This window comes from Lactuca serriola, chromosome 9 (assembly GCF_051521515.1).
Source record: "Lactuca serriola cultivar US96UC23 chromosome 9, Lser_US96UC23_V15, whole genome shotgun sequence".
NCBI classification, from domain to species: Eukaryota; Viridiplantae; Streptophyta; class Magnoliopsida; order Asterales; family Asteraceae; genus Lactuca; species Lactuca serriola.
In genome coordinates this window covers 50,936,280-51,008,368 of record NC_136416.1, presented here as the reverse complement: position 1 = coordinate 51,008,368, position 72,089 = coordinate 50,936,280, and the positions used below count along the sequence as shown (strand labels likewise).

At 34.5% G+C, this 72,089-nt stretch overlaps 2 protein-coding genes, 1 long non-coding RNA gene and 1 pseudogene across 3 annotated transcripts; 1 reads left to right on the top strand and 3 right to left on the bottom strand.

The window, feature by feature from the left end:
* Positions 1-1,771, bottom strand: part of LOC145075686 (cytochrome P450 93A3-like) — a 1,912-nt pseudogene extending 141 nt beyond the window's left edge.
* A 19,324-nt stretch (positions 1,772-21,095) lies between these two features.
* LOC145075684 (uncharacterized) lies at positions 21,096-25,942 on the bottom strand. Its single transcript, XM_079021834.1, has 3 exons — positions 25,297-25,942; positions 25,165-25,227; positions 21,096-21,343 (listed from the first exon to the last, which is right to left on the bottom strand). Exons 1-3 carry the CDS (start codon positions 25,940-25,942, stop codon positions 21,096-21,098), a joined length of 957 nt encoding a protein of 318 aa, XP_078877960.1.
* A 21,547-nt stretch (positions 25,943-47,489) lies between these two features.
* LOC145074042 (uncharacterized) lies at positions 47,490-48,066 on the bottom strand. Its single transcript, XR_013691658.1, has 2 exons — positions 47,905-48,066; positions 47,490-47,824 (listed from the first exon to the last, which is right to left on the bottom strand). It is a non-coding gene; the product is annotated as an uncharacterized LOC145074042 (long non-coding RNA).
* A 6,401-nt stretch (positions 48,067-54,467) lies between these two features.
* Positions 54,468-58,521, top strand: LOC145073100 (uncharacterized). The gene is made up of 2 exons (XM_079019652.1): positions 54,468-57,261; positions 57,529-58,521. Exons 1-2 carry the CDS (start codon positions 54,468-54,470, stop codon positions 57,825-57,827), a joined length of 3,093 nt encoding a protein of 1,030 aa, XP_078875778.1. The 3' UTR covers positions 57,828-58,521.
* The last annotated feature ends 13,568 nt before the right edge of the window (positions 58,522-72,089 follow it).

The following is a 72,089-nucleotide window of genomic DNA, read 5'->3' as shown; positions in this document are numbered from 1 at the left end:
CACGACAACCACATGCTTAATCGTGTCAATTTATGAACACGAACACGACACGAAATCTTGTTTTTTAATCTTGACACGAAAACGACACGAACACGAATTAAAATTTTGATTTCGTCCAGATTTTGTTTCGTTTGATGTATTTTTATCGTGAGGATCGTGTCATAAATTGACACCCTGGATGGATGGGATGAAGTCGCGCCATAGGAACACAAACCAAAGGATTCGCTCTAGGAAGTGTTATCCCGATACCCTCCTCCATATCAACACTAGTTAGATTCCCTTCTTTCCCAACCTTCCACTCAAAGCACTGAATCATAGAGCCAAGGGTTGCATGTACTACATGCAACCCTAGCGATATCCCTGGACACATCCTACTCCCACTCCCAAATGGCAACAACTGAAAATCTTGTCCTCTCACATCCAACTTCCTCCCTTCAAATCTTTCCGGTCTAAATTCGAGTGGGTTTTCCCAGTTAGTGGGGTCTCGGCCATGGCCCCACACGTTGAAAAAAATAGTGGTCTTTGCTGGAATATCATAACCTCCGACAATGCAATCTTTTGTTGATATTCTTTGAATCATTGGGACTGTGGGGTGAAGACGTAGCGTTTCCTTGACAATTGCTTGGAGGTAAGGAAGGTTTGGTATGTCCGATTCTTGTAAAAGTCTGTTTTTACCCACAACATGGTCGATTTCTTCTACTGCTTTTTTCATAATGTTTGGATGGTTAATGAGTTCAGATAAAGCCCATTCTGTAGTTAATGCCGACGTGTCTGTTCCTGCACCAAATACATCCTGAAAATGGAACATATACATATATTAAAAGTTGCAAATACAGACATTAAAAAAGTATATGATCTGGAGGCTTTGATGTTCTCTCTGGTCAACTTTTTATCCATGCTCTCATCTTCTGAGATATGGAGTAGAATGTTCAACAAGTCGTTCATTTCTCCAGTGTCATGTTTTCTTGCTTCTTCATGCTCTCTCATGACATTTTCCATCAAGGCATCAAATCTTCTACGGATATTTATTGACCTTTTTCCAATTCTTTGCAAGTCAAGATACTTACAGAACCATATATGATCCGAATTCCGAAAGGTTAAATTTACCAATAAGCTCCCCTATCTCCGTAATTATTTCCCTTATATCCTCTGCCTTATCATCTTCTCCTGAACACCACTTGCTCATAAGCATTCTTGATATCACATTGTTTGTCATCTTGATCAGCTCCCCCTCAAGTTCCACAGACTTCCCAACTTTTGCCGATTGTGATAAAACTTTTAATAAACGTATCATTTCGTCACGCCTGATTGGAAGGAGGGACTCGAGTGTTTTACCATTAAGGAGTTCTGATATAACTATCTTCCTCATGAACTTCCAGTAAGCTCCATAAGGAGCAAAGAAGAAGCCACTGCCTCCGTAGGTAAAGTAATCCAAGGTTGAGTTATGGGGTCGGTCTAAGAAAGCATCATTATACGTAGTATGTTTTAAACAATTCTTTAGCTGTTTTTGTTGATCCAGCAACAACACAAGGTGTGGAGCCCAGAAAGACGCGGAAAACTGGCCCATGTTGGACTGAAATTAAAGCTTGTGAAAAGCTTGATGAGGGCTTGGAGCAAGGAGGTGGAGATGTCCGATGATCGGAAGGGGAAATGGGGTCGGTGGAAGATGAGATTTAGCACGAGCAGATTTGAAAAACGCGACCATAAAGATGAGGGAGACCAGTAAGATGAGAAAGATGTAGAAATAGCCATGGAAATCGGCTATAGCGAGTTAGCAAAACTTTTAAGATGATATTGTGCTCAACCACATAAAATAGGCGCTTAAATGTATACACAATGTCTGGACACTTTAGGATATGTTTATAGGTAAGAAACTGCAATCGTTTATATATTGCTAAGAAATTGAGATCGGTATTCAAGTAAATTTTTATGTTTATTATTATTATTATTATTATTATTATTATTATTATTATTATTATTATTTAAATACATGTACTCACTCAGCCTTTGGCAACTTGGGTGAATGGATCGTCTACATGGAGTGTCATTGGTTCTTTACTTCTTTTACTTTTATTTTTTTCTTCAAACTTTAGAAGCAATTAGCAATATAGTATTATATATTAGGTTAAATACAATGTATAATAAAAAATATTCTAAAATATATAAATCATAATTATCTATAAATAAAATATAATATTGATTATTTTAAATGTGTATATAAAATTATCAAATAAGTATATTTGTGATTAGTGGAGGTTGTTGATAAATAATCAAAATATTAAATTATTAGTTGTGTATTATTATATATTGTATAGCCCATTATATTTGGCCCATTATTGTATTATGTAAGTGTATATATTTGTGTTTAATGAAAGAGATCATTCATGGGAAAATACCAAATCATATGGTATCAGAGCATTATGACATACTCTATTGACCTTCGATCATCAAGACAAGCTCATCGTTGTTTGCCAAACCCTCCTCCAACATCCTGGTTATATATGTGGTACTCTTACTACATCTCTTCTCTACTTGGACTTTAAGAAAAATGCACAACATATGAAATTTGGAAAAATATTGAAAAATTGTTCCACGATAACGAGGAAAATAAGGTTATTCAACTAGAAAACGAGCTCCATAATATCATAATGGGCGATTTGTCCATGACTGATCCATGCAACCGGGTAAAATCTTTGGCCGATCTTCTAAAAAATATGGATTCCGAGGTACCAAACATTAATCTTGTTGCATACATGTTGAATGGTTTGCATAAAAAATATAAATATATTGCCATCACTGTAACATCTGAAATCTTAAAGAGAAATTGTTGAGAATAACCTTATTTCTAGGTCAACTCGACGAGTTGGAGAGACCAACTCGTCATGTTGAAAATGGATGGATCGCGAGGGTTTAATGAACCAACTCAATGAGTTGGAAAGGCTCAACTCGAAGAGTTGGCAGCCGGGAAGGAAACCTTAATTTTAGGGTCTTGCACCTTATTTAAAGTCCTTAAGTCCTTTTTCTGGCCTCCTTATCATCCTCCATTGTTGTCCAAACCCTAAATCGAGTTGTAGCCTCCATTGTTAAGTTTTTGGAGCCATGGAAGGAAATTTGGTGTGCATTTTGTGCATTGTGAAGGAACTAGAAGATCTTGAAGTTTCTAGCATAGAGAAGGAAGTCTTGGATCCAGAATCACTCCATTTCTTGCAATCATTTAACGTAGCAAGTTCATACCTTAGCTTATAGATGATTAGATCTTCTTATTTTGAGTTTTGTTGTGTTTTGGCCTCTTTTTGGGATAATGATGGCGTAAAGTCATTTTAGGGGTTGCTCTTCAGATCTAAGTTGGTTTTGGTACCCTTGAGCTTAAAGGTGCAAACTTTATGAGGATTTTGGTGTGATGCATGCATTAGGTCAATTATTAAGTCCATTCCAAGCTTAAGAGTTTCATGTAGACATGCATGAACGTAAAGTTGACAACTTTACGTGGTTTTCCAGCTCAAGGAAGTCAGATCCATGTTTTGCAGTCTTGTCCTCATGGATTAAGTGTTTAATGTGTCAAGAGGTGGGTTTCTAGCGAACTCGGCGAGTTTGTTGGATAAACTCGGCGGGTTGGCTCGGTTTTCCCCGACATTTTCAGATTGATAGAGGAACTCGGCAAGTTGGTGGGTCAACTCGGCGAGTTGACTTGGTTTTTCCCGATCTGTGCAGATTGATGGAGAAACTCGACGAGTTGAAGGATAACTCGGCGAGCTGGGTCAACTTGGACCATCAACTTTGACTTTTGACTTATGCCTTTGACCAAGTTTGTCCCAGGGGGTGTTTGAGGTAATCTGAATTGTATTTAAGGAAAATATGGGTTTAGGATAAGGCCCATATGGGATTGGGCCCAATTTGGAAAATTAGGCCATTAATGAGCTTTTATGGATCTAGTAGTTTTTGGTATTTTTGGGCTTGAGTGTTTGTGATCTTAATGGGACATCGAGTCACAAAGTGTTTGGACTAGAAAGATTGGTTGGGCCTTAAGGCAAGGCTATGAAAGGAGTTTAGGCCCAATTTGGAAATTAGGCCATTGGTTGATTAGTGGGCCTTTGGATCATACTTCATCTCCCACTGTGCTCACCATCAAATCCTCTTTTTCACAACAATAATCAACGTGGTGGATTTCATGGTGGACGTGGGGGTCGAAACAACCATGGTGGACGAGTTTATCGTGGTCCGCAACCCTACCATGGCGGACAACTACAACAACGCCATTAAAACGGTCACCAATCTTCTCGTGATACAAACCCATAACGTTGGGCTTTTGGCTGGTATCAAACAGCTCCACAACCGGGCCTTCTCCCCACTTTTTCCTTACATGTAGCCCAACAATAGCCTCTGCCAGGTGGGCCTCGATAGAACCCATCCCATCGCCAATTTTTTGGGTCAACGTAATCAACCTTTGGGTTGCCAACAACTCCATCAACTTTTCCCCAACAAGCTTACAACGTTAATCATCATGCATCCATGGCTCAACATGCCACCTTTCTTTCCGAGATGTTCAACACCATGCCCTTAAATTACCCCGGACATGGTCACTGGTACATGGACACTAACACCACTTCTCATCTTCATGCCGATGCAAGTATACTCAAGTCTATGTCTGATAAAATTATTAATTCATCTTCATCTATTCTAGTGGGTGATGGATCCTGAATTCTTGTCCCCAAAGTCGGTAATACCATCCTTTCTCAACCAAATCCTTATCGTACCTTGCACCTTAAAAACATTTTGATCACTCCCCAATTATTAAAAATCTTATTTATGTTTGTCGTTTCAATAATGAAAATATGTGTGCTATTGAATTTGACCCTTTTGGTTTTTTTGTCAAGGATTTTCAAACAAAACAAATTCTCATGCGATGTGACAACACCGATGACCTCTACCTTGTCACCACTCTGAATCCTCAAGCCTTCATCTTCGTGTCTCTATCTCTTTGGCACTAACGTCTCAATCACCCCGATCATCATGTCTTCCAACATTTAGCTGATAATCATTTAATTTCATGTTTAGTCAATAAAACTTCTACTTTATGTCATGCATGTCAAATAGGAAAACATGTTAAATTGCCTTTTAGTTTGTCTGATTTGGTTTTGCAATTTCCTTATGAACTTGTGCATTTTGATGTTTGGACTTCCCTTAATAAAAGTGTTAGTGGAATTAAATATTATGTCATTTTTATTGATAATTTCTCTCATTTTCTTTGGGTCTATCCTCTTCGATGTTTTCACTAATTTTTTACACTTTCGATTATATGTCCAAAATCAATTCAAAACTGATATCAAATATTTTCAATTTCACAATGGTGGTAAATACAACAACAAAAACTTTCACTCTCTATTTGCGCAACATGGAATTCACATACGTTCCTCATGCTCTCATACCTCTTAACAAAATGGAAAATCTGAACGCATGCTTTGCATAATAAACAATCTCATGCGCACTCTCTTATTTCATGCCCATCTTCCACCCCCGTATTGGGTTAAAGCTCTTCACATGGCAACACACTTATTAAATATCCTTACCACCACCTTACAAAATGACACTCTGTTTCATAGAATCTTTCAGAAACAACCAGCATATTCTCACTTACGCATGTACAAGCATCTATGCTTTCCTCATATTGTCACTCCTCACAAATTCTCTCAAAAACCCACTCTTTGCATCTTTCTATGCTATCCTACAAACCACAAAGGATATCAGTGTCCTAATCTTCACACTAAACAAATTATTCTCTCTCAGCATGTCGTCTTTGACGAATTTGTTTTTCCCTTCGGGTCTATGACACCCAACTCTCCTCCATCCTACTCATCCCTTGATCATGTCGCAACCCCCTATAGACAAGTCTCCACCACCTTTGCATGACAGACCGCCCTCCGTCGAGACATGATCTTGTCACGAGACTATCTCTCCGTCTATCTTTTACCCTACCGACGTAGCCTCCTCATCTGATGCATCTCATATGGATTTCGTTCCTACATTAACGACACCTCCTATGTCACCAATAAGGGCTATCCCGAATGCATCCTCTTCTCCTTCTCCTAATGCTACTCACTCCTCCTTCTTCTGCTTCACCTATTCATACCTAACATCCAATGCAAACTGTTGAAGCATTGAAATTCGAATGCATCCTCTTCTCCTTCTCCTAATGCTACTCACCCCTCCACTGTTGAAGCATTGAAATTCGACTTTATTTCTATGTTATTCGGTTTTTACTTTGAGTTTCTGCACTTGATTTGGGTCTTAGTAAAGAAAGAGGGGAGGAGAGAAGAGAAGCGATCCGACATAGAATAGAAGATAGCAGAAAAAAATAGCCTTTTCTTTCTTTGGCTGTAATTATACACATGAATATAGAAAACAAGACCGTACACTCAAAATACTTTAAGTTTTAACACTCAACAGTCGGTAATTTATCTAAGTCTACACGCATGGCTAGAGAAGGGCACGGGCTTCTACAGTGAAAATACTGCACCCACTTTTTAATATTTATTAAGTACTTATGTATTAACTTTTATATATTAACCCACTAGTTATATATATATATATATATATATATATATATATATATATATATATATATATATATATATATATATATATATATATATATATATATATATAGCGTACATCGTACCAGAGCGTCCCGGAGTGTACCTAAATGAGCCTACCCCCATTCGTACCGAATTTCACGGATCTAGCGAATTGCGTACCGTGAACTCGTACCCGTACCGGAGCATACCGCGAACTATGTGACTATGGTTTTGCTAATTATATGTAATGTACCCCTTTCACATTTGTGTTCTTTAGAAATATGTGGTAGGCCCATTTATGAGGCGCGTAAGGACCCACCATAAATAGGTGTTAAGCCCATTTACATAGTTTAATTTAAATTAAGTTGAGAATTTTTATTTAGGTGATACCAATTATAATTATATTTACGGTGGACCTATAAATAGCATTGTCTAATTCGCTAATACCACTTATATTTACATAGCATCTATTGATGGAATATCCATTGGTGCTCAATTTACATGATTTTACCTTATCCACACACACAAAATACGACATTTGGACTACATTTGAAACCTGTGAAAAAAGTAGTTTAATTAAATTCATCATAAAGTTTCACCACCCCCCAACCCACACAGATTTTCTTGTTTTATATATATATATATATATATATATATATACCCTAATCTAATAAATAAGTAGATTTTTGCCATATAGCATCTCCTCAAACCATTCTCATAATATTTTCCCGCCCAAATTTTTCAATGTGAAATTCTAAATATACCCTCCTGCTTGATCCTAACATCGAAGGCATAATATTATTCAACCATTTCAAATCAAACATTAAAATGTAACTAAAAATTAGGAACTATAATAGGAATCTACTTTTTTTGGCATCCATTCCCACTCACAATTTTTGCCTCGATATGAAGGTTAGTAAATATGGTCAATAATTAAGGGACGTGATCACAGGAATTTTGTTAAAGATCCCGAAATTTTAGGAACAAATTGATTGCATTGAATTACATATCTCAATCGAGTTGCTTCTTATCACACCCTCTCAATCTATTGCTTTTGTTTGATGAGAAATCGATCTAAGATTTCTTTTTCTGATGTGAATAGCAGAAAGGGAATGTACTAACGACATTGTAAGTACTTGGTTCTTATCTTTTCTTTTCAGTTCTTCAATCTAAACCTTTGAGTCTTCAACGAGTACATAGATGGGTGGTTTGTCTATTTGTTTAGAAAACCCTCCAGTAGCCTCACCGATGACTACAACTAATCTCAATTATCTGCCTGCTGCTCTCTCCAGGTAAACACAAATAATTGTCAATAACAACGTTTTTCTTTTAATTTTAGTTTACGTTCTTTGCTTATGAATTATAGTTTTTTTATGAAATGAATGGCAGTCGTTAGATGTTTCAATAAGATTGTTGATTAGTGATAAATGTTAATTAGTGTTCATCGCACCCACCTACGTCAATCATTCTTCAGTGGCCACTTCTTAGCAGGTAATAACTCTGAAATTTAAAGTCAAGTTAATCAGATTTTGGTAATGATTGTTTATTAGTATTCTTTTAGTCAGGATCAAGGTGGCGCTCTAGACTTTCAATGCTCTTAAGAACATGTTGAAACAGACTTCCAATGATCAGGTAGGACATTTATTACATAATTTTACTCTCAAATTGCATAAATTAAATAAACAATTGATGTGTGGACAACATTAACTGACAGGTCAAGAATTTGTGAGAAAATGAAAAATCTACCCTCTTCTATTCAATCATTAATGTTTTTTTTTAATCTTTTGAATACAATTATATAACTGATAAATTCTATATATTGCAATCTTTCCAGGCGACGTAAATCAATTCACATGAGCAAGAAACCTTGAAAGCAAAATTTAGTTGCTTGGGTATTGGGTATTTTTCAGTAGATAATTTGTGGATGTGCAAGTCCTTTAAACCATCGAATGGGGCCACACTGGTTTGAGTTTTATATTAAGTCATGTTATGTGCATGTATTGAGTATTGACATGATGTTAATTATACTTATAAGCATATGTCTAAGGTTGGTTCAATTTCTGGTAGTGGATGCTATGACGATCTTATTAGCTTAAAATATTAACCACCACAAAAGCAGTTATTATACAGTTGTGTAGAAATAGGAAGGCACCTCACTGAGGTCACCTAATTGTTTTTCTTTAAGTTGGCCTATGTGTAATAAACTCCCTGCAAAAGGTACTACTGAATCTTTTTTTTTTTTTTTTTTTTTTTTTTTTTTTTTTTTGTAGATTTTAATAACTTAATGTTGATTCATGATTTTAATAACTCGATGTAGATATAACCTGTCAACAAGTTCTTTTAAAATATGTCCCAAGTCAAGCATTACTTTTCAGGTAAATACTCAAGATCCATCAAATATCATTCTTTGCACTGACCGCCATAATAAAAAAACAAAAAAAAACTATATTGTTTTTGTTCACGTTATGGTTTTTTTTTTCATATATTTGATGGCAACAATGCAAACTATCATGCTATTTATTTATCTTTCAAAATATTGTTTAATGCGATAGTTTACATGCTTGATTTAGTTATAAAAATCTAAGAAATTCATTTTGACAATGTTTTGTCATATATTTATCTTTCAAAAAAAGAATGCGCTTTGAAAGTACATTGCTATAATTGATGTTAATGGTTCTGGTTAGTATTTTTTTTGAAAAAAAAATTATTTCAATAAATAAGAAAGGGGTATCTAATTGTCTCAAAAGCTATTTCCATGGAATTTATTATTTCTTGCTACAAAGCATAAATAAGTTGTTTTTTTTTTTTTTTTTTTTTTTTTTTTTTTTTTTTTTTTTTGCAAAAAAGATATATCTAGCCTTTTATATCAACCGTGTAGTATACGACTTTTAATCTATTCAATATTATATTTCATTATACACTATCATCACTTTTTTCATTAATCAAAACATAAAGAACGTGGCCTGTATCTTCAAAATAATTTACATATTATTTTGAATCAACCATTATAAAGTTACACCCAAATCATCTAACTTTGTAAACTATCAATTGTTTGAAAATCATTGATTAATGATTATGTTTTGAAGTATCAATATTATTTTAATTTGTTAACCGTGGTTTCCACAGGTTTTCAACCTAGTATATATATATATATATATATATATATATATATATATATATATATATATATATATATATATATATATATATATATATATATATATATATTAAAACCCTAAATAAAAAATTACACTTTTTTGCGTCGCCAGGGTTGTTGCTGAACCTTTCTAGTTTCTACTTCCTTTGTTGTCGTCCACTCGGCTTCACGAGTCATCAACATCGGCCTTCTAGTCTTTTAGTCGTTGTGCTGAAGCCTTCTTCGCCCCGATTTCTTTGTCGGCGCCACCTCCGTGCTCAACATCATCCTGCCGCCTGGTATTTGGTACCCATCTCCTACACCTGATGAGTTCTTCCATTTCGTTGGATCGGCGACAACTTCCTCTGCTATCTCCCGTGTATTTTATTTTATTTTGAGGTCTTATTTCACACTTTCATTTACTCTATCTTCTAGTATTTTGTCCTTTAATTTCTTACCCAAAAATAAATCAACTCTTGCTATAGCCTATTACCTTTACACATAGGTAAAATAAATCAACAATTGTATTACCTATTAGTCAAAGTCTAGAAACCACAAATGTAGTGTAGCGTTTTTCGTAATTAGCCATATATATATATATATATATATATATATATATATATATATATATATATATATATATATATATATATATATATATATATATATATATATATATATATATATATATATATATATATATATATATATATATATATATATATATATATATATATATATATATATATATATATATATCAGGAAGCAAACAAAAATTTCAACTCATGATCAATTATCAAATGTTATGTTATTTGGTTTTGGAATTTAATTATTTAGTTTAAAGTGAATAGATTGAATCAAAAATTTTGAAATAGTTTCAAATGTATATTTGTTTATTGATTTAGTTTGTATATGGTGTTAGCTATTTATAATCTGGTTAATTTCGTATATTAAAGATGAGTAATAATTAGGAATAATTGCTTGTAATACATTTACTAGAATATATTAAATTTTGTTTCATCATTGTTATATTTTAGTTGTATTAAGTTGAATTATTGAGAACTCGACCTGAGCATCAAAACTTTATAAGCTGTTTATTTTGACACGTCATTCAATTTGGACACATGTGAGTTTGAATCCTGGATTCACCACTGATCAAGGGGAATCCATGAATACCCTTTGTTCCATTGTAACTTTGCCTCTAATGAGAATAACAATGTAAAATTCGAATATAATTTAAGAAAATCACATTCACCCACTAAATAAATCAGAGTTGATATTCGTAAACCGGAGAAAAAAAATAATTGACAACGAGAAAAACGAGAGGCCCCAACTAACTAATGCATCAACATCTTTGGTCCAAAAAGAGCCAAGATAAGTTTTTCTTTCTTATTTTGGTAACTTATTTGGTTTTGGATGATTCGATTTAGATAATCTTTCTAATTTTGTATGCTAGCGGTGATGTACACGTTATCTACATTTTCAATCTCATTGTAAGATGATAATTAATTTAATGAATTAGAATTTATCATTTAAAAAAAAAGTTTCACACTCAAGAAGTAATTGTGCATGGAAATAGCGGAACGGGTGCTAACCTTTATTAATTTGTTTTGAATGTCGAAAATGATCAAGTTTAATTTCGTTACTTCCCCTCTCTTCAAAAGCTCCGCCTCTTTGTTTATAAAAAATGCTTCAGTCTTCAAAACTTCTCCGTCCAACATTTTCAAAAATTCATCTACCTAAATATTGATAAACATATAAATTTGTAAATATAACAAAAAATAATAAAAACTAAGATCTAGATAATTACCAGCTCATCGTATACGTTGTCTTCATTCTCGCTATCAAAATATCAAAAAATTAGTTTCATATCTAATAAAGGAAAACATTAATCCTCTCTAATAAATGAAGTTTTTTTTGCCACTTGTCAAATTCTCAAGAGTTTTGCCACATGTAATTTTGTTGGAGTTTTAGCATTATTATTTTCTACTTGTCATTTTTTAAGAATTTTTATTTTTTAAAATAAAATTTCACATAAGGAAAGAGAATCATTCTATTAATTTGATAATAAAGTCTCATAAATGCTCTAAAGAAGATTTGATTTTTTTTTATAAATGTTTCAAAAGATTACATTATGATATGTAAAAGTATTATTTTATAAAATATTTAATATATAAATATTGATATTAAATTTTTATTTTTAATAAATCCGTGTAGTACATGGGTCTCACAACTAGTCAGGTAAAATAATAAAAGATAACAACTAAGATGTGCTTCAATCCCCAAAGATTACTAATAAATAAAGTAAGTACAATGTCGAAGAAATTAAAAATAGTGGAACTGTGGTTTAGTTAACAACTTAACCTTGAAGTAAGATGTGTTAGTTTTGTGATCAACATAAAAGGGTTAACATCAAAGAATAGCAACATATTTATATGTCTCATATAAATTTGTAAATATAACAAAAAATAATAAAAACTAAGATCTAGATAATTACCAGCTCATCGTATACGTTGTCTTCATTCTCGCTATCAAAATATCAAAAAATTAGTTTCATATCTAATAAAGGAAAACATTAATCCTCTCTCATAAATGAAGTTTTTTTTGCTACTTGTCAAATTCTCAAGAGTTTTGCCACATGTAATTTTGTTGGAGTTTTAGAATTATTATTTTCTACTTGTCATTTTTTGAGAATTTTTATTTTTTAAAATAAAATTTCACATAAGGAAAGAGAATAATTCTATTAATTTGATAATAAAGTCTCATAAATGCTCTAAAGAAGATTTGATTTTTTTTATAAATGTTTCAAAAGATTACATTATGATATGTAAAAGTATTATTTTATAAAATATTTAATATATAAATATTGATATTAAATTTTTAATTTTAATAAATCCGTGTAGTACACGGGTCTCACAACTAGTCAGGTAAAATAATAAAAGATATGACAACTAAGATGTGCTTCAATCCCCAAAGATTACTAATAAATAAGGTAAGTACAATGTCGAAGAAATTCAAAATAGTTATTGGAACTGTGGTTTAGTTAACCTTGAAGTAAGATGTGTTAGTTTTGTGATCAACATAAAAGGGTTAAAATCAAAGAATAGCAACATATTTTTCTCTAATATAGGTTATCAACTGTGTATTAAATCAATGTACTTACAAAAAGTTCCACTCAAACTATGCAATGACTTTTGACAACTCTTTCTAATAAATGAAAGTTTTTTTTTTTTTTTTTGCCACATGTCATCTTCTTCTTCATTTTGACACTTGTCATTTTGTGAGAATTTTAGAAATTTTATTTTTCACTTGTCATTTTTTAGGGATTTCCATTTTCTTAAAATAAAATATCATAAAAATGTAATGGGTTTTATAAGGAAATAAAATCATCCTATTAATTTGGTAATAAATTCTCATAAATACTTCAAACGATTTAATTTCTTTTGCAAAATTTCAGAAGATTACATTCTGTTATGTAAAGTATTACATTATAAAATATTTAATACTTATATATTGATATTAAATTTTTATTTTAATAAACCCATGTAATACATGGTTTCACACCTGGTATATATACAACTAGGCGAATGCCCGCGCGTTGCGCAGAAACACCTATATAGTTGAAGTCTTTACAAACATATGATTTTTAAATATAACAATAACGATGTTGTTAAATTTGATATAATAATTTGTATATACTAAATTGATATAATATATTGATTATTTTGAATTATATGATAATATATACATTTATTATAACTTCATAATCTCAATCGTTTGAATGACTTCTACCCGCGAGTTACACATGAATAAAATTAAATATAATATAAGATTTGATGTTATTTATAGTTGTTTTTATTGTTAGTTAATTTCTTTTTAAATTTATTTGCTTAATATTTTAATTTCTATCATTATAATTATTTAAAACATCAAACGTTGTTTTTTTATTTTAAAGCTAACAATATAATAATTTATATAGAGTTGTTTTTAACTATTGTTATTGTAAGTTATTTTAAGCTACTTATTTGGAAATTTTTAACGTTTATAAAAATATATTTAAGAAATATTTTAGTTAAATTAAGATTACAATTTAGTTTTTGCTTTTATCACTACAATTTATCACTTTTAACTATTTATAAAATATTCTTTAGTTTTTTAAATGAAACTGAAATTTATATTTGAGTTGACATTGTAATGCGCAGAAACGCCTATATAGTTGAAGTCTTTACAAATATATATATATATATATATATATATATATATATATATATATATATATATATATATATATATAACACTAATGTTGTTGTTAAATTTGATAGAATATATTGATTATTTTGAATTATATGATAATATATACATCTATTATAATATCATAATCTCAATCGTTTGAATGACTTCTACTCGCGAGTTACACATCAATAAAATTAAACATTATATATGGTTTAATATTATTTATAGTTGTTGTTATGTTTAACTAATTTTTTAAAATTTATTTGCTTAATATTTTAATTTCTATCATTATAATTATTTAAAACATCAAACATTATTTTTTGATTTTAAAGATAACAATATAATCATTTATATACTGTTATTTTTAACTATTGTTATTATAAGTTATTTTAAGCTACTTATTTTAAATTTTTTAACGATTATATAAATATATTTAGGAAATATTTTAGTTAAACTGATATTACAATTTAGTTTTTGCATTTATCACTTTTAATATTTACAAAATATTATTTGGTTTTTTTAGTTGATCTAAAATTTATATTTAAGTTGACACTGTAATGTTATATTTAAATTAACAATTTAAGTATTTCGTCCAAACTGTTAAAAAATTGTAGCTTTAAACTGATAATGGTTTATATGTAACAACATTTCAAATCTAATAAATTAAGTATCATATGTTAAAATTTAAAGACATAACTTTATAAATAGAAGTAAATATATTATTTTAAAATTGAAATTTAATCAATTTATAATTACACTTTAGGTTTGATATTTATTTAACCTTATTAACCAACTTACAATTATTATTAGAAAGACACTACAATTTATCATTTTTAACTATTTATAAAATAATCTTTGAGTTGTTTAAGTTAAATATAATTTATATTAAAGTTGAGCCAATAATGTTATATTTTAATTAATAATTTAAGTATTTTATACAAATTGTTCAAAAATTATACCTTTAAAATGATAATGATTTACATCCAACAATATATTAAAATTATAAATTAAGTATAATACGTTAAAAGTTAAAAAAATATAATTTTATAAGTAGAATTAAAGATATTATTTTAATATTGAAATTTAGTTTATATATGATTACACTTTAGATTTAATATTTATTTAACTAATTACCAAATTATAATTATTATGATAAAGAAATTTGAAAAGTCATGGAGTTTCAAATGAATGTGGTGAAAGGAAAAAAGAATGGGGGTTTCAAATGCATGAGATTCAAGAAAAAATGCTAGCTTTATAAGTATGTATGATGGAGCAAAAATTAATGAGTGTTTGACTCTCTTAATTTGATTCTTCAATATTGATTAAAAACCATACTCTTCTTTCCATCCTGGATTACAAGTTTTTTTTTTACCAATAAGGTGTTTGTGAAAAAAAAGATTGAGTATACTTTTAAATATATTTACCAAATGGTGTGATTTAACTAAAAGAAATATATGGTACCTGTCTCCTCTCCTTACTGAACGAACAAAGGCAGAGGTAAAATGAATAGGCCGCTCACGATTGTGTGTCGTCTCCTGACGGCGATTCCACCTCCTGCCACACCAGACGGCGGCCACTCCACATCCCGCCTCACTTCCAGTTGATTCCATACCTCCTGCTGATTCCCTCACATGCTCGATTAGGTTTCATCTTCACTCTTGAAATTCCATCACAGCCTGCGATTTCTTGAAATTCCATCTTCATTGTACAAGGTTCTGATTTGATTAGTGTTTGATTTTTGGAGTATATAAGTATTCAAGGAAGTAGATGCATCTGTTGCAATTTCCTGTTGTTTTTGTTCTTTCATTTTTTGGAGTATTAGGTTTCGTCTTGACCAGGGCCGGTCCGATGATTTTGAAGGCCCTGTGCGATGAGTAAAAATGGGCTATATATATATATATATATATATATATATATATATATATATATATATATATATATATATATATATATATATACACTAGTTTATAATCCGTGAGAACCACGTTTACAAAATTAATTAAACTTTTATAATGAGAACTCAAAATTATTAATCAATTATTTTAAATAAATTATTAATTAAGAGATATTCTTTTAGTTATATAAAATTATAATCGTTAATTTAAAGAAATATGCGAAATTATATCACATTATAATTTTTATTAATTTTTATTTAATGTTACTAATTTAATGTAATTAGAGTGAGAAATTTAAAATTTAAAATTGAAAATTGAAAAGTAATAGGTTGATAAATGACATGCATTAATTAGAAATTCTAATAGAGTGACACATAGCAAAAAAAAAATATACATTAATTAGGAGATCTAATAGGATGACACATGTTAAAAGGAGATTAAAACTATTCTTTTATTAGAATATATATATATATATATATATATATATATATATATATATATATATATATATATATATATATATATATATATAACCAAAGTAAAATTGAAGGGTAAATTTTCACGATGGAAAACTACAAAAAGTAATTTAATCAATAAAAAAGAGATAAATACAAATTTATAAAAGTTGATGTTGAATATATAACTTCTAAAAAATGATTTTATAAACAAAATTACAAGTGAGTATAGATGGTAAAGCATGATGCATAAATGAAGGGGTGAAAGTTTGATTTGGAGTATAATCCATTTAATCAAACATTAAATATTATGTAAATTTATAAAAGTTGAGGGGTTAAAATATAATTTCAAAAAATTGACTTGATAAATGAAATTGAAAGATTGGGTAGATTGTAAAACATGAATAATAAACGAGGGGAGAAAAGTGTAAGTTAAAGCATAGTTCTATATTATTTCAACGTCATTTTAAAGGGTAGATTGTAAAATATGAATAATGAATGAGGGGAGAAAAATGTAAGTTGGAGTAGAATTCTATATTAATACAAGACAAAATTGCAAATTTGGTCCCTGTGGTATGTCCAAACTAGCATGTTTGGTCCAAAATGGGTTTGGCTTGCAAATATGGTCCAATAGTTTCTATTTGTTGCGAGTTTAGTCCAATGGCTTAACAGCCGTTACCAAGCTCCCGTTAATTTACCCATGCCCCTCTCACTTAAGGGTATTTTAGTCCATTCATCTAGCCCCTTTATTATTTTATTATTATTTAGTCCATAAAGAGACTACAACATCTTTATTCTCGTCTCCAGCAACAAGCCCTAACTATCACTCCCTCTCTGATTTCATCTTCTCCATCGATCACCCCCCTGTGATTTCATCTTCTCCATCGACAATGGTGATGTGCTTCTGCAGAAAGTGGGCTATAGTTCGGACATCATGGACAGATAACAACCCAGGGCGCCGATTTTGGGGATGTCCTGACCCGGTAAGTGTGTTAAACTTTATTTTGAAGACTACTCCCTGATGATCTAATGTTTTTTTTTTCAAGAATTCATCATGTGGGTTTATTGGGTGGTATGATGAACCCATGTGTGCTCGTTCCAAAGTTATAATACCAGGGCTGCTTAGGACAATCAATAAGCTACGAAAAACAATGGATGATATAAAAGAACAAGCAAGCAAGCATGAAAAAGCAATGGAGAAGATCAAAGAACAAGCAACTATGTTGAAGTATTACCTAGTCTATAGTTGGATTTTTTTGCTGTTGTGTTGCTGTTCTTGTTGTAAGTCCACAGGTTGATTGTGGTTATCTTTTGTAATAGGATAAGGGTATATGTGTCTGGTTTAAGTATTTTTTTGCTAATGTGGAACATTGTTGTAATGCAAAGTAATGGTTAATGAAAATTTGGTATCTATTGACCAATTATGGATTTGTTCTATTGTTCATACATAACCTTCTAAAGATAACATATAATGCATCCATATGTAGTTAACACAAAAGCATACTAAAGACATAATACCTATTACCATCTTCAAAATACATGTCATAAGTTAATTGAAAACAAAGTTATTGCAACAAAAGACATCCTGCATCTAGGAATCAAACCAAAGTTGTTCAATACAGTCAAACCAAAAGATAAAACCAACATAGATCATCAAGTCCCTCCCTGACCTTTGCATGTCCTGGAGTTGTGCCCTTTGTTTCCACACTTACTACAAGTCACACTAACAAACTTTCTTGTTAGTTTCCCACTACCATGTGGACCATGACCATGAATCTCACTGGGACCAACATCTGACCTTTGACTCTGACTTTGACTCTTGCTTTGACTTTTCTCCTCCATGGATTGCCTTCTCTTCCTCTTGGGTCTCCCAGGTTGATTACGGTGTGGGGGAGGTGTGATCTGCATTGGACACTCACTTCTAGGCCACAGTGCCCGACCTTTAATTGGTTCCACCTTGTACCCATATGCAGTTTTCCAAGTTTGTAGCCAGTGCACCTTGTGGACATAAGTATGGAGCTCTTGTACACACTCACCATGATCTGCTTTGTTATACAACACAAAAATCACATGTCTGCAAGGGATACCTGTTAATTCCCATTTCCTGCAGCTGCATACCCTTTCATGCATATCAACAACATGTTGATCATTCCATGGGCCTTTGACTTGGTATTTTTCATCACCACACCATTCTGCAATGTACTGAGTAGCAGCTGCTTCATTCTTCTCCATGATCTTTGTTGCTGTTGGGGTGAGTGGGCCTAAACACTTTTGTTGCACCTTGAGGACATTGCATATCCTCTTCATCATATATTCCCTAATAAACTCCAAGCAGCTAATAATTGGTTTGTCTCTCCCATCAACTAGCTTGCCATTAAACACCTCACAAAGGTTGTTTAACAGCATGTCTGTGGTTGCTCTCCCTGTATAGAAAAGGGTAAAAGTGTCATAATGTTATGTGAAGGGTAAAATGGTAAAAGGGTAAAAGGGTCATAATAGCTTACCTGTGAAATGGCTTTTTGCCCAATGTTGTGGTGGTATTGACTTCAACCATTCATATGCTGATTTGTCATATAAACTGAATTGGTGCATGAAATGGTTAAACTCTGGCACTGTTGTAGCTGTGGCACAATCCCAAAGGTGATCTTTATATTCCTTAGTTCTCCATTGTTTCTTCATGTTCTCATGTATATGTCTGAGACAGAACCTATGCTCAGCACATGGGAACAGTTGACTAACTGCTTGTAGCAAACCCTGGCAACAAATTACACATGATTAACAAATAAACATTAAAAATAATAAATAAACAACCATTACCTTTTGTCTGTCACTAACAAAAGTGAAATTAGACATAGCATGTAGATCCAAGTCATCACCAAGACATTCAAGGAACCACTTCCAAGATTCGCAGTTTTCAATCTCTACGATGGCATATGCAAGTGGGTATATGCCATTGTTGGAATCTAATCCAACTGCAGTTAAGATCTGGCCTGGATAAGGGCCTTTCATATGAGCCCCATCTAGCCCCAAGAAATCTCTTAAACAAGCTTTGAATCCCTTCTTCATCCCCCCTAGACAAACATAAATTCTTTTGAAACATCTTGAAGTGCAATTCACCAAATTAGATTCTGAAACATCTCCAAGTTCTAATTTGACTGTGGTATCAGGATTGGTTGACTGCAACTCAAGGATATAGTCTCTCAGAACTTCATACTGTTTTTTGTAATCACCCACTACAATCTTTTTTGCATCTGCTTTAGCTCTAAAAACTTTATGGATTGAGAAGCCCACTCCATACTTCTTCTGTAATTGTTCTTGGAGAGCTTTAACTGGGATAGTAGGGTTGGATTCTACTTGATCCATGATTTGTTTGGACATAAACTTCGCTGTTGCAGCTCTCACCTTCCTTGTATTCATACAAGTGTGTTTGTCTTCATATGTTTTAATGTACCAGCTGCTTGCATCTATAGACCTCGAGGCATGTAACATCCAAGGACAAGAAGAATCTGCTTTTTCCTGACTTGTACCACCTTGTTTGTCCTTTTCTTTACTTTTCCCTTTACTTTTCCCTTTAATTTTCCCTTTACTTTTTTCAGCTTGGGTAGGTCCACCACCTCCATCATTAGTAAATGCCACAACTCCATTACATATGGCCCTCAATCTGGATTTGTCATTTTTTTTTAAATGCAATATTCTTTTTTGTTTCCAATGCATGCATTTTGATTTTCTCTTTCAACTCCTGCTTACTGTTATACTTTTGACCTATTTTAAAATGACACTTATGAACCTCACCTAAAGAACAACTTTTTTCCTTACTTAGTTGTTTCAAAACTGCTCTTCTCTTCCTGTCCTGGTCAGAATCCTCATCCATGGAATCAAAAGCATCATTGTCAATGACATCTAACTCATCTGCTTCTTCATCACTCTCATGTTGTCTAGGATTCCTAGCCCTTTTATCTAAGAACTCTACTTCTGTATCAATGCTCATGTTAAAATCCCTCATATCAACTTCAATATCTTCAATTACATTATCTTCATCCACCCAATAATCACTATCATCACTATCATCTTCCTGCTTTGTTTCACTTCTTTCTTTACTTTCAACCTCACTTACATTTTCTTTTCCACTACTATACATGTTAGACTGAGGTTGGTTTTCACTTCCATCTTGGACAAAAGCATCAGTTTGATAGTCAAAATCCCAAAAGTCATTCATTTGAGGTTGGTTTTCTTCATCCATCTGAGCTTGGTTTTCTTCATCCATTTGAGGTTGGATTTCTTCATCCATCTGAGGTTCATTGACATCATGCATGTCAGTGACATTGACTCCATCAACATTGCTTTGTAGTATTTGTTGGTAGAGTCCAATATCAAAATCAGTAGCTGCCTCAACAAAGTCTTTGGCTATCTGTTTAGTCTCACCAATATCATCAAAGTATATTTTCTTACTGCAAGATGCCATCACTCCATCCTTGCTCATACCCCTTCTCCTATTATATCCAGGTGATAAGGATACGACATGAACTATTTCATTAACTTGGATTTCAGGTTGGTTTGCTTGAGTGGGCACCACATCAACTAAATTATCAGTAGGTGTAGTCATCACAGGTGTTTCCTTTGATTGGTCATCAGGAGCTTCATCAATGTGTTGCACATCCTCATGTGGTTCATCTAACTGTACAAGGGTAACCTTGGTAACGGGCTTAGGATTCAAGAAATAGGTGAGTAGTCTTGTTTCACCATGCTCTGTGTATACCTTCATCACTTTGTGCTCACTGACATATTGAGAAAAGTTTGCAACATCTTAATCATTTCCTAAAGGGCGAAGACCAAAGTGGAAGTCTCCACCAGGTATAAGAAAATGGTAGTATATAACAGGAGGAACCCCATATCTAAAACCCTTTATGATTGCATCGAGCTCATGAACTGAAAACTCATCTATGTCTACCATGTCAACATACTTTACAGTTCCATCAATGTAACGAACATCAGGGTACTTGGTGAACTCACCTCCATGGTACAACTTAATGGTAAACAATGTTGGGTGTCCATCTTCAAAACAAGAAAAAAAACACCTCAGTTGGACTTACTTAAAAAAAATCAAGAAATCAAAAGATGAAAAAGGGCAAATTACGTACCATAAACAACCTTAGGGTTGAAGGGTGTGTTTAACAACCTTACGTGCCACATTGTTATGTTCATCCACCGATAATCTCTACAAATCGCAGCTTAACTAACATAACTGATTTTGTGTCTAGGGCTTTTATTGATCTTGGTAAAGAACGACGGTCTACTTTATTGAGGAGGAGACGAACTGCTTTTATTGAGCTTTAGCGGGAACGGTTACAGGGATTAATGGACTAAAATACCGTTAAGTGAGAGGGGCATGGGTAAATTAACGGGAGCTTGGTAACGGCTGTTAAGCCATTGGACTAAACTCGCAACAAATAGAAACTATTGGACCATCTTTGCAAGACAAACCCATTTTGGACCAAACATGCTAGTTTGGACATACCACAGGGACTAAATTTGCAATTTTGTCTTAATACAACCTTATTTTTATAAAGGGCGTTTGTGTTTAAAAACTTGATGTGAGTGGGAATCGAACTCGCGGTTACTCCAAAAATGGTGAAGCGCTTCAGCCAACTACGCCAAATAGTTTTTGTGTTTTCGATTGAACAAAGAATTATTTATAAATTCCTTAACTAATAATTTGGCTAAAAACCGGGCCCTATTTTTTTCGGGGCCCTGTGCGACCGCACACCTTGCACTCCCTTAGGGCCGGCCCTGGTCTTGACTCTTTCATTTGTAGATGCACATGGGCCATGGCAACTTTTGTTGATAGAGGACATGTGAGTGGTGGGTGACCACATTTGCTATTACGAGTGAACCAGAGTGAATGAGATGATGTGTATAGACAGCTTGTACTTTGTGTATAAAATAAAATACGTTTTTTTGGATGAATATTGTTTTGCATTGAATAGAGGATGAGACGTCAGCGAGGTGTATGGTATAAACCATGTGAAACAGATGATGTGTGGGAGTTGTACAAAGTACAAGCATGGCTTAATTGACTTTGTATTTGAAAGTTTAGTGATGTATGTATAGAAAGATAACTATGATAATTGGAAAAAACAATATATGTAGATGGGTGTGATCAGTGGCGGATCCAGCCCGAAAGTCAAGTGGGGTGCATAGTTGACCATTGACCATTGACTGTTGCTTCTTTATGAGTCTTAAGTCTGTCTGTTTTTCTGGTTTATTCCAACCAGTAAAGCCATTGTCCCCTTGTTATTCTATTAAACAATAAGATAAACATTAAACAAGAATATAAAATTAGCATCAAAATGCCCCTTAAACTAAACAAAAAGAAAGCAGAAACAGGATAATTTAAAGCCTCTACATTAAACCCTATATCACAAAAAACACATAACAATAGAGTGGTTGGCTGATTACAAGTCAAATTATTAAATTAAGCATAACAATACCTCTTAAATTATGCAAAAACAAGGTCAGCCTAATAAAAAAATGAAAACATCGACAATGGATCACTACTTTTCTGTAAAGAGATAAACACTTCAATTAAATTGAAATGGCGGCAACAAGACAACGAAGGACCCAAGCAAACACAAAAGTCAAATTGTAACAACGCAAATTTTCAAACAAATTTTTCTTTTTATAAATAGAGTAATTTCATTCAAAACAAGGCATAAATAGTTTAAATATTCTGTCAAATACAAATAGTCAAAATCCCAAGATCATAAAAGCATTCTCCAGTGTGTATCGATCACGCCGGCGCCTTCCCACGGTCCTCACTAGTACCTGAAACACATACATAACAACTGTAAGCATAAATGCTTAGTGAGTTCCCCAATATACAACTTACGCACATACGCCTTTCCAGGCCCTGACCTTCCGGTCCATGTGTCTCAGGGGACTTCCGTCCCTGCTGGGTAAACCTTCCGGTCCTACCCACGCCGACCTTCCGGTCCATCACACAACATATTGCCTTCCGGCCAATAACATATTGCCTTCCGGACCATAACATAATCGCCTTCCGGCCCATAACATACATAACAAACAGCTTACCAAATATAGCATACATATCACATATCATATCTGACCTTCCGGTCATACAGTCAAACCCTTCCGGGTACAGTATAGTGAGAAGACTCACCTCGTAAATGCTGAAAGCTAGCAAATCCTGAAATCACTCGTGCACAATCCGACGAGCTACAACCTCCCTATAACATCACATATCTCTCATTAACACTTATATCTTCTAAGTGTGACTATCCCTAAGAAGTCAGACTTAGGTCAACTCTGGTCAACGGTCAACGGTCAACGGTCAACGGTCAACTCGACCGGACTCGGCGAGTGCCATGGCGACTCGGCGAGTCTAGACGTCCTCCAACTCTCTGAGAGTCCCTATCTACTCGTCGAGTATCCTCCTTGACCCGACGAGTTACTCCTGGAAGAATCGCGGGGCCACCCCGACTCAACTCGCCGAGTCTGAAGAACAACTCGACGAGTCCCAGTTAATCTTCAAGCTACTCGCCGAGTCTGTTCATCGACTCGGCGAGTCCATGCCATGCAACCGCTCAAACTGCATCCTGGGATAAGTATGGTTCCAAAATACACAAGCATGGGACCTTCTGGACCTCTAAAGGTCCTAATACAGGGTTATATTCGTTTGGGTAACAAGGTAATAATCCATCTAATCACCAAATGGGTTCCATAAACCCTAGATCCATGCACACATCAATATAACAGAAATGATCCGAAATGTTACCTGAATAATGCACTCTCTGTGTCCCCAAACTTCAGAACTCGAATCCCTTGCAGTTCCTTTAGCCAAAACTCTTCTCCTCCTTGCACCACAATTTCTTCAAGTCACCAATGGCCTTCAATCTTGCTCTAGATGCCCACAACCGCTTAGGGTTCTTCTCAATCGACTAAAAGACGAACAATGACGGCATATAATGCATTATATACGACCCAAACCTGAACGGTTAGGGTTTTCGCTAAACAGCGTAGACTCGCCGAGTCCATATCTGGACTCGTCGAGTCCAGTCGCGAACCCGCGACCAAGCCTGCGATCCTACTCGGCGAGTCTAGGCTCCAACTCGCCGAGTCCCCTCTTAAATCACCCCAAAAACATAATTTAACAATACCTGAGATTCCGGGCTGTTACACAAATCCCACAATTCAATGCTCTTGAAGCTCAAAGCTGAATCTAATCAGATTCATCAATCTTCAGATCACTTTAGGAATTTCTTAAAAGATATTACATATCCAAATGGGGATTTCTTAAACAATCAAATCAATTTTATCATGGAAAAAGGAACTTGATTGAATGCCTGAGTTTAGATTGAATTCTTATCATAAATTTTGTCAAATGACCAAGCCAAAATGGTCCGATAAAGATTACCCCAAAATCGATTCGAAAACATCCGTTACGATTACTCGGAATTTTCTTGTTTTTAACAAAGTAAATTTCAAAAATAAATAGCATACCTAGCTTTGTGGTTGTGTTTAGACTTCATATTTAGAGAGAGCCTGAAAAAACGAGCTCATTCCGGTCTCTGATCTTGCTCTTGTGGCCCGTTTAAGATCTCCTGCATCACCTCATCTTCAAGATTTATGTCGCGGTCTTCATCTAATAAAAAGTTGTGTAGAATACAACATGCCAAAAATATGGCAGATTGTGTTTCACAAGAGTAAAATGGTTCTGTTGTACTTCGAATGATAGGAAACCTTCTTTTAAGGACACCAAAAGCTCGCTCAATGATGTTACGTAAGGAAGCATGACGAAGATGAAACAACTCTTTAGAATTTTGTGGATCACGCATGGAATAAATGATATCTAACACCTCTATATGGCGCCATTAGTTTATTCGTATGAGGCAAACCCCCATCTACTAAACAGTATTTACCTATAAAGAGCTTAATCAATATTATTGAAAAATATTAGATATTGAAATTACATTGGTTTAATAAATTACCTGATGGAATTAGTAGTTTGTCATTTCTAGCAAATGCATTCTTTATTATTCTCGAGTCTGATGCAGTACCCTCCCAACCCGTTAACACATACGTAAACTTCAAATCAAATGTACAAGCAGCTAATACATTTATTGTCGGGTATCCTTTACGACCACGGTATCTAGGGGCATCTCTATTAGGCACATGGACACGAACATGTGTTCCATCTATTGCTCCTATACAATCCTTGAAAAAAGGATAAAATCTCCTACTTTCTTGAATTTCTCTCGGGACAACATCACCTGTAGGTTGCTGAATATAAAGACCTTCTATTGCTATAATCGATCGTAATACTCTATGGAAGCACCTACTCGTTGTTGATCTAGAGCAACGATACATCCATGAGGTAAACCAAGTTCGCAAATCATTACTTACAATATGCAAAAATCTAGCAACATGTTCCTCAACGGACATGTGTTGCGTACGTTGTAGACCACCTACAGTTTGTAAGATTTCACACAATCTCCTAAAAGCGTTTTCACTCATACGAATAAGATCACGACATTGACCACCTTCTAAAAGATTGTGTAGCAACTCTTCCCGTACAGCTTGTCTCTCTAAAATAACTTTTCTAGTGGGTAACCTAACCCGCTTTTTGTTGGCCATATTACGTTGTGTAATAAAAGTCAACAACAAGCAAATAGTGTTAACGACTTGCAATTGTCGGGCTCTTAAAGCATGAGTAGGGTTGAGTACCGGAGTATCCATAAGGACTATATATGAAATAATCCTTTTTTCTGATACATGATCAAATATTTTGAGTTAAATTAAAACAACACTGATAAAAATAACATGTAATTATAAAGAGTTGATTTATTAATTATAATTAATAAATTTTTTTATTATAAAAGTTAAATGTAATCCAGGGGCAAAACAGTCATGCTGATTAATTGAATGTAATTTAAGGGCAAAACAGTCATTCTGATAAAAATAACATGTAATTAGCTTCAATTAGAGAATATTTATTAAGATCCCATTGTGATTTCACCTAATTTGGTTATTAGGACAATATATTTTAAACAAAAGTACATCAAATACCCAAATTACCCTTTATGGGTTGTTACATATAAACTTCTCCTGTAGGTGTGCAAGAGACCCTTTGAAGAATGAAACCAATAAAATAAAAAGTAAAATTCAGATTCATGAAGCAGAAACATCAAAATAGAAATTCAGAAATAGAGCAAACTAACCACATCCCAATTTTCAATTCAGGAGGAACACTGTAATTGCTTGAAAATTGAAAATCAAATTCAAATAAAAATAGAAATAAAAAACATATGTCGGAATGAATTGGAAATTGCAAAGAACTTATGTCGTCTACATGTTTGTAATCCAAAATTAAATCCACCAAATTCAAACAACATGAAAAATCCATCAATCATTGCAATTGTTTTAATCACAATACATGTAGTAATGAATGATTATGGATATAAAACTTGTGACAACTACAAATACCAAACAATTCACAAGGATAAAATATACCAAATTACTAAACCCCTACTGCTTAGAAGACAGAATAATAACAAAAAAAAAGAACATAATAAGAAGAAATTGGGTACCTGTTTTACAAACAGAGAAGAAGACGAGGCAAAAAACTGATCAATCAGGTAGAATGAGGGAAGATATCCTTTTATTATTAGGCTAAAGGGTATTTTGGTCATAATCTAACCTTTAATCTTCCAGGCGTTTTCTTTCTCTTCGATTCCGCCCCATTTTGGGAGGAAAGTTTGGAACGGTACAAATCCTCCCAAATATGTTCTCTTCATCTCTTCTCTTCAAAAAAAAAAAAAAACTCTGGAGCACCCAAACTTCTCTTCTTTCCTTCCAAATCCTTTCACTCCCGTCTCTTCTTTCATTAAGTGATACTCAGGAGCAGGGTGTTTGCCACCGATCGCTCCCCTGCTATGCCTTCTTCGCCACCGACCTCTACTGTGTCATCCACCACCACCACCACCATCCCCACACTCCATCATGTCCCCACGCCCCCACCACGCATCAGACAACATCGCAACCAGTACACTACCATCGCTCAACGACCATACAACACTACCCTCTTTATCTCTCTAAGAAACCCTAGATTGTTATCGCTGCTACACCCCCACTCTCTATCTCTCCTTTATGTCCTATATTAAAAGCCACCGCTGTCACCTACTTCTCATCCCTATCTGTCTCTCTCTAATAAAACAACTCACCATCACCATCGTTATTGTCCCTTGCCCTTCTCCCCCTACTGCAAGCACTAGATCTAAACCACCAGTCGCCACCATTAATAACCAAACTCCCTATTTCTTCTTCTTTCTCACTTAAAGGTTCAATTTTTTATTTCATTATTGTTTTAGTTTTTTACTCATTTGTGTTATAACGGCTTCCATTTCTAACCTGTTTAATTTCTAACAGGGGTATTAAAGTTATCACATGTTTGAGTTCCTACTAATTTGTTCTTACTTATTTTGTTTCTTTCTTGATGCTCCAGTTTTTGATTATATGATTGTAGATATTGATTGCAACATAGCTACAAATTTGAAACCTTGCAACATGCATCATCTACCTGAAAGGCTATTCATTACAGACGAGGTAAAACAATAGTTTTTTAAGTATGATATTGTACTCATGTTTAACAGTGGTAAATACTTGTAAAACTTTGATGTCATTTTTATATGTAAATCTTGGTTTTGTTTCTTAATTAGATCTCAATTTGCTTTGATTTTTACGGATTTTTAAAGTTTTACATTTAATAGTTTTTAAATTTAGTATTTTGATTTAGGTGTTCTTGTCAATAGGATGATGTTGCTAGAAAACATGGTGGTAATGAATAAGCCCCAATTAAATTGGACAAGATGAGACTCAACTGGAATAGAGTTGAACTTGACTGAACTGTGTTGGACAAATTATTTTTTATAACTTTTGGTATTATTAGAACTAACCCAATAAAATGAATAGAATTTCTAGATTGTCCTTGATACAAAATAACTTACATTACCTTCAAATTCATCAATAAAAAAACCTAATTTTTTATCTAATTCAAAAGGAATCATTTGTGAAAAAAAAAACAAAGTTGAATAAAAGTTTGAGGAAAAACAACATTAATCTTTTTTCTACTTCAATATGTGAATTAATTCACAAATGTATACTTCTTGGACATTATCAACATGTTAATTTTGTAGGAATGCCAGCTGACAGTTCTATTGGAGAATTGAGTGTCAAGCAACAACAACATGATTGTTATGAAATCCTACCTGATGGCCCATGAAGTCTTTGATAAAATGCCAAAGCGAACACCAACTTTCTATATACCCATCCACCTTCATAAGGTTATGAAATCCCACCTAACGAATAATAATTTCCCATAATAGCTTTGTTTTGCCAACATGCTTTATTCTTTCAAACACTAAAAATTAACTTCTTGGTCCCTAAACATCAAAACGTCTGTAAAATGATAACATTTTAACTTCCCTCTTTTTTACACATTTTTTTTCTTTTGCCGCCCCTGGTTCAAATGAAATGGATTTTTTTATGGTCATGTTGTACAATATTAAGAAAGTCTCGGTTGTGTAATCTAATTAATTTGCTTTTTGTTAAATCCACATGTACTTTCAGGAGCAATTTTGGAGCTTTACATAGTCATTAAATGTATTTGTAGCAGATGCTTCAGCTGGTGCATGTAATTATGTTTTGTTTGGTAATCTTATTCATCTCTGTTAGTTCATTATTTTTTATCTGATGCTTCAGCTGCTGCATCTGATTATGCTTTTCATGGTTGTCATGGTTGTTAATGTGTTATGATGAGGCCTTGTGTAAGGAAGAACTGATTGGTGGTTGTTAAAGTACATTCTCTCTAATTGTGTGTGTGTGTTTACAGGTCATGAAATGGGTGCTTAACTATGTATGCGACCTTACATTATACTACCAAAGGAAGAGTGCAAGGTAAGGAAGAACCCTTCATGTTGTATGTAAAGCAGGTATGTGTCTATATTGTATATTTTGTTATTAGGTCTTAACATCAGTTTATTTTTCTAAAAGAGTATTTTATTGACTTGGTAAAAAAACACTAGAGATTGGTTGCTACCCGTTTGTAATAAATCTATTTTTTTATATTCGAACTTTCTCATGTATGATCATGGCTTCTAAAAACCTTTTATGGTTTACAGTTCTTTAATGAATACAATTTTTTTTAAACAACAATATGATAGTTCTTTGGGAGTGGAATAGTGTACATGAGTAAAGCCCAAGATGTTATTTCTATTCCATTTTTGTCAAATTATGCTCAAACAGAGAGGGGTGTACAGTGATATGGAGTTCGTTTATTTTCTGGTTTATAATTATAATATTTAGCCTTTCATTAACTAAAGCTAATTGTTCCATTGACAGGAATCTTCCTAAGTCTGTATTGCCAAATTTGAGTACTCATCTTCTAGAAGTCTTTGTGGAATCTAAAGTGCTTGTTTGTTGAAGAAAACTTGTATACCACGTTCATTGTCATTTGTGGGATTATCTCATGTTGTTGATTTATCTAGGCCGTGGTGTGCTTTCATTTCAATAATGTAAATAAATTGTAAGTTTCTTAAAAAATTAAGTTGGTTGGCTTACTATAGATGACTCAAATGTTATATCTGATATGATTAACTGATGGTAATCTTTTGATTTTTCTGTTTTAGGCAGTTGACTATATGGTTCGAAGCATTTAGAATAAAAATGTTAAGGTAGTGTCCAACTTTTATATGTTAAAGTTGGTTTTTATTTCTGGACTCAGGTGTTTTGAGATTACCTCTTATGGGTTTGGATATCTCCTCCTGCTATTTTGAAGATTGAGGTATTCCCCTCCCAATCTCTTTCAGGGCTGCTTGTGGTTGTTTCGAGTTTGGCATAGTTGTTAGTCTCTTTCATCTGTTAGGCTTTAGTTGTTATTCCTTGATTCTCTAAATATCGGGGGATCTATTATTGTTGACATGCTTCTACTCATTTATGATATTCAAGTTGTGAATAGATGGATTTCAGACCAGGTTATTGTAGTTAATAAAAGAGAGAAGGCCTAACGATGAAAAATATATAAGTAAGAGGACGTTTCAAAGATTCTGCTTCAAGTTTTAGTTATGGAAGATTTGATTTTGAAGTTAGAGTATTTAAAGTCAAAGTTTGCAATGTTTAGTATATCTTTAATTTTGAGTTTTTATCCTTTTGTAATTCAAAGTTTTTACCCTATGTGTACTATTTGATCGTTTATATTTGGTTATATTTTATAGTTGCATTTGTAGTTTTTTTTATTTCTCTTGTCTATGTTGAAACACAATATTACATGCCACGCTTTGTTAATCGGAAGAATAAAATTTAAGTTAATGTTTATAAATAATGGATTTGATTGTTATTCATCGGCACTTGATTCTAATAAGAATGTTATTAGAATTTGTTAAAATGAAAATTAATTCCTCATTGTTTATTCATAATAAGAATACAAATTAAAGTTAGGTTTATTAAATATCCATTTGTTTATTCTTTATTATTACTTGGTAGTAATTAGTAGTTTGTTAATTCATCAACTTGTGGGTCTAATTTGTGTTTTTTTTTGTTAATTTTCTTGATAATTTTTGGAGTATAGACATTGTGTATCATGGAAGACTCATAATACGCTTTGTGTTAAAAGGATCTCAATATAGTTTGTCACAAACCAACCAATTTATATTGTATCTACATATTTGTTAAGTTGCCGACAAAAAAAAAGTAGTTCCAAAGAAGCTGAAATAATGAGTTTGTTGGATGAATAATTGTATAAATTTGTAAGTTTTTAGCTTTAAGTTTGTGTCTTTATCTTTATGAACCACTAAAGGTTAGTAACCCTAAGAACCACTAATTTCATTTCATACCATCTTGCTAAGATGTCCAGTTCGTCACGATCGTTTGCTGTAGTCATTCGATTTTCAGCATTGAAGATATTGGTTAAACGAGTCTAAAACATAGGACCGTTCAACTTGTTGGTCTTGTACACATGAATATATGCACGTGTAAGAACCAAGAACTCGTCATTGCTCCATGGTATAAAACTCATTTTTAGTGAAACAAAGAGAGTAAAATTTCAAAAATAATATATGAATAACTGTAACATCGTTTAGTAAACTGTTTTTTTTAACTTATTGTCAATTTATAGTAGTTTATACACAATATCACAGTCCAATCTTCTAATTTGTCTGCAATTCATAGTTCAACTTAACTGAAGAACGCAACGTACTAAATGAGAACACAACAGATCACTGTTCGAGTTGACAAGTCATTGCATCGAATGACAACACAATACACTGCTACTTGAGTTGACAACCCATTGCACCGGGAAAATAAGAAGTCGCTATAAATAGTTGTTCATATCCATTTTAATTGTATCTCATTACTTTTCCCCTTGCAACTATGGACTCACCTGTACCACATAGATGGAGCAATGAAGAGGAGGTCGCTTTGGTTCAAGCTTGGATTGTAACTGTAGAGGACGATTTTCCACCGTGTCCGCCAGAAGTTCGCGCTGGATCATTTTGGTCTCGTGTCTGTCATTTGTTTCACCATCAAATGGGGCGTACTCAATATCGAAGAAGAAGAGATGTCAAAGCGAAGTTTCTAGATTTGAAAATAAAGGTTAAGCATTTTCAACGTATTTATAACGAGCTAGATAACAAACATGCGAATATGGATGGAGACATTCTCATACAGGTGGCTTTGGAAGTATACTGTTTCGAATATGAGGGTAGAGAGTTTACCCACGGAGATGCATGAAATCTTTTAAAGAATGTACCTCACTTTTAATATGCATGTTGGTTAAGTTAATTGTTTTTCGTTAGTTAAGTTGCTTGTTGTTGTACGTGTGTTTTGTGAGTAGTTAATAAATCTCCCTTACTTTTAATGTATGTTGTTTCCTCAATCGCAATTAAAAATGAATTAAGATAATAGGTCCATAATCAATTCATTAAAACATTAACCCATAACTAGTACATAACATGACATAAAATGCAACGTCGTACATTAATAACTAATACATAATAGGACATAAAATGTAAACGGGGTACATGAATAACTAATTCTTTTAGGGAGGTAACAGGACCACCCTTTCATTTGGTATTTCCCAGTGCACATGTGATGGTATAGAATTCACCAACTCAGATCCAAATGAAACTCGATACACAAAAGCAGTGAACTTATAATCAACCATTTCTTGAATGGCTTCAGAAGTACAGGTTCTTAGAGATGCTATAGCATGACCACATGGTATGCCGCTTTTTTGCCATTTCCCACAACTACATACCCTACGTTTAAATTGTACTTTGCTGGTGGCAAAATTGTCATCGACTTCAAATGTGTCCCCATACAAACGTCTTGCCACCCAATTATAAGACTTGTTGACACGTTTTGAACCTTATTCTCAACATAAGGGGTCACCCCACCAGATAACCTCCCTGCAAAATTTGTTAATTTTAAAATAATAATACAAGAAAAAACTAAATATAACAATCTCCCTTACCCAACACTTCAGCCCGTTCAACATACTTTGATTGTATCAACGTATTGATTAACTCAATTATTATTGTTATAGGAAACTCACGTGTTGACGTGGATATAATTTGCAACATCTCAGGGACGTCAATCGATTTAAAATTGTAACGTAGTTTTGGGAAAAATGCTCGTGTCCATTTTGAAATTGCTATATCGTCAAGCCAGAAAATCGGACTCCTAGGCAAGGTGCAGAAAGGTGGTTTCCTACATGCACTTTGCAACATTTCCAGACACAAGTAAAAATCATGAACACTACATGCATCGCATGACTTCCAAAACAACGTTTCGACTTCCGTATCATTATGTCCGACAGAATCACGTATTTTTTGAGCTATATCATTAGGACAATATCTATGATACGAATCTGGGTAGACACTCTGAACAGCAAAGTCTATTTTATCACATAGGTTGCTTATGAAACCAACCTCTGTATCCTCACCTAAACACTCTTTTAACTTCATCATGAACCATCTCCTTGATTCTTCACACTCTAAGGTTCCCAAACCAATTGCTATGAGTAGGGGTTCATGGTTTCCATCCAAAGCCACTACGAAGTACATTGTTGTCAGATAGTTCCCAAGAAGGGGTAAATAACCCACATATATTAACAGTATCATGCACCTAAGGAAGGTACGAATCTGCATAAAAAACACAAACATATATTAGTGATAAGTAAAGAGTAAACAAGATACATTACAAAAAAATATTAATTAACTCAATAAAACAAATATGTTCTACCACGCAACCTAAAGCCACAAAACAGAATTGAAAGCAATTGGTATCCGTTTTCTTGATGGTTGTGAAGGTATTAGGATTTGTTCTTTGTAGATTATGCAAGAATATTGGTAGCTGAGAAAAGCTTCTTTCGGTGTAAGTACTCATTTTCACAAGCAATGAAAGTGTTTTACAATGATCACACAAATACAATTATAATTATATACAAATTGGTGTTTCTCTACAGTTCATACTTCATAGTTAACCTTTTTAAATTCATAGTCAAACCAGTTCATTTCATAGTCAAACATCACTGACCGACAAGACAAGACAAGACAAGACAATGTACTTGTCTGTAGTTTAGAGTTCAAATTTTTAAATTCATAGTCAAACCAGTTCATTTCATAGTCAAACATCACTGACCGACAAGACAAGAAAATGTACTTGTATGCAGTTCATAGTTCAACTTTTTAAATTCATAGTCAAATCAGTTCATTTCATAGTCAAACATACTTGTCTGTAATAAAATTTCTTATATAAATGGGTGTAAAGTCACTCCATGAAATTTATCTATGAAAGTAATTCATATTTGATAGAATAAATAAGGCGAATGGCATACTGTAATTGCGGAGGTGAACGTATCATTAGGATTTCGGGTACAACTAAAAACCTAGGAAGATTATTTTACGCTTGCCCATATATGATATCATGTTCTTAACTTCATTCATATTTACACCCTCATGATTATATGGCAACAATTCTTATTGTCAATGTTTAAATTTATAGGGACCAAAATGCGGGTTATTAGTTGGGTTGATGAAGAGAAGGACCAATCATCTATGGTAATAGCTAAAGTAGCTAACTATAATAAGCACTTTCAATTACAAAATAAGAAGTTAAAGATAGCACTGGTTTGTAGTTGGGTGTTGTTTTTGTCAATTATTGTTTACAAGTTGTAAGCTTTTTAATATTGTTTTGATAGTTTTGAAGTTGTTACATCAATAAATTGTTGTATTTGTTGTTATGTTTAGAGCAGTGTACTTGTAACGTTAAAACAAATGGTGCTGTCGTTCTTATGTTGCAAGTATTGAAGTTATTACTGGGTCATTAAATCCAACATTCAATTACATATACAAATATATAATCCAACTACATAGGACCAAGACTCGACCCCCAAATTTTTTTTGCCATCCGTTAGTGAAACTCTAAAGCTGCGTTCCTGGGGCCAATAAGTTCACGTACTGGTTAGCCTGAAACTAATTGTTCCATAAACATACAAACAAAAACACTACAATCTCCCAAATGACTACTTTGTTGGGGAACATTTGTTTCGAAAATGAATTGCATATTCAATGGAATCCTTGGGATGTTCCTCCGGACCCAATAGTCAATCTTGTCTAAATAATCTGCCACCCGAGCTTCAAATTTGGTAAAGGTTCCATCAGAGTTGAATTTTTCATAACCCCTCTACCGAGACTGTCATAAATATGGACTTCCATTGACGTCAATCGTAGTTATCCAACTAACCAGTGATTAGGGGATGAATGAATTGGCATTAGGACCTGTATAAGGATAAAAAAAATAATTATATTTACATATCAGAATACAAAAACATAACGACAATAACAAAAAAAATTTCAAAAAATTAAATTCAGTTTACCGTATCAACATCCCACCAAGCAACCATGAAGTTGGGGTATGTAGCAACACCAGCCATAAACGCCCTCCAATCAACCCCCCCCCCCCCCCCCCCCCCCCTGCAAAACATGGCAAACAAAAAAATTTGTGGGCATTATTATATGTCGGTTTCTATCAAAACACCTCTCCATGAGTAGAGTATACCAAATGGTGATATGCTGCACACAAGTATGATACTTTTGTTATTAACTAAAAAAACTTTAAAAATAATAAATTAAAAATTATTTTACCGTTGCCTACAACCATCTGTTGTGTGTATGCCCAAACAAGGCGCTCCAAAAATCTCTATCTAACACCAAATTAAACAAACGATGTTGCATTTCATATGAATGTAATAAATAATTTTGGATCACAACCTCACCGCCTGCTACATAAGGTTGCAGGCGCAACATGGAGAAGTCGTGAACAACAACAAATGTTGGAGGAGGAACGGGGCTTGTTGATTTGATATCAACCTTCTTTTTTGGTCTTTTTTTTCTTCGGTGTCGTGTACAACTAAAACAATATTCAAATGTTTAAATCTCTATCTTTCAAATAATTCACATAAAAACAATATTCTATTATTACGATATAAACTTTTAAATTAAACGAATACCTTGGTGTAAGGAGGGCACAAATACTTTGATGGATTTCGAGCCCTCGGTCTATCGGGTGTAATTTCTTTGCCATCAAAACCATAAGCATCATAATAATTTACGTTTCCCGTAATTATTATTTCATCTTCCTCTGACACCTAAAATAATTAAAAAATGTTTTAATCTACTAAAAAAATGTAAGTATAACAACTTCTTTAGCTTCATTATAATCATTTGCATCAAACACATCATCATCAAATTTGTTCCTACTACAACCCACATTCCCATTCATCTCCTCCAACTCCTATATTAAAATTAACAAATTATAGTTATTAACGAAAGACACCTTAAAATTTAATTATTAAAATTGTAACTGTGATATATATAATAACCTTGTGGTCTTCAATATCACCAAAAACATTTTCATTTGTATTATTTTATTCATCCCTTCATCTTTTACAACCTACATTTTGAACTATAAAATATGAACAAAAATTTTCAAATATATTAATAAATTCTAAAAAAATGTAGCGTGTAACTAACCGGTTGATCAAAATTTGTTTGGAATCTTGCAGGCTCCTCAAAACTGATGCTATTCCATAGATCTTCATTATTGACTTCTTCAACAAACACCTCAGTAGGTTCTCGGTTCATAAACACATGTTGCTCCAGTGCACGTACCGTTTCAACACCTCCTCTAGGCTGGGTTTCCCATTACGCCCACCTCTACCGTGAGAGCGACCACTAGACGACATACTAGATGAAGATTCGTCTTGTCTCCTAAAATTGTCCTGTACTGGGGATGGAACCGATTTCCATTCATCATATACATACTCTTGAAATGACATATAATAACAAGATGTCATCTCATCATCACTCGGTGACATTTTATTTCTTGGTCGCTTTGCCTCCTAAAAATTGAACATATTAAAAATGCATATAAAAGTATAATAATGAATTTTATTGAAAACAATTTTTTTTTTTATAAAACTGTGTCTTTGAAAAAATCTTGTTCACATAAACCCATTTCAATTTTTTTGTGCCACTCCATCGTTTCATTCGAGGCATGTTTCTATTTTTTCTCAATACAAATCCAAAGGCACGAACACCCGGAAGGATCTCATATATCCATATCTACAATTTTTACAATTATAGTAATAAAAGTTAAAATTAAAATAACTAACATAACACTAAAACCATTTAAATATAAATAATTTTTTATACCCTAAATGGAGCCGTAAATCCTGAGACGGAGTATTTTAAAGTTTGACGACACTCAGGCAGTGATAAATATTTATTTATCTTGTGCCACGTATCCCCACGATTGTCATAAGTAAAATCTCATAAATAGCTACCCAAGCAAAACTAACTAAACAAAAAAATATTAGTTATAATATAAATTAACATTAATAATATGCAACTTTCAAAGTAAACAAAAAATACTTGTTCCAAACATTCAAATTCTATGTAAAAAAAAAACCAATCTTGTGGCACCCGATCATTTATTTCTTTTCCCAAAAAACCTTCACACAAAATGTATATCAAACATACTCTAACTGCATCAGCATCGCCAACTTTCTAAGAATGGATGATTTAAAATAAACTTTTCAGGTCACCGATTTTCACCGAACTATTTGTATGGTTCGGAAATAAACGTTCACGCAATAAACATCTTTTTTTACTACTAACTATTTTTTCTGATAATTTTTTCCCGATATTTTTAGGATACTCGCCAAAATTCAACCCGGTTGTCAAACAAAATTTTTCTGGGCCATATACAATTTTCGTATCACCCACTCTAAAATATAACTGTTTTATTCCATCTGGAGATAAAACAGCGTCCAGCTATATCTGATGAAGAAACATCTTGACGAAACATCTTGCAGAACAGTAATCCATCCCCTTGTAAACGAGGGACGTCCAACAAGTAACCAAATATTGTTTATCTAAAACTATCACGTCTGATATCATCTAACACATCAAATACTTCCCATATGTTACACCCCGATCCTTTTAGTTCATAATAACTTTAACATTTAAATTATTAGAATCATGTTGCATGAAAAACAATAACATATTAGAAACTAAACAACTATTTCATATTAAAATATCATATTACTAAATGCAATCATAATCCAACATTCAAATTACAAACATAAACAATGCAAAAACCAACATTTAATCAATAATTTATATATTTACGTTGAAAAACAACATACTATAACAAATTTTTAATTTAAACGACAACTATATACAATTTTCCAAGTTATACGACAAGTATACAAACGATTTTTAACTTTCATATTAAATAAAATAACATATTCTAACCATAGTATAACATTTTTTCAACTTAAATGACAAATATATATAAATTTTCAAGTTATACGACAAATATACAAACGACTATTGTAAACATATTGTAAACTTTATTATAACCATTTTTCAAGTTATACAATCACTTATATGATAAGTATATACAAATTTTCAAGTTATACAACAACTATACAAACGACAAATAACATATTTTAACCATGCTATATCAATTTATCAACTTAAACCACTAACCAAACATATTGTAAACATCATTGTAACAATTTATTTAACTTTGAACTTAAAAAAAATAACATATTCTAACCATTTTACTTAATATACAACTAGTCAATGCACATTCTATGCAGTCTATAATTGTACATTCATACAACCACTAACAAAATAGCTTTAAAACTTCAATTTTACTAATAAATCATATTAAAACTATCAAATACAACAAAATTACCCAATCACAAACAATATGATTTCATTTTTTTTACACTAACTAATACAATAAATAATAAAGACATATACTAAAAAAATGTTAATTAAAACATAAAAAGAGTTAAAATGTAACAATATTTTTGGGATTGTTGAAAAAATCGTCCATTTTCTTCAAGAAATCGTCACAGGGAATCGCTGAGAGAGAGAGAGAGAAAGTTTTTCTATATTGAAGAGTGAAAAATGAAGGGAAAAAATGGTTTTATACTTTTTTTTTTTCATAAAATCGCAGGGGAAACACGAAAATCGCAGATGGGATATTCCATCTGCGAAGGTACAAGTGCCTAAAGCACAGCTGTGCTTTAGGCGCTTGTACCTTCACAGAGGGAATGACAAAATCGCAGATGGGTCATTTCCATCTGCGATTTTAGTGGTTATTTTTGCAATTTTTATTTTTTTTTGGCTAAATGTGTAAGGTACTTAGTGTATTTGACTAATTTTGTAATTATCTCTTTAATTTTTTTCTTCAAACTTTAGAAGCAATTAACAATATAATATTATATATTAGGTTAAATACAATATATAATTAAAAATATACTAAAATATATAAATCATAATTATCTATAAATAAAATATAATATTGATATATTTTAAATGTATATATAAACTTATCAAATAAAGTATATTTGTGATTAGTGGAGGTAGTTGATAAATAATCAAAATATTAAATTATTAGTTGTGTATTATTATATATTGTATATCCTATTGTATTTGGTCCATTCTTGTATTATGTAAGTGTATATATTTGTGTTTAATGAAAGAGATCATTCATAGCAAAATACCAAATCATATGGTATCATTATGACATGTTTTATAGAGCATTATGGCATACTCTATTGACCTTCGATCATCATGACAAGCTCATCTTTGTCTGACAAACCCTCCTCCACCATTAATATTAAACATGTTGTTTCGCTTGATCTTGAGTTGGACCACATGAATTACGACGTCTAGCGCAAATTATTTGAGATCCACTATATTGGATATGGGGTGGTAAATCATCTTCAACCTCCTATCGACACTCCCAAACCATCCACTCCTGCTACCAACGACAAGTCAGTCATCTCCATCGATTTTGAAGAATGGAAAAGGTTGGATCCTATCATTAAATCTTGGTTATATGGTTCTCTTACAACATCTCTTCTCTACTTGGACTTTAAGAAAAATGCACAACATATGAAATTTGGCAAAATATTGAAAATTTCTTCCATGATAACACGGAAAATAAGGTTATTCACCTACAAAATGAGCTCCGTAATATCACAATGGGCGATTTGTCCACGACTGATTAATGCAACCGGGTAAAATCTTTGGTTGATCTTCTCGAAAATATGGACTTTGAGGTACCAAACATTAATCTTGTTGGATACATGTTGAATGGTTTGCATAAAAATTATAGATATATTGCCATCACCATTTCTCATAAAAAACCAATTCCTTCTTTTTTGGAGGTCCGATCTATTCTTGTATGTTAGGAACAAAAAACGATTTAGGATGAATATCGCCAATCTTCCATTACTCACTCGGATCATACTTCATCTCCCACTGTGCTCACCATCAAATCCTCTTATCACAACAATAATCAATGTGGTGGATTTTGTGGTGGACGTGGGGGTCGAAACAACCATGGTGGACGAGGTTGTCGTGGTCCGCAACCATACCTTGGAGGACAACTATAACAACGCCATCAAAATGGTCACCAATCTTCTCGTGATACAAACCCATCATGTTGGGCTTTTGGCTTGTATCAAACAGCTCCACAACCGGGCCTTCTCCCCACTCCTGCCTTGCCTGTAGCCCAACAACAACCTCTGCCAGGTGGGCCTCGATAGAATCCAACCCATCACCATATTTTTGGATTAGTGTAATCAACCTTTGGGTCCCTAACAACTCCATAAGCTTTTCCCCAACAAGCTTTCAACATTAATCATCATGCATCCATGCCTCAACAGGCCACCTTACTTCCCGAGATGTTCAACACCATGTCCTTAAATTACCCTGGACACGGTGACTGGTACATGGACACTAGCACCACTTCTCATCTTCATGCTGATGTAGGTATACTCAAGTCTATGTCTGATAAAATTATTAATTCATCTTCATCTATTTTAGTGGTGAAGGATCCTCAATTCCTATCTCAGAAGTCGGTAATACCATCCTTTCTCAACCAAATCCTTATCTTACTTTACACCTTAAAAACATTTTGATCACTCGCCAATTATTAAAAATCTTATTTATGTTTGTCGTCTCAATAATGAAAATATATGTGCTATTAAATTTGACCCTTTTGTTTTTTTGTGAAGGATTTTCAAACAAAACAAATTCTCATGCAATGTGATAGCACCAATGACCTCTACCTTGTCACCACTCTGACTCCTCAAGCCTTCATCTCCATGTCTCTATTTCTTTGGCACCAACATACCGGTCACCCCGATCATCATGTCTTCCAACATTTAGCTGATAATCATTTAATTTCATGTCCATGTCTCATTTTCTTTGGGTCTATCCTCTTTGATATTTTCACTAATTTTTTACACTTTCGATCATATGTCAAAAATCAATTTAAAACTGATATCAAATATTTTTCAGTGTGACAACAATAATGAATACAACAACAAAAACTTAATTTCACTCTCTATTTGTGGAACACGACATTCACATGCGTTCCTCATGCTCTCATACCTCTTAACAAAAGGGAAAATTTGAATGCATGCTTCACAGAATAAACAATCTCATGCGCACTCTCTTATTTCATGACGATCTTCCACCACTGTATTGGGTTAAAGCTCTTCACATGGCAACATACTTATTAAATATCCTTCCCACCACCTTACAAAATGACACTCTGTTTCATAGACTCTTTTAGAAACAACCATCATATTCTCACTTATGCATGTACAAGCGTCTATGCTTTCCTCATATTGTCACTCCTCACAAGTTATCTCCCAAACCCACTCTTTGCATCTTTCTTGGCTATCCTACAAGCCACAAAGGATATCGGGGTCCTAATCTTCATACTAAACAAATTATTCTGGCCCAGCATGTTGTCTTTGACGAATTGGTTTTTCCTTTTGGGTCTGTGACACCTAACTCTCCTCCATCCTACTCTTTCCTTGATCATGTCACAACTCCCCTATAGACAAGTCTCCACCACCTTTGCATGACAGCCCGCCCTCCGTTGAGACATGATCTCCTCACAAGACTATCTCTCCATCTATGTTTTATCCTACCAATGTAGCTTCCTCATATGTAGCATCTCATATGGATTTTGTTCCTACATTAACGACACTTCTTATGTCACCAATAAGGGCTATCCCGAATGCATCCTCTTCTCCTTCTCCTAGCGGTACTCAAACTCATGCCACTCCTCCTTCTTCTCCTTCCCCTATTCACACCTAACATCCAATGCAAACTTGTAGCAAATGGAGCATTTTCAAGGCTATACAAAAACTCAAACTTCATGTTGACTCCTCCTCCTCTATTTCTAAAACTTACTCTCAAGCATTTAAGGATCCAAACTGATGGGTTTTATAGGTTACAAGAACTATATGCTTGCAGAATTTCACTTAACACTTAAGGGCACATGCAACCTAAATCATCTATGTCATATACTTTGAATGCAACATACTATGAACAACAAAAACTAACATGAACCCTAATTGAAAAACCTAGTATAATCAAAACACAAGAATTAGGGTTGCATACCTTTGATTTGTTGTAGTAATTAAACCACTTTAATCCTTCCTTTGAAGAGCTTGGAAAGCTTGCACCAAAGGTATGATGCATCTAATGGCTCACACGCAAACCCTAGAACTAGAAGAGAATTAAGGAGAGAGGAGAAGCAATAGAATTTAGTTCATAAGCTTCTAGGAAAGAATATGCATGAATTGGAGTGCCCCAAGGGTTCTACTTATAGTTTAGGTAACTTAGGGACCAAACAATATTTGAATGAATTTAATCCCAATCCAAATCCTTTCCATATATGCATCCAAGAGGCCCGTGGAAACCCCAAAGAGGCTCCCAAAACCGTCCTCTATTGGATGGTTCTAGAATTGTCTATTTGGTTCAAATATTGAACAATTACAATTCACCACTTGCACCTTTAATTAATTCCAATTAATCTCAAATTAATTCCAGATTAATTCTGATTAATAGTTAATTCATTCTAGTTGATTTTTTATTAATTTATTAACCTTATAAATTAACAAATCAATTGTTTAATTATTGATCTCATATTAATTTATTAAACACATAATAAATTAACAAATCAACTATCTATTTCCAGTTAATATATTAATCATATAATATATTAACAAATCATTTCCTCATAATTTCCAATTAGTTTATTAATAATATAATAAACTAATAAATCACCATTCTCTCTATAATTGTCATTCTAATAAAGTTCTAGTTAAGAGGGAAACCCAAAAATGACTTTGTTTCTAATTACAAGAATATACCAATTTAGTTATTGGCTTAGACACCTTAATCCAATAGTCTCATACTTGGAGAAGTCTGTAACTACAATTTCAAGTATAAAACTTGAACTAAATAGCAAAGAGTGTTTTCCAAAGCCACTGTCGAACTTTGATTCAAATGAAACGTTGGAGAGATAGTGAAACTGCATGGAGTTCCATTATCTATTGTTTTAGATCAGGATAGTCGCTTTACGTTGACATTTTGGGGTAGCTTCCAACGAGAAATGGGTACTCGAGTATTATTGAGCACAACATACCATACACAAACAGATGAGCGAAGTGAACAGACAATACAGACCTTGAAATACATGTTATGGTCGTGTGTTATTGATTTTGGAGGGTCTTGGGAAACTCATTTGTCGTTAATTGAGTTTGCATATAACAGTACCTACCACACGAGTATAAAAGTCACACCATATGAGGCACTGTACGGTAGCAAGTGTAGAACTCCATTATGTTGGAATGAGGTGGGGGAGAAACAGTTGGTTGGACCTGAACTTGTTCAACAAACTACCGACAAAATCCAGGCGATTAGGGATAACATTAAGGTTGCTCAGGATCGGCAGAAAAGTTATGTAGACAAGCAAAGAAAGCCAATAGTGTTTCGGGTTGGTGATAAAGTTATGTTAAAAGTGTCCCCATGGAAGGGTGTTGTGCGTGTTGGTAAGCGAGGGAAGTTAAGTCCTCGCTATGTTGGACCCTTCATAATAAAGGAACGGGTTGGAGAGGTGGCCTATCGATTGGAGCTACCAAGGGAAATGCAGGGAATTCATATCACATTCCACGTCTCTAATCTAAAGAAGTGTCTAGTGGATGATGCCATGGAAGTTCCACTTCAAGAAATTATAGTTGATGAGAAGGTACATTATATGGAAGAGCCTGTCGTAATTATAGATCGAAATGTCAGGAAGTTAAGGAGTGTGGAGATACCACTGGTGAAAGTTCAGTGGAAGTATCATAAAGGTCCACATGTGACATGAGAAACCGAGCGAGATATAAAGACTAAATACTCTCATTTATTTGCTTAACTCAAATTCCGAGGACAAATTTTTTCTAAGAAGGGAAGTTTGTGATAACTCAAATTTAAAATATATAAATATATATGTAATTAGATTACATTATTTTAATGAAATGATTAATTCAAGGATTAATGAGTTAATTAGTAGAGAGTTATGAGGTTTAATGTCCAAAACCGTCACCTTCATTGTGGCAGTAAAATTCAAGCAACTGAGAGGGCTCCTTCAGCTTTAGAGTTAGGCATTATATATAGCTTGAGAAATCGAGTGAGAAACCCATTGGAATTGAAGAAAAAGACGAGGAATCATGAGAGAAACGGGGTGTGCAAGTTTTCGAAGATTTTCGAAGTGTCTCTTGAAATTAAGGTATGATCACGCGATTAAGCTTGATATAGTAGCTTAGGTAGATGTATATGCATGATAAACGTATTTTGGTTCAACCTACTGTCTCAATTCGATCAAACCAGTAGCAATTTGATAAAAATCTTAATTTTGGAACTTTTGGTATAATGAACCCTGAAATTCGTATGGTTGTGAATTTATTTGTTAAATTTTAATGATAATATGTCACCGAGAAGTGGAGTTGCTTAATGGTGATTTACAATTAATTTTACAAGATTTTTCAAAGCTTTCCGGTTGTTTAAAAATGACAGAAAAGAAAGACAAAAAAACGAAGTTTCCGAGTGGAAGAAAGTTAATCCGACCGAGTATGGTACATATGTGGGTCAATCGTGTGTCATACCTTTTAGAAAAAAAAAAAGAATTTATTATTATTAATAGTTTATTTTCCTTAGAAACATTTTTTTTATTTAAGTGTTTTCAAATTGGGGTACACATTATTTTCTTTTCAAGTATTCAGAAAATACAACATTAGTCTCTGAACTTTTGAAGTTACAGACTTTAACATAGTTCGGTTTTAGCACTGCACTTTGATAATTATATAGTTCGGTTTTAGCACTGCACTTTGATAATTATATAGTTCAAAATAATTTTGGATATTATGAATGACACCCTCAAATATTTTAACATCACTTATTTATTAATCATTCTAGAGCTTTTTTTGTAAAGGGAAGTATTATAATATCTAAATGACATTTTCTAAAATGGTTATTACACATATCATAATTAACGTAAATTGCTAATTACAAGTCGTTGAATGATACATGTTGATGCTTGAACCAAAATGAAAATATAGAATGTTTTATAGGATTATAGCCTTAAAATTACTTGTTGGTGGAATGTAGGGTGTGGGTAGCGCGACAAGCTCTGGTTAAGTCATAAAAACCAATAAGGTGAGCTTCGTGTGAATTTTATGGTTACTTACATGAAAAGTTGTTTTTATATTATTGCAATTACATGTTACCGTTGTTATTACTATAGATATTTATGTAGACTTTATTAACTATTTCATGTAAAATGGTGAAAAGGGTGGATGACATATGTATCGGGAACAAGTGTATTAACTACATAGTTTTATTATTATTTGTCAGTCCGCGGCAGAGAGTTTGCGCTCTGATTAATTAGCCGTAAATATATTTGTTGTGCCCGGTGGAGGGACTTGTACCCTGGAAATGACGGTAGTTTCCTAATGTATCACCAGGGTGGAAAGAAATGAAAAGAATTATATTTGATAAATTGTTGCACTTGTTTTTATTATGCATGAAAATCATAAACTCACTAAGCCTTAGGCTTACCCATTATAATTTTTAAATGCACGTAAACCAAGAAATAATGTAGCAAATGACAGCGAGAACGAAAGGGATAAAACTTAAACTTGAAGAAGGCGATAAGTTTTGATGAGGACATAACGCACCAAATATTTATTTAAATTTCTATTTACTTCCCTATTATTATTAATAATCACATTAGTATTTGAATTTTCCATTTTTAGAGGTTTCTGAGACCATATGAAGATAATAATTATATTTGAAATTTGGTGCTTTGCATTGCACAAACCATAGTAGACGGTCGCCGATAAAATAAAATAAAAAAAAGGATTTATCCTTACGTACTTCAAACTCACGTGTATCTCTCCCTCACCGTTCACACGACGACTCTTCCTCCTCAATTGATTACACCATCTACGACTAAGTTATCTTCTTCCATCATCTGTCATTCATTTCCTGGTGAATGGTGGAGCCGGAGCAAACCGGAGCAACTTTGGATAACGCAAAAATCATTCATCTCAAGACTCAAATTCATCTTTGTTGTTTGTTTGTTCGTCTAGTTGACCTTGATATAATTCATTTCTATTTGGTTTAGCAATTTCAAATTAAATTTCTTTTAGGCTTAATTTATATTTATTAATTATATGTTTTTGTAAATTTGTATTTTTTCTTTGTTTAAGTTTTTCGAACTGAAGAAAAAAAATGCCGGAAATTTTTTAAGGTAGCCGGCGTCAATGATTGTGAAGGTGAAAATTTTAGAAAGTAAATAAAATATTAACAAAAAATGGATATAGAAAGATAGAAACGCAACAAAATTAGTTTACTATATTTCGTTAATTATTTTCAAAACAACTAGTAATTAGTAAATATTTTTGAAAAATACCACCTCTTGAAATAAAACTCTAACGCATACTTTGTTCAAATCCATTTTAAGGGATTTTGCTCAAAACGAGCCTCAATCATACCAATATATTTTCTCTGTCATGTATTATATCCTTGAGTAAATTACACGAATGGTCCCTATGGTTTGGGGTAATTTGCAAGCTTGGTCCCTAACTTATTATTTTAATTCGGAAGGTCCCTACTGTTTGTTTTTATTACACGCTTGGTCCCTACTGTTTGTGTTTGTTACACGCTTGGTCCCTGTCTTAACTAAAAAGACTATTATTTAAATAGAAAAAAATAGTGGGTTTTGTAAGGTAAGGTGATGGGGTGGGGTTGGAGGTGTATTTATTTAAAAAAATTAAAAAATCAATGGCAAAAATGGTCTTTTTAAGTAAGACAGGGACCAAACACGTAACAAAAGCAAACATTAGGGACCTTCCGAGTTAAAAAAATAAGTTAGGGACCAAACGCGCAAATTACCCTAAACCATAGGGACCATTCGTGTAATTTACTCTATATCCTTTAGTCGGAGTGTAATTTTTATTTTATTTATTTATTTATTTATTTTTATAAAGAAAACAATGCTTTTCTAAAAATTTCTTTTGTATTCACATTGAACAAAACTCTAGAATAAGTGCAACCTTTTCCCAACAAAGTCAATACCTTTAAGTCGTTTTTTACTAATGATGTTGATTAAAAAGCAATTTGTTTCTTTGAATCTAGAATCACAATCACTACAACAATCCATTTAAATTTAAGAAAACGCAATAACAGTAAAAGAGTTTAAGAACAGAACGCAGTAATTTCCAATTTAAAACAAATATAACAATTACCGCCATCTCAAATTCCACAGAAGGCATAAAGTATACCGAATATAATCACAAATACACATAGCAATTATGTTGCATCATGCCAACCAGATTTTACAGTCATCTTCGGAAACGTTAATAAACAAATATATATAACGTAAATAATTGGAGCTTAATGATAGTCACCATGTCTCGGCTGAAAACCTGATTTTGAGTAAATCATTGACCAAGGTCCGGTGCACCAGATCCCGGCCCTTGATAAGTGTTTGGATCAATGAGGATCCTCCTGCACCATGAGGCCACATACACTTCAAACGGAAAACTGCTTAATGATTACTTTAAATAATCAACAATAATTAAAGATACAAAAGAATTATTCCGTACATACCTTGAGTTGTAGAGGAGGTCTTTAAATCTTCTGTTTCAATTGAGAAGAGGCTTGAAATCAACAAGATGCAAAAAAAAACAGACATGAGTTTGAAATCCATCTCTTCACTGCAACAAATTCTTGTGCGTGTGAGTTTATATATTTCTTCCAAACTTGTATGGTATATATATATATATATATATATATATATATATATATATATATATATATATATATATATATATATATATATATATATATATATATATATATATATATATATATATATATATATATATATATATATATATATATATATATATATATATATAGTTGGGTTATTATGAGAACTTAAAATTTTGCGGCAACTTGCAAACGTCTGTTTGTGGTCACATTGACCGCGAACGTAGATCATGCATATATATATATATATATATATATATATATATATATATATATATATATATATATATATATATATATATATATATATATATATATATATATATATATATATAAAAACACTAAATTTTTATTTAAAAAACATATTAAGCACTCATAAAACCATACAAAAAACAATACATAAAACTTAAAATACGATTAATATATTTGATACGTTAAGAAACATAACAAAATTCTTACTTCTTTATACAACAAAACAAACTTCTTCAACTCTTCACAACTCTTCAACTTTTCATATTTGAATCACAAGTCAATGTATTTTTTGTAGATAAATCTTTCCTTGTATACTAGCAACTAGTTTATACCCTGTGGGAACCACGGGTTATAAAATTAATTAAACTTTCATAATAAAAATTTATAATTATTAATCAATTATTTTAAATAAATTATTAATTAAGAGATATATCAATTTTTTAAAGTTATTATAACTTCAAATTTAACATATAATTATAAAAAGTAAATTTGAATTTTGAAATAAGTTGCTTAATATATCTACATGACACATGACATAATATTAATGAGGAGTTATATTAGAGTGACACTTGGCAAAAAAAGATTAAAACTACTCATTTATTAGAATAGAGATATGGCTAGATATGTATAAATAAAGGGAAATATAAAAAGTCATTAGTAAATGACATTAATTTGAGAAACATGAAAATTCATTTAGTTAAGTAATTATAAGAAATAAATTTAAAACTTTTGGGTGGTTGTTATTAATTGGTTGAAAATTGAGAGTTTTTGGGGGTTTAAAATGATATATCTTAACCTATATTTATTTGGATGGCCTACTTTTTAAATTTTATAAAGATAAAGATATAGATAAATATAAATTTAAATACTTGATTAGATCAAGACAGTGGATACTTGGACCCTCTAGACGGCCCACGTCGAACCCGCCCAAGGCTCATCATATTGGAGTAAATTGTGGAACATTATGCATATCTTAGGTGTGTTAATTTTTGAACTTTTAACTAACTATATGTAATTTTACACATCAAACATTAGACTCGTCTATAAGATAACCAAACATTTATTGATCATCCAAGTTATATTTTAATTGTATCTTCAAAAGAAACACAATTCGTGTTTTTTTTGAACTGACAAATACAAATATATAGTCTACTCCCACTACAAAAAAAATGACAATTAGTGATGAAAAAGAAATGGTCACTAACAATAGAAAGCGCCGTCACTAAATGATTTAGTGACCAAACTTCTAGTTGTCACTTTTCGTCACTATAGGTCGGCCACAAAAGTTGATTAGTGACCAAAATATAAAAGTGGTCAGTAATTAGTGACAAAAATATACCGGTCACTAAATCTGTGACGACCTGTTTCGTCACCAATGTTGTCACTAATCAATGAAAATCATCACTGATTTCTCTAATCGGTGAACAATAAAATTCGTCACTATTTTTCCATTCAGTGACCATAAAAAGTGGTCACTGGTTTACCAACTTAGTGACAATAGAAAGTAGTCACTGATTCTAGTTGTTATTTATTGCATCTAACCCATTTAAGTAATTGGCATGGAAATATTTAAATGACTAAAAGGTAAACACACACACACACACACACACACACACATATATATATATATATATATATATATATATATATATATATATATATTCAGATATATACAATACATAAATGACTAAAAGGTAAAATGATAAGCATAAACTGTTCTCAAATTTAAACAAAATCCATAATATACAATACATAAATGACTAAAAGGTAAAAACATATATATTCACCTTTGTATAAAGTAGGATTATACATGATATTCAAAGAAGATGGATTCAGCCTCTTCTTTACCATGAAAATATAAAAAGATTACATCAATCTATAAACATATGTAGAAGTAGTCAATCACCTTCTCATATTTAGATTCAACAAACTTTGACTTCTTGTCCATTGGCATTATTCCCTCCTGAAATCAATCAATAATTCAAATTAAATCAAGAAATTCAAATGTTCTTTTATGTTAAGTCTCACATTTGTGTAAGATTTGGTTAAGAGTTCTTCCAAAGCATCAAGGTTGCTATCCCATCTTGATTGAGTCAAACAAATAGCAATATTTTCATTAAAACCAAGAGTTCCTTAAAATAATGCAATCTCTTGTGCACTATATCCTAACAACCATTGTGATCTAATTTGGTGATTGATGGAAGGCTGTTAAGCAAACATTAGTAAGAATTAGGAATTGGGAGCAGCATACATGTGAAGTGGTTATGAGAAAAATTGGGAATAATAAAGAACCAATGTTTCCTGTGAATACATCTGTGTCCAGTAAGGTAGATTGGATTAGGTACAAACTTGATAAGACAATACACATATGTCTTAAATTTTTATCATTTCAATCTTGACACAATAAATGGGATTAATCATCCTATTTAAGCTAATCATATCAATTAATTACTATGTTTCTTAAACCAAGAATACCTAAATATGGTAAAAGTTAACAAGTGTGATAGTTAAGATGTGATATTGATTGTCAGATGCATCTTATTTATGTATATTTGTGCTAATTACATTGGATACTGTCAACTATAATATTTCATGTATGCATTTAGGTATAATTGTTTAATTTACACGTTAAAGCAAGATCAATAGTTACAAAAAATTAAACACAAACCCAAGAAGTGCACCTGGTGAAAAAAATGCAAGGGTCGTGTATTCTACCACAATCATTTTCTCCGCTTCATACCCTCCCCACAAAACAGGATCTTGGACATTCTGCACGAACATCACATTGGTCAAGGACATCTTAGTCATTTAGCTAAAAGTCTATTTCAAATGATTTTTAAGCATATGTAATACATATTTGTGCAAAAGGATTGCTCTAATTCAAGGGTATATAAGATAAGTCGAGAGTACCGAAGCACTTTGTAACACCTGTTAGCTTTCCAATAAAAACTTTAGAACTAAAAACTCCTTCCAAATGATTGAAACACATTGCAATCTCTTCATCATCAAATTCTTGAAGGGTGTTATAAATAAACAGATTAGCATCGGGTAGAGTATCCACCTAACAAAATATAGTATAAATTTTAGCCATATACAGAAAATTACCTGATGTTTGTATTCTCCTTTCTCCTTAATTTAATAAAAACCTCAAATAAAGTGGAAACAGCTGAAGTCTTGGAGAGCTTCCTGAAATTCAAATAGCAAGGTAAAACCTTTAATATGACATACTACCAAGGATGGTAAAATGATGAGCTTATGATTAAATGTAACCGATAACACAAAGATGCTTAAAATTTTCTTATAGAAGGTACAAAGTTCTAATTAGAAAATTCTTCAAATTTAGTAAAACTACCTAATTTATATGAAGTTTTAATCTAAATATTCTCCAATTTAGAAAAAAGGCCTAGATTATATGAGGTTTGAATCATAAAATCCGTCCTACTACAAGCTTCATACCTGGAGCGACTTATTCCATTTTTCAACAAAAGACCGTCGATTTCAGAACTCTGTGTCTTTCATTGTTATGCTTGATGTTAGGTAGAGACGGCTGATTGTGGAAACAATAATGGTGATGATGTTGATGATAGGAAAGATATGGAGATAAGTCGAGAGTTTACGCTTACTATAAAAGAAAGAGCACTAATTTCGAGAAAAGCTACGAGATGACTAACTTGTACGTCGAAGCTATTGTGTTGCACTCTAATTAGAAAAGTGCCGACTAATGAAGAAATCCGTCACGCAGTGTGTGGTTGTAGCGGTCGATAAACATCAAGCATCGAGTGATTAAATTGGACCAACGATGTCCGCCATGACGGAGCATGGTACGGGGAGGATGGTGACGCCAGTATGAGCTAAGTCTGAGGCGAGAAGCTGCTTGCAAAAGGATCTATTGTTGCCGTCTGATCCATCGGAGGGTTGTGAAGGTGCAACCACTGGATCCTCCGATATATTCCAATCTAACGGCGCAAAAGAACAAAGAGACATGTGAAAGATGATAGAGAGGGGGTGAGACTGGAGACATAGCGAGGTCCATAGACGGTAGGCCGGAGAGGGTGGAGAGCGTCGGTGGACCGGAAAGAGAGGTGCGCCTGCGTCGATTTAGGGCTAATTATGTCAATATTTTACGAGAACTAATTGTTGCGATTCAAAATTTGTGTTTATTTAATTTCTTTTAATGGTTTTGAAAGGTTTGTGAGTTGGGTCGGATAGTGTATGTTCTAATGGGATCAGTTTCATGGGTCGGGTCTTGTTGATAGATACCTGGTGATGTAGGGATGTTTCTATACAAAGTGGATGAAATATTTTTTTAAGAAATTAAAGATGGGTGATATTTATAATTAAATAAAAAGAATATCTAAATAAAATATTGTGAAATTCGTAAGGTTTTCGGAGTGTGACAAGTATGTAAGTGGTGGATTTTACAATTGTCAACTTCAGGGATCGCTATATTATTGTCATTTTTTAAAGCCAGTGACCACTAGTTTTGGTCACTAATTGTTTTTTTAATTTTTAATTTAGTAGCCATTATTTTTGTCACAAATTGTCTTTTATTTTGCATTTCAGTGACCACTAAGTGGTCATAGTTTATCCGCATAACACATAGTGTTTAGGTGGTTTCGAATAGTTAGTGACCACTATTTTTGGTAATTCAACCTCCAATGCAGTGACTATTATTTTTTGTCACTAAGCCTCTAAAACAATGACCATTATTTTTAGTCACTAATACTTGTTATGATATCAAAAAACATATATCTTAATTTTATTCACGGTTTAGTGACTGATTTAGTGACGACAACATAGTATTGGTCATTAAATTTGTAGGATTACCAAATTTAGTGACGACTTAATATATGGTGACTAAATGATGCTATTATTGACCAAATTTTAGGTCGTCACTAAAATATTGGTCACTAATAAATATGGATGGCAAAAAAGCTCGAACCCGACAGGGAAACCCGAAACCCGATCATTTCGAGTCGGGTAACGGGTCGTTATCGGGATTTTTATTGGGTTCGGGCAGGGAGTGGATTATATATATATATATATATATATATATATATATATATATATATATATATATATATATATATATATATATATATATCCTAAACCAACACCAAATTCCACATATGTCACAACGAGACTTAAACCCTCAACCTCTCAGAGGGAGAGCACTCACTACCTGATACCGCTGGGTTAGAAGCCTTTTGGTACACCACACGAATGATGTGTCCAAGTAAAAATCAAACTCTTGTGAAATACATGGGGTTTGAATACTATTTGGAGGAGACTATAAACAACAGTCATTGGTCTTCATGTATGGCTCCCAAACTGTCCCTACATCCGAAGGTGACAACAATAAGAAAGTCTACCAGGCTGGAAAATTTGTATGTGGAAGATTAGACACCGCGAGTCTCAAAAGTAGGCCTGGCAATCGTGTCGTGTTCGGGTTGGCGTGTCGCGGGTTAGCGGGTTGGCGTGTCAAAATATGTCAACCCAAACACAACCCATTTAAATATACAGGTCACGGGTTGGCGGGTCACGGGTTGGCGGGTTTGGAACATAAACCCATATATGACCCACCAACCCATTTATTTAAATGGGTTCACAAGTTGGCGGGTTCGTGGGTCAGATTTGGGTTCATGGGTCCGAATTTTACATATTTAAGTCTTAAACATCCTAATGAATATTAAAAACATTCATAGAAACATGTTACAAACTTAGCTTTATAGGTTACGACTTATGACATTAGACCATTCACCACGAGTCATAATGTCAAAACAGTCAAATGGTTTATGAATAAATGGTATATTTTTGTAATACTTATTAAATATTAATACTTGATACATAAATACATTTAAAAATAAAATATTTTTTTTATTAAGAATATAAACGGGTTGGCGGGTCAACCTGTTTATTTTTTGAGAAACCCATATATGACCCGTTTAATAAACAGGTTGGCGGGTTGAAAAACTCAACCCAAACCCATTTATTTCGTGTCGTGTCGCGGGTCGTGTCGCGTGTCGTGTCGAGAATTGACAGCCCTACTCAAAAGTCAATGACGTCAACGCATATGTGTTTTATATTTTCTGTTCAATGCCCTGCCAATATAAATTACACCAAACAACTTTAACCCATAACCACAAAGCATGGCACCTCTGACCATCAAGAAGGCCTTCTCTTCAGTCATATTCTTAGTTGCAACAGTTTTCTCTACCCTATATATAGCTTCCAGTTCGTCGGATGAAGTTGATGCTCTCCTAAGATGGAAAGCAACCCTCCATAGCCAAAATAGTGACCTCCTTTTACCTTCGTGGACAGATCTCCATCACAATTCTTCTGTTCAGAGAACGGTATCTCCATGCAACTGGTATGGAGTTTCGTGCAATGCTGATGGGAGCATACAGGGTTTGAACCTTTCTTCTTCTGGTTTAAATGGTACCCTTGATCAGTTCTCATTTTCTTCGTTTCCCAATCTTACATACTTTGAGCTTAGTTTAAACTACTTTTCTGGTATCATCCCACCTGAAGTCCGTTATATTTCAAAAGTTGACTATCTTGATTTTGCTTTCAATAATTTCTCTGGAATAATCCCACCCGAAATCGGACAGTTGAGTTCACTTGTCGCCCTTCACTTGTTCAATAATCAGTTTAATGGTTCAATTCCAAAATCAATATGCCAGATGAAGTTCCTTTCAGAGCTTGCTCTGAGCGGCAACCATCTTTATGGTTCAATTCCTACATGTTTGGGTGAGTTATCGAAACTGAGTTATATTGGTCTCGATAGGAATAATATGTCTGGTCCCATTCCTTATGAACTGGGAAATCTTTCTGATCTAAGGCGGCTTTATATGTACAACAACTCTCTGACTGGGTCTATCCCCACGACTTTTGTCAATCTGAAAAAACTAATTGTCTTACGTCTAGATAATAATCAGCTGAATGGAACAATCCCTATTGAAATAGGTAAGTTGGCGTCACTTGAAAGCTTGGAGCTACAATATAACCAGCTCAGTGGTCCGATTCCTCACTCATTAGGTGAACTGAAATCCCTTAATCTTCTTCGTCTCTTCAGTAACCAACTTTCTGGTCCCCTTCCGCACGAGTTAGGAAATTTGATATTCCTTTCTATTCTGGAATTGAGCGAAAATAAACTCAACGGTTCCATTCCAAATTCGTTTGGTAACCTACAAAATTTAAAAATTTTGAATCTCCAGAATAATCAATTTTCTGGTCCTATACCACAAGAGTTAGGGAAACTACAGTTGGTTCAGATAGAGATTAGCGAGAACAGCTTTTCTGGCAACTTGCCGGATAAAATCTGCAATGGGGGGAAACTTGAAAGGCTACTTGTTGGTTATAATAATCTGTCTGGTCCAATTCCTAAAAGCTTGTACAACTGCTCAAGCTTGATCCGGCTACGTTTTGATGGTAACCAGCTCACTGGAAATATCTCCGAGAGCTTTGGTATCTATCCAAACCTTAATTACATCAGCCTCAATGACAACAAGCTTTATGGGGAACTCTCCAACAACTGGAGTAAGTGCAAAAATTTAACCAACATCGAGATGGGAGGGAATCGAGTCAGTGGCAAAATACCTGCTTCTCTTGGAAACACTCCGCAATTAATGTCACTTGATCTTTCTTCCAATGATTTAGTAGGAGAGATACCACAAGAATTTGGGCGTTTGACTGCCTTGTGGAAACTTGTTTTAAGTAACAACCAACTTTCCGGTGGTATACCTCCAGAACTAGGATCATTTGCTGAACTTTCATACCTTGATCTGTCCACCAATAAGTTGAATGGGCCCATTCCCTCTTCCCTCGGGGGTTGCACAAAACTTTTTCACTTAAACTTGAGTAACAACCAATTTACACATGAGATCCCAGCACAAATAGGTAAATTGATTCAGCTGTCAGATCTAGATCTGAGTCACAATTCACTCACCGCAGAGATACCTTCAGCACTTTCAAGTCTGAGTAGTTTAGAGAATCTCAATCTTTCGCACAATAAACTCTCTGGTAATATTCCCAAAAGCTTTGAACAAATGAATGGGTTGCGGAGCATTGATCTATCGTACAATGAGTTGCAAGGTCCCATTCCCAATAGCATAGGCTTTAGGAATATATCGATAGAAGAATTACAAGGGAATAAAGGTTTGTGTGGTAATGTTACTGGCTTAGAACAATGTGCATCAGCAAGTGGGAGCGCCAACCGGAACCACAAACTTGCACTGATGATTTCACTTCCTCTTCTTGGAGGGCTTTTACTTGGTGGTCTCATAGGGATGCTCATCTTCTTTAGTCAGAGAAAGAGAAAATCATCAACGCAACTAGTAGTCGAGGAAGGGAAACATCGTGAAGATTTCTTTTCGATTTCAGATTTTGATGGAAGGGATACTTATGACGAAATCCTGAAGGCAACTGAGGAGTTCAATGGAGCATATTGCATCGGGAAAGGTGGATGCGGAAGTGTGTATAAAGCACAGTTGGCATCAGGTGATGTAGTTGCTGTGAAGCGACTCCACTCATCTTCGGCCATTGTCAACCACAATGATTTTGTGAATGAGATAAAAGCATTGACAAGAATAAGGCACCGCAACATTGTGAAACTACATGGCTACTGTGCACACGCTCAAAACTCGTTTTTGGTTTATGAGTATCTTCAAGGGGGTAGTCTAGCTGACATCTTGAGGAATGAGGCTGCTCCAACGTTGGATTGGATGCAGAGGATGAACATTATCAAAGGTGTTGCTCATGCTTTGTCGTATATGCATCACGATTGTTCACCCCCAATCGTTCACCGAGACATATCAAGCAAAAATATTTTGCTTGATTCCGAGTACGAAGCTTGTGTTTCAGATTTTGGTACGTCCAAGATTTTGAATAAAAACTCATCTAATCGGAGTAACCTCGCAGGAACTTTTGGATACATTGCACCAGGTAATTACTTATATGCCTTCTACGATGTAGCTAGTAAGAATAAAAAAACCATATGGTTCATATAGAAATTTTTCTATATAAATTCAAACTTTTTTAACATAGGTCCCTAAAAATTTCCAATAGAAATGTTAAATAAATAAAAAAAAACAATAGATGGATCGTAGGACCCACATTGCTTATAGGTGGTAGCCTTGCCCTGGTTGTAGTCACCAATCGATACAACGATAATCTTAAGAATGAGGTTCATTCCTTTAATATTGTTTGCAGAACTTGCGTATACAATGAAGGTTACAGAAAAGTGTGATGTATATAGCTTTGGAGTTCTAACATTGGAAATCATCAAAGGGGAGCATCCAGGCGATCTTGTTACTTCACTAACATTTGCATCGGACAAAAAGACAGACCTCAAAGATTTGATGGATCATCGTCTTCCGATTCCCCACCCGGAAATAAAAAGGGTTCTAACATCCATCATGATCCTAGCAATAAGATGTGTGAAATCAAACCCCAAAATGAGGCCAACAATGTATGATGTTTCTCAGCAAATTGCAATGGTTCATTTGTAACATGTCGTTTAAGAGTGACGACATTTAGCATTGTTTTTTCATATTTGGTTTCAGTTTATGGTATTGTGATACTACATTTCAGTTCCTCGAATTCAGTTACGACAGTGAATGGTGTTAAAGATCATCACTAGCCCAATAAAACAAATATTATTTAGAAGACTTTAGCTTGTTCTAGAATGCTCTAGAAGATTCTAGAACATTATGGAAGACTATGGAAGACTCTGGAATATACCGGAAGAGTCTAGAATACTCTAGAACGACATGGAAGACCCTGGAAGGATATGGATCATTCTAGAAGACACTGGAGCAACCTAGACCTCTCCAGAACATGGTAGAACGTTTAGAAACATATGGAAGCATGTAGAGTATGTTAGATAGTTCTAGAGTTATCTAGTATGTAGTAAGTGTATGCTAGTATCTAGAACCTTCCTAAGAGGCCTATAAATAGGTATGGAGCTCATTTGCTCCAAACCATCCAAGAAAGCCTCAAAGAAAGCAAAGTGTGTAGTAGTCTCACAAAGTGTAAGTTCTCCTTAAGTGTCTTAATAAAAGTCTTGTTGTTTCCCATATAAAAGAGTCGTGTTCAACAATCTGGTATCAGAGCAAGGTTTCTTGATAGTGAGAACGAGTGATTCTCGTTGTATCGTGAGTAGTTTGTGACTCTGCAAGTTTAGTATCGAAACTAGCTTGTTTGGTATTACCGAGGTACTGCCAACATGATGGGTGATCTCCAAGTCGTCGGAGGAATCAAGAAACTCAACAACAGCAACTACAAAACGTGGGAAACATGTATGAAGTCCTACTTACAAGGACAAGATCTATGGGAGGTCGTTGGTGGAAGCGAAACTACGCCACCAGAGGAAGACGTTAATGGTGCTTTACGTAAATGGAAAATCAAAGCAGGCAAAACAATGTTTGCCTTGAAGACCACAATCGAAGAAGAGATGTTGGAGCATATTCGGGATGAGAACACCCCGAAAGAAGCTTGGGATACGTTTGTGACGCTTTTCTCAAAGAAGAATGATACGAGACTACAACTTTTGGAGAACGAGCTATTATCAATCTCACAACGTGACATGACGATTGCTCAATATTTCCACAAGGTCAAGTCGATATGTCGGGAGATTACTGAACTAGATCCGCAATCCGTCATTGCAGAAGCTCGAATGAAGAGGATCATTATCCATGGACTGAGGCCGGAATATAGAAGCTTTGTTACTGCTGTACAAGGATGGCCCGCTCAACCATCACTTGTAGAGTTTGAGAATTTGCTGGCTAGCCAAGAAGCTATGGCTAAGCAAATGGGAGGCATCATGCTGAAGAGTGAAGAAGAAGCACTCTACACAAGTAAAAGTCGGAGGAATTTTAAGCCACCTCCTAAAGAAGGATACAAAAATGCTGACAAAGGGAAGAGTCAACCAGGAACCTCACAACCATGGAGATCTCAAAAGACCGACAATAAGAGTTCTCGGGGGAGGAGGTTCGAAGGCAACTGCAACAACTGTGGAAAGTGGGGCTACATGTCCAAGGATTGTTGGTTAAAGAAAAAGTCTGTGGAAAGCAATGTAGTAACTTCCAAAAAGGAAATAGAGGATGAATGGGATGCTGAGGCATTATGTGCCATAGAAGAAAATGAGTTGGCACTCATGACAATGATGGGAGAGCGTATCAACTATGAAAATGACTGGATCATTGATTCAGGATGCTCCAATCACATGACTGGCGATCAGAACAAACTACAAGACGTGAAGGAGTACAAAGGGAGTCGCATGGTACTTACAGCCAACAATGCACGACTTCCAATTGCTCAGATTGGAAAAACGACGATCATGCTTGGTAATAAATCTGACATGGTGTCACTACATAATGTGTATCACGTGCCAGGTATGAAGAAGAACTTGTTGTCAGTATCGCAACTAACATCGTCAGGCAACTACGTCTTGTTTGGCCCACAAGATGTGAAGGTCTATCAAGATCTTAAAATATCAGAAACGCCAACAACGGAAGGACGAAGAGTGGAGTCCGTTTATGTGCTCTCCGCAGAGTCTGCCTATGTAGATAAGACTCGTAAGAATGAGACAGCAGATCTATGGCATGCATGGCTGGGACATGTTGGTTATCACAAGTTGAAGGTAATAATAGAGAAATCCATGCTCAATGGCTTACCTCAACTTGAAGTTAAAACAGATGTTGTTTGTGCTGGATGTCAGTATGGTAAAGCTCATCAATTACCATACAAAGAGTCAAATTTTAGAGCAAAGAAGCCACTAGAGTTAATTCACTCAGATGTGTTCGGTCCAGTCAAGCAGACATCAGTTAGCGGGATGCGGTACATGGTGACGTTCATTGATGATTATTCGAGATATGTGTGGGTTTTCTTCATGAAAGAAAAATCTGAAACATTCTCAAAGTTTCTAGAATTCAAGACAACAGTCGAAGGAGAAGTGAGAAAGAAGATTCGGTGTCTACGCTCAGACAATGGAGGAGAATACACCTCAGAAGAATTCAATCGCTATCTAAAAGAATGTGGTATACGTCATCAATTCACATGTGCCAACACACCTCAACAAAATGGTGTAGCTGAGAGAAAGAATCGACATCTTGCAGAAATTTGTCGAAGCATGCTACACGCGAAGAATGTCCCAAGAAGATTTTGGGCTGAAGCAATGCAAACTGCTGCCCATGTGATCAATAAACTTCCCCAACCAAGGTTAGGTTTCATCTCACCATTTGAGACACTATGGAACATGAAACCTATTGTTAGCTACTTCCAAGTATTTGGCTGCGTTTGCTACGTATTTGTGCCTAGTCATTTACGTAGCAAGTTTGACAAGAAAGCAGTCAGGTGTATATTTGTTGGATACGACAATCAAAGAAAAGGGTGGAGATGTTGTGATCCAACAAGTGGAAGATGCTACACTTCAAGAGATGTAGTGTTCGATGAAGCATCTTCATGGTGGTCCTCAGAGAAGAAAGTACTACCAGACTCGGAAAATATTGAAGAAGTTTTAAAACAAAAGATGTGGGAGCAAACTGCACATATTTGGTCAAGTGTTGATACACCTGAAGATCCGAGCGACACTGATGTCATTGAGCAAGAAGTAACTCAAACAAGTGATGCCGGTGAAAGGGAGCCGCCGCCTCCACAACTTCGAAGGACGGAAAGAATCCGAAAGCCTAATCCCAAGTATGCTAATGCGGCCATTTTAGAAGACGGTGTTAAAGAGCCGGAGACATATGAAGAAGCAGTTAAGAATAAAGCATGGCAGAAGGCAATGGAAGAAGAAGTTACAGCCTTAAAGCAGAATCAAACGTGGGAACTGGTACCAAGACCAAGAGATATAAAACTGATTTCCTGCAAGTGGGTTTATAAATTAAAACGATGCACAGATGGATCAATTGAAAGATACAAGGCTCGTTTGGTGGCTTGAGGGTTCTCACAACAATATGGACTGGACTATGATGAAACATTTAGTCCAGTGGCGAAGATAACTACTGTACGGGTGCTGCTAGCTCTTGCGGCTAGTAAAGACTGGAAATTATGGCAGATGGATGTGAAGAATGCTTTCTTGCATGGAGAATTAGATCGGGAGATCTGCATGAACCAACCAAAGGGATTTGAGGATGCAGTTAATCCCACTCATGTGTGCAAGCTGAGAAAAGCTCTTTACGAATTGAAGCAGGCACCAAGAGCCTGGTATGGTAAGATTGCTGAATTTCTTACCCGAAGTGGTTATTCAGTTGCACATGCAGACTCAAGCTTGTTCGTCAAAGAAAAAGAAGGGAAGTTGGCAATTGTGTTGGTTTATGTGGATGACTTGATCATCACCGGGGATGACGAAAGAGAAATCCATCAAACAAGAGAAAATCTATCGGTGCGATTCCAAATGAAAGAGCTGGGGGAGCTTAAACACTTCTTGGGGTTAGAAGTTGATCGTACAAAGGAAGGGTTGTTCCTCTGCCAACAAAAGTATACAAGAGATATACTTCAAAAGTTTGGCATGTTGGAGTGTAAGCCAATATCAACACCAATAGAGCAAAATTACAAGATATGTGCTCATGAAGGAAAAGAGTTGGATGATGGAACGATGTATCGACAACTAGTAGGTAGTCTTATCTACCTAACTTTATCTCGGCCTGACATTGCTTATGCAGTTGGAGTTATGAGTCGATACATGCAAAGTCCGAATAAACCTCATTTGGATGCTGCCTGACGGATCTTGAGATATGTCAAAGGTACAATTGACTATGGTCTCTTGTATAAAAGAGGAGAAGACTGCAAGTTGGTTGGATATTGTGATGCTGACTATGCAGGAGACCATGATACCCGAAGATCAACCACTGGGTATGTGTTCAAGCTTGGGTCGGGACCAATATCATGGTGTAGTAAAAGACAACCAACAGTATCATTGTCAACCACGGAAGCGGAGTACAAAGCAGCGGCCGTAGCAGCTCAAGAAAGTACATGGTTGGTACTCCTAATGGAGGACTTACATCAAAAAGTTGACTATGCAGTACCACTTCACTGTGACAACCAATCTGCAATTCGGCTGGCAGAAAATCTAGTATTTCATGCTAGAACAAAGCATGTGGAAGTGCATTATCACTTTATCAGAGAAAAAGTCTTGATGGAAGAAATTGAGATGCGGCAGATCAAGACCGATGACCAAATAGCAGACTTGTTCACCAAAGGGCTGAGTACTGGAAAATGTGAAGGTTTTCGCTGTCAGCTTAACATGGTACGAAGAATGAGGGCTAGTGTTGAGGGGGAGTGTTAAAGATCATCACTAGCCCAATAAAACAAATATTATTTAGAAGACTTTAGCTTGTTCTAGAATGCTCTAGAAGATTCTAGAACATTATGGAAGACTATGGAAGACTCTGGAATATACCGGAAGAGTCTAGAATACTCTAGAACGACATGGAAGACGCTGGAAGGATATGGATCATTCTAGAAGACACTGGAGCAACCTAGACCTCTCCAGAACATGGTAGAACGTTCTAGAAACATATGGAAGCAAGTAGAGTATGTTAGATAGTTCTAGAGTTATCTAGTATGTAGTAAGTGTATGCTAGTATCTAGAACCTTCCTAAGAGGCCTATAAATAGGTATGGAGCTCATTTGCTCCAAACCATCCAAGAAAGCCTCAAAGAAAGCAAAGTGTGTAGTAGTCTCACAAAGTGTAAGTTCTCCTTAAGTGTCTTAATAAAAGTCTTGTTGTTTCCCATATAAAAGAGTCGTGTTCAACAAATGGTGTTATGATGATGGCCGGTGTGGTTTGCTTTCATTTTACTTTGCAATAATAAAACTTAGTAGTATTGAGTAATTAAAAGATAGTTGAGACTACTTGAAATATTTGTGTTCAACTACCTTTTTTTTAATAAATGTTGAATTTCTAACAAGATAATTATCCAATTCAATCGTTAATATTGTTAAATAATTATTTTATTTCAAAGTATCAAACAAACGATTGAATAATTAACATTGATGATTTATCCAATCATTATAACCTATGCAAACAAGCTGGCGATTTTAATATTGAGATCAAACATCAAGTCGTCTTTTAGAGAATTCTAGATACCTTCTGCAAGCTTATTCATGCAGTCATTGTGTGCTCAACTATGACTAGGTTGGTCCAAACCTGATCTGACCCGAACCTTACTAAAAATAAAAGTTCTTTAGCTCCCAACAATCGATATTGCATGCAAAGGTGCAAAGTACGCCTAAATCGTGACATTTCATGAACCCATGTCTTGCGTCTACAACTCAGCTGTGATCTTTAATCGATTTGAGGGGGTTTAAAGAACCTCATGGACTACCACCATCATGACACCTCAAGCATCAAATTATGCTTAAGGATGGGAGAACCCCCAACAATGTTAGACCATAACGCTATACACATATGTAGAAAGATGAAATTGATCGTATGATCTAGGAGATATTGATAGCAAGAAACATCCATACAAGCAATAGTCCCTATCCCAGCCTAGTGATTCTTGTGAGAAAAAAAAAAGACTCTTGGAGGTTCTGTCTCGACTGCCAAACAGTAAACCCAACAAATTCCCGATTCCCTTTATCAACGTGTTATTGGATGAGCTACATGGGTCGGTGATATTTAGCAAATTAGATCTTCGTTTTGGCTATCATCAAATTCGAGTGCGTACCGAAGATGTACATAAGATTGTTTTTCATACACACGACAACCATTACGAGTTTAGAGTGCCTTTCTACCTTACCAACGCTCCTGCAACATTTTAATCGTTGATGAACGATGTATTTCAACCCTAGTTACGGAAATTTATACTTGTCTTTATGACGACAAACTTCTATACAGTGTTGCAAAAGAACTACATCAGTCACATGTGACCACAACCTAAGAAATTCTAGAGAAGCATCATTTTCAGCTGAATCGGAAGAAATGTGAGTTTAGTCGGTATGAGTTATCATATTTGAGACATGATATATCGGCAGAAGGTGTATCAACAGACTCAGCCAAGGTACATGTGATGGTTAATTGGCCTACCCAAAAATATAAAAGAATTGAGAGGCATCCTCGATCTCATTCGGTATAAAAAAATTCTATTGGGAGATACTCGAACATTGCCTTGCCACTTACGGATCAACTTAAGAAAGATAAGTTTGGTTGGAATGAAACAGCTGAGTCGTCCTTCAAAAATTAAATACATCTATGACTACTATATTGGATTTCATGACGCCTGACTTCCAGAAGATTTTCATCATTGAGATCGACGTTTCCGTGCATGACCTTGTTACGGTTCCGATACAAGAAAATACATAAATCACTTATTCTAGTTCAATCTTAGGAATGAAATCTAGAGGTTAATCCATCTACAAGAAGGAGCTTATGGCCATTATGAAGGTGCTTTTGAAGTGGAGGCCATATTTGATCGGCTAAAGGTTTGTAGTTCGAACCGATAAACTAAATCCTAAGTACTTGTTGGAGAAAAGTGCAGTGGGTAGTGACTACCAGAGATGGGTATTGATGGGGTAAACTTTTTACATCGAATGTAACGCCAGTTTCTAGGTATTTGCATTGTTAGCCTTGCTTTGTATTAACTTTGCATTTTGGTCCCAAACGTCAGGTGTAATGCCCCGATTCTCAGGTATTGTTTGAAATAAGATTTCTTGGGTTAGGCCCTACTCGACTTGTTGGTTGCCCTGCTCGTCGAGTAGCAGCGGAGTGGGATCACGAGTTAAGTGACCTAGTCGATGAATCCATTTTGGGACTCGACGAGTAGGAGCTGGCAGATGAAACCCTAAATCCCGGGGTTTTGCACCCTATTTAAAGGAACCTTAGCCTCCCTTGGGCCTCTTTACAGTTCTAGAGAGTCCTTGAGAACCCCTAATACGTGTGTGTGTGCCCATTGTGTGTTTGAAGCTTGAAAAGAGGATCTTTGGAGGGAGAAGGCTTGGAAGAGAAGGAGATTAGAGCAAGTAGATTGTGGGAATCAACACTTATCTCAGTTATCATCTTCTAGAGGTACCCAAATTGCCATTTTCCTTGTAGATCTCTTCTATTGGTTGATTTTTAGGGTTTTTGTGGAATATTAACTTGGTAAGATGAGCTATGGGCTAGATCTGAGGTTGTAACTTCAGATCTGGACCCTCCTTGGATTCTAGAAGCATAAAGTGACAGTTTTGGTCATGATTCAGGTCCCTCTTGAGCATGAAGCTCCATTAAGAACTTAAAATAGTCATTTAGAGCCTTTATAGCCACACATGCACGTAAAGTTTGCAACTTTATGTGATAAGCATGCCCTAGAAGCTTGGATTTGTGATTTGGAGCCGCTGCATGGCTCAAAGCAAGTCTGTATGGAAAAAGGACTGAATGGACTCGATGAGTCACATGAAGATGGTCGTGAACTCGACGAGTTGGATGAACAACTCGGCGAGTCCGATGAAGACTGCCATAGACTCGACGAGTTGAAGAACAACTCGGCGAGTTTGATGAGCTTTCTCCAGGATATGTATGTGTGTGTATCTGTCGAGTTGCAAGGAGGAAACTCGACGGGTGGCCTTAAAGTTTGATCGAGAATCGAAAGAACTCGACAAGTCACCCCGATGACTTGGCAAGTTGGAATGTGCTTCAAGGAACTCGGCGAGTAGCCGATGGTACTCGGTGAGTTGAGGTCAACATGGACTGTTGACCTTGACTGAGGACTTTGACTTTGACCAGGGGTTGAATAGTGGGTTATGGAGTACCTTATAAGGTTAAGGACTTATGAGTATATTGTACTATGATAATAGGTGGTGGAGCCTGTGTCAAGTGATTCGAGAGTTGGAGTTTACCTTTTGAGTCGACATCTGCGAGGTGACTTATCCTCACTATATCGATAGGGTCTAAGGCACCAAGGTCGGCCCTTTAGTTGTTATCGTTATGGTATGCTACATGTGGATATGATCCGTTAGATCAGAATCAGGATAGACTATATGTTATATTCTTATGATCTGTAGGGATTGCTATGTTAGTGACTTGCTAGGTCAGTGCTCTAGTTATGAGAGATTGCTATGTGTGGTAATTAGTGAGATAGATATGTTCGATGCTTTGTATATGCCAGTAAATGTTTGTATGTGCACACGGTTATTTGTATGTTGATTTGGGTTGAGGCGGTCCTGCTTTGTGCTGAAGGCCAACATACCCTATGAGCGGTCTGGGGAGACTGTAGGCCCATGTGGCGGTCTAGTCATGTCGAAGGCTCGGTGTAGATTCAATATGATGTAGGACCTGGAGGGTGGTCCAGTCAGGCCAATGGCCCGGTATGCATGTTGTTGATTTGTCGTTACAGATTTGGTATTTCAGTGTGGTACTGGTATTTTGGGGGTAATTCACTAATCCCTCAGGCTTACAGTTTGAAGTTTATTGTTTCAGGTACTTTAGGAGGAGATCATGGCAAGGCAAAGGCATGACCGTACCGCTCCTCATCCTTTTGATCTTGTTTTGGGACACTCTAAAGGATATTGATAAAAATGTTTTGTAAAATGTTACTATCTGGTTTTATTTATGCTTGAAAAGTTTAAATTTGGCATAAAAATTTATGGGTGTTACAAGTTGGTATCAGAGCCTTGGTTTGCGTGAATTGGGGGAAACACACGTGTGAACCCAGTCTCAAATCAAGGAAATTTTCGAAATAAATTCTAAAATGGTTTTTAAAATAAAGGATGGAGGATGCAGAGGGTACGATCAGCCGGAGCCTGTAAGTGAACCCCAAAATACCATACAGTTATTTGATATTTCGATATGTTAGAACAACATGCTAGTGCTAGGCTAGGGATCTTCAGGAATCGCATGGTAGATTTGCCAGATTATATGATGCCTATTAGCCTAGGGTTTCTTGTATATGGAATTGACATCATAACTATAGATGTGTAGTGTATGCATCACGTATGTGCATAATAAAGACCTTATAGCCTGAGAATGTTGATTCGGCCTTCGGGTAAGATTGGATATTCGAAAGTCTATTAGGTCCAGCGTTATGTGCAGCTAGCATGCACTAGCGCAGTAGGGGATGATGGAAGTTTCATGGATGTGTAATTCATGAGAAGTGGTGAGACTAGATGCGAGATAGTTGATATTCCTCTAAAAATGAGGGTTGAGCGCATTTCTATGCTGACAATATTGTTAGGGCGTTGTGGTGATACTTGAGACAAATATGGGTGGGTGTGGAAGTTGTTGGATTAATGTCTAAGTCCATAACTATAATTGGTAAGACTTGACCCGACCCGGCATGGTCCATTTGGGTTGCATACCATCATGCACTTGGATAGACTAAAAGAGAGAAATAAGACCCTTATGATTATTAATATATTATAAGTTCTAGTATATTAATAATAAGAATAATAAGATTATTTAATTAGTATTGATCAAGAATTAATCTAGGATTAATTAAGTGATCAAAAGAAGACTAATTAAATATATGGGTTGATTGTGTAAATCATCCATACTTGTATAGTGGGCTAATGCTCCATGGATAATCAAGTTGGGCTAAAACCCATAGGATGGTCCATGGATGCTCCATGGTGTATTTGTACCCATGGATCATGGAAATGAAAGGCCATGTCAATTAGGGCTTACATGGTGTAACCCTAACTATATAAGCATCTTATTCTTGACCAAATCGGCCACTAGAATGATTCTAGTGAGGGCTAGCCGATTTCATGAGTTATAGAATTCTCTCAAGCTATTCTAAGTGTTTTGATGATTGTGATTCCATTTGAGGTGTCACACTTGGGGCACTAGGCACTCAAGCTTCATGAAGACTTTCTACATCAAAGAGGTATGTATTCTATCTTGCTATAGTTATTGTTTTGTATGCTAGATTAGGATAATACCTTGGAAGTTCTTATTTGCATGTATAATAGAGAAAACATAGATCCAAGGTATTTAGGGTTGCATGTACACTTAGGAGTGTTAGAATGCTCAAAACCCAACAGTGGTATCAGAGCCTAGGCTTGTTTTCTTGTTATACCTGCAATAGAAGCAGAAAAAACGAATTTGGTGCTGTCTGGCCATCAGACTCGGCGAGTCCATCAGGAGACTCGGCGAGTCCATGCCTTAAAAGTGATCAATTCGATCCAACTCGCCGAGTTTGTTCATGCACTCGACGAGTTGGACCCCCAGACAGCATATTTTCGAGTTTTTTGGCTAGAAATGGACTAGGAACATTACCCTAAGTTGTTTTTGAACTTATAAACTTGTTTTTGATGTGGTAATGTTCATGCTAATCCATTTTCAAAGATAATTGTCAATAGATTCATGTTTTGTATTAGTTTAAGGTTTAGACTAATTACATGAAAAAGTTTGATTTGAATTATCTTGTTCTTATGAGTTGCTTAGATTAATAGAAAAGTTAATTGAAATAGTTGTTTTCAATCCATTTTAATCTAAGAATTGAGTATAAAATGTGTTTGTGTAACTTGTCCTCAAGTTACATGAAGAGTCACATTAAAGACTCATAAAATTCATAAGAGTTGGCAATGGTTACAAAATGAAGAGTCTTGTGTCATTGAATAATTTTTATGACTCCATATCTTGTCCTCAAGTTATGGAAGTTCAAGAGTCACTTCATTAAAGGAAAATATGTAACCATAATTAAATCCATAAGTTATAAAATAAAGAAAAAGTTAGTTCTTTTATTAGTTTAAAGTCTTCCATAACTTGTCCTCAAGTTATGGAACTTGAAGAGTTTTTGGATTAAAACTACTTTAAACACATAAGTTATGGAATTAATTAGTTTTGAATAGTTTCAAAACTTGCCCTCAAGTTTTGGAATTTGAAAAGTTTTCACTTATGAATACTTTAATTCCAAGTTAGCCCTTAGAATTTTAAAAGTTAAAATTCAACCCTTATACTTTATAATATTATAAGTTAATAATATATATGTATAAGAGTAAAGTCAGTCTTACCGCTAGTACGCCTCATTCACGAAGCCGGTCTATAAGGTGGGTATAAGGTTGTTGCCTATAAAATGGCAACTTAATGGGTGTCCACTCTCACCCACCGCTTGCTTGACTGGTGGAGGGTCATTAGCCGAACGGGTTTGACAAGACTATAATTCTCCCTTCATTAAAAGTATTAATGATAATACTAAGTAACTAAACTCTTAATAATACCCAATCTTAGTTACTTAGGAAAATGTGAATAAGGTGCTAATCCATGAAATTACACTTTACACTTTGTCAAAGTCGTTAGTGGAGCGTGTGTGGTTAACCGGCACACTAACTTGGACTTAACAAGGTAGGTAAAGGGTGACTTAATATTTATCATAGTATCGATGGAGCGTGTGTGGTTAACCGGCACATCGATTGAGGGGTAATTTATTAAGGGTACCAAGTGATTTGCATGGTTACTTCACACCTTGTTTTGTGATCCTCGGCATCCCAGTCACAAAACCTGAAGGGCACACTCAAGATTGAAACATGCCTTTGAACAGTTCAATGAATCTCAAAGATCTAGGAGTTTCAAAACCAATTAAAACCTAATAATACATTTCGTTTATCTTGGTGGAAATTGGTGAATCGTCATTCACCTACCTTCAAATATTTTATAGCTTGGATTACGGCATACCTCTTCTAAGTTATAAAATAGTTTGTTGGGTCCTAGCCTTAATATTTCATATTGGGTGTCATATTAAGGACTTTAAATCAACTATCTTGAATATCTCCCAAAAGTTGTCTGGTTTAGGCACCTATGATCTTCCAAAATCTTTTGGAACAAGGTTTCCTAATGAAGATGATGTCCCATGGATATCATACTTCTTTCTCCTCCTCCAATTATTCTCCCTAACCCACAAGTTCTTGAAAAGTTTAAGGTCACTCAGGCCCTATTGGCAAGGCAAGGTCTAGGTGTGGTCACGTCTTGGAGATGTAGTCACATATTGACAAGCCGGGAGAGTTGGGTGTCAAAGTATTGAGAAAGTTGGTGGTTCAATCACTTTCTAAGTCACATAGTGAGTTCCTTTGGGACACCTATGAAACAGACTATGACAAGACCCTTAATGATCTTATCTATTTGTTAAGATCAACTTCCTTAAAACTTCATGGACATTGACAATGATGACATTGGATATCCAGTAAAGCTCTCTCTTCCCAATGGAAAGGGATCGGCCATAGTCAACTCGGTTGACCAAATGGTAAAGAGAAAAGCTAAGTCTGTGATAGTCCCGTGTACCATTATCCAAGGGTCCATATGTTTATATTGCCAAAGAAAGGGGCATTGGTTGCGAAGCTGCCAAATTTACCTAAGGATGTTGAAGTCAATAAGTTTGACTCTACTTCAAGTAAAGTCCACTATCTAACTCTGTTAAGTTGTATTCTGAGATTCCTGATACATGATGTGACTGGGTCACATGGTGATGTTTTAAGAATCAAAGAAAAGTGAAAAAAAACTTAAAGAAAGAATATGCTGAATCTGATCGCATAGATGGATTTCTATCGCGTAGTTTGAAGATCGGATTCTTGAGCTACTTCTTAGGAGTTATGATATATTGCTTAGGAATGGATAGCAACAAAGTTTTCATGTGCTTTTGCACTGTAAGGTAAGTTTTTCCACAAAGTTTTAAAATAAAAGAAAATTTTTGATTTTATTTATTTTAAAAATATCCTTACAATGGCATTTGAGGAAAAATTGTTGCTTATAAGATTCCATTAACAACAAGAGTGGAAATATGAAATTGATTCTTTCATTTGTGGTAATGTCTAAATTTACCAAATAAGGAAAGATTCTCATCAACCAAATTTCAATTGGACCGGAACTTGGAATCATGCAAGTTGTATAGCATGATGAATGAGAACTTTCAAGTATTGGAAAATTAAGACTAATTACTTGTTCACATGGATGTGTGAGTCAAGTAAAGGACTAAGGGATCGAGTACACAGTCTTGTGCACTGGTCAAGTCCACCACAAAAGACTGACAAAACTATTCGTCATAGTTTACTAAAGCTCAGTAAATATGATTATACTTACAAGCTTAAGTGTAACTCTGAGACATTGGAAAAAGGTTCCAATGTATGACAGAGCGAATAAGAAGAATCAAATTAGGCAGAAGGATAAAAGTTTCTCAAATCTGAAAAGATGGGAGAGTACTTTAGTATCAGTTTTGTGATCATCTTAATGATTAAGAAACCATATCACAATTATTTCTCTAAGGAAAATCTTAGTGCACTCTTATGACTAAGAAGAGGAACTTGAATTGTTGAAATGGTTAAATCAAGAAGATGAGTCATACTTCGTTCCAATACAAGTCTTAGAGTCATACTCCAAGATTGTAACTTGAGTGACATGTCTTAAAGAAGTTATAAAACACTTGTCAAATGTAAGGGTAAAAGTTTCCTACTCTTGTACATTTAAAATTGGTAAGTTGTGATGTTTTGGATAAAACAAAGACCAACTTTGGCCAATTGTGTGAAGTGTTTGTCTTGATTAAGAATCCTCATTATCTCTTGAATATCTGACAAGAAAGTCTTATATGTCAAAAGGACAGTGGGAGTCTTAAAGGTCTTGAAAGTCTCAAGAACTAATCAAGAATAAAACCTGAAGTTCTTCGCTAGCACACGACTTGAGGTTTATAACCTATCGTGTTGACATATCTGTGTCCATTCCAGTTAAAGTTGGCTTTGCATATGAGTTCTTAGAGTTCTCAATTGGTTGCACAACTACTTGGAAGCAATGGCATGCCCTTGAGCTGCCAGGTGGCAAGAAATTAAGATTGAGTTCAATCCATATGGTTTTGGATTTGTCATTA

Bases quoted from the DNA above. Each gene is read 5' to 3' on its own strand.
- LOC145075684 (XM_079021834.1), bottom strand. From the start codon at position 25,942: ATGGCCAACAAAAAGCGGGTTAGGTTACCCACTAGAAAAGTTATTTTA. The intron at 25,228-25,296 runs GTAATTTATTAA...AGCTCTTTATAG, and splicing joins CAAACTACTAATTCCATCAG to GTAAATACTGTTTAGTAGAT. The intron at 21,344-25,164 runs GTGTTAGATATC...CTTGTTTTGAAG, and splicing joins ACTAATGGCGCCATATAGAG to ATGGACACCCAACATTGTTT.
- LOC145073100 (XM_079019652.1), top strand. From the start codon at position 54,468: ATGGCACCTCTGACCATCAAGAAGGCCTTCTCTTCAGTCATATTCTTA. The intron at 57,262-57,528 runs GTAATTACTTAT...TATTGTTTGCAG, and splicing joins TTTTGGATACATTGCACCAG to AACTTGCGTATACAATGAAG.